Genomic DNA, 63,339 nt, shown 5'->3' with positions numbered 1-63,339 from the left:
AATGGGATAACTGGAAGTAGAGACATGAGGAGCTGTTACTGAAATCCAGTGGTGGTGAGATGCTGGTGGTTTAAGCTATAGTAGCAGCAATGGAGATGCAGAGAGGTAGATGAATTTGAGGTAGAATTTGGAAGAAAATATAACACAATTGGCTTTTGGGTATGGCCAGTGAGTGAGAGAGAGAAGTTAAGGTATAAGCTAAGATTTCTGACATAGGCAGGTGGTGTGATATTAAGATAATCCTTTGAGGTAGAAAAACATCAGAAACAAAGCAGACCATAGAAAAAAGATTTACTGAGTACCAGCCCTGGGTAATGTCCTTCTAGGCATGAGACATAGTGAAAAGTAAGCAGGACAACGATTTTGATATATATAACTCATATCCAGGTTGAGAAATCAAAAGGAAACAAACTGTCAATTACGTAAATACGCCAATCGTATGGTGAGAAGATATTGGTGTCATAGTGGGAAGTGCTAAGAAGAAGACTTAAAAGAAATACAAGAACAAGATGTGATAGAGAACATAAAAATTAGATGATCAAACAAGTCTTCTCTAAGAAGTTGTTTTATGGGACATCCAGCAATGATGAGAAGGAAATTGCCTTGTAAAGATCTGGAAACACAGCATCCAAGGCAGAAGAACTAGTGAGCGTAGACATCTGTCTGATTAAAGGTAGTGAGCAGGTGCATTAAAAGAGTGGTAGGTCATGAGACCCACACAATTAATCAGGGACCCCAACATGTAGAAACTTGTAGGCTTTGTAGAGCTTTAATTTTTTTCTGACAGATGAAAAGATAATGAAAGATTTTAGGTAGGCAGTAACATGGTAGGACTTTTAATTGACTTTTGTGTAGAAAATGGTTGATTTTAAAGGGATAAGAGAGCAGGATGCCAAGTAAGAAGGATGTCACTATAGCTACAAGTAGATTGGTAAATATGATGGTGATTAGATGAGACTGTTTTCTTCTTATTCCTATTATTTTCTCTGAGAGCTATGAGAAAAAGTATTGATTGAAGATAAGAGGTGAGGAAGAGTTTTTGGGGATTCGTGAAAAGAGGGGAGGAGCAATATTTTGTTGCTTGAGTGCAAGTGAAAAGTAAATACATAGTTGGATTTACCCAGATTTGGAATTTTGTTGACAGTATTAGTTAGTTGAAGATAAAGAAATCGATAACGTTTGCAAGTACATGATTATAATATTGTATCATAGAATGTGCATAAAGGAGAGATGGATAGTGAAAGATGGCAAAAGGATAGGTAGTCTTTAAATTAGGGAGAAATTATTGGACTGGAGTTGTTAGAGAAAACTACAAGCAGAGGAGGTATGGGAGAGAAAAAGAGAGATAGGGCGAGAGACCACACAACTTGAAATCGAGATTTCAGAGACAGTACAATTGGCCATGACATAGAATTGGGTCAGTAAGATGGGTAAAGAACTTGGTCAATGGAAATAAGATTTTTTTTAAAAGAGAGGCCAGAATATTGGTGGACTATTCGATTAAGTGGGCATTAGCAGGCATCATGATGGGAGCAGGAGTAGAAAATAAAGTGTGTCAGATGCGAAAGTCATCAGTCAACAAAAGAAGAATCACCAGGATCACAAGCATAGAGTGGGAATATAATTTGATTACGTGAGCTTCAAATTATCTTGGGTATTTGCAGGAGAAGTGGAGAGGAGTCCTGTTGCCAGAATATGTGGCTTTACAATCATTCCTTATATACAGTGTTTTTAGGAAAGAACTGAAGTCTACAAGATTGCCAAGAAGATTTTTAGCATCTGTCTAGAAGTCAAGGAAGTGACATGAGTAACAAATAAAAGATTTGGTTAGTTGATGGTAGTGGAACATAAGAGAGTGTTGAGCTTAGCAAATAAGAATTTTGAAGAGTATCACTCTTTAAAGGAGACAGAAAAGAAGAAACAATAAGGAGAATAAGAAACATCTAGAAGGGCGGAAGTGGTACCACAAGTAGTGCCATAGAATCCAGGGAAAGATAACACTTCAAGAGGGAGGTAGTCATTGGCACTATAAAAGATAAGCAAAAGATAACAATGAAAGAGTGTCTTTTTGATATATAAATGTAAGATCATTAATGAATTTGTCAAATGTTACATCAGTGAGTGGTGAAGGTAGAGGTCAGATTGCCTTAGATTGAAGAGTGAATTGAAGAAAGAGTTGTAGTCAATAATTGTAAATTATTCTAAAGAGGTCTGATATGAAGCTTGCAAAGGAAAGAACAAAGGTAGCTGAAGAGAATAGCGTGGTTTAGAAATAATTTATTGTTGTTTTAAATAAAGACCTTGTAAATGAATACATTCTTCTCTGTTCACGCTCGTGACGTCTTATGGAACTGAATACATTCAATGACAATTATCTCTTCACAAACCTAGCATCTAAATTCTCTTGTGAGTTTATCAAAGGTGATGAACATATCCTTTTTTATTTGTGTGTGTGTGTGGGATGGAACCTCGCTCTGTCACCCAGACAGGAATGCAGTGGTGTGATCTTAGGTCACTGCAACCTCTGCCTCTCAGGTTCAGGTGATTCTTGTGCCTCAGCCTCCTGAGTAGCTGGGTCTACAGGCACACAGTGGTGAAACATAATGATTATACGTTCCACTGTGGTAGATATTTGGGTATCAAAGTTATTTTATTTAACTTTGATACCCAAATATCTACCACAGTGGAACGTATAAGCATTAAAAATAATCTTTTTGCATTGATTTCTACATAAAAACTATATTTTGGAAAAATGGAGAGATTAATAGGATTAAAGTAGAACAGTAGAAAAGAAGAATTCAAAAATGATTTACAATGGCAAGATAAAGAGCTTAATCTTTATGGTATTATGTTTGACAGGAAAATAGATATCCAGAAAGAAACATCAGAAAGACTCCCAAGTATGTAAGTCTAAATGACTTGATATTTATGGGCAGCTGGTGGACAGAGAGTCATGAGTGAATTGGAAGTTTAGGAATCACTGGAGTGGAGGGATAGGTGATCATAAAGGAAAAACACTCAGATATCTTCTAGAATTGGCATGAGAGAAGTAAGGCGTGAAGTAGACGCTCTCCTCAACAAATGACCATTTAGCTGGGAATATTATTTAAACACACAAACACAATCATTTAAAGTCTCCGGGAATTGTCTTAAGGGCACACCATAAACAGAAAAGTATTTATTCAAGAGAATCCATAAAATCTCTGTAAGAACAAGAAGAGACAGGTATTTGAGCCATGACTGACATCTCCCTGTATCAAGCTATTTCTAATAGAAACTACTAGAAGAACTCTAATCCAGTTGGATGTGATCAAGAGAATGGGGATTCCTCTTTTCCTAGTGCCAAATCTGGGACTACAATTTAACCCCAGGAAGGGTAGACTACTAGTGTTTCTTATTTATCTCAGCCCTGGGTTAGAGAAGCTCTATTCTGGGCAGTCACAAGTTAATTGAACTCTATGCCTCTACCCTGTCTTTATTTATAGGGCAGAAACTCTAACCCAGATACAGAAGGCTGAGAACACTATTCCCTGATCACTCATGCCCCAGCTTACTCATAGGGTGTAGTTTCCATGTCAGGATCACATTACAGGTAATGTAAACTGCTTTGAAGAGGGCCAGTGGTTGGACTTAGCAGATAAAGACTTCAAAGTAGCTATTATAAATATAGTCAAAGCCTGAAAATCACACTTCCAGTGTGATTTGAAGGAAAGTATGGTGATAATATCTCATTGAACAAATAATCTGTATAAAGATAGAAATTATTTAAAAAACAAAAAAACAAAAAACAAATTCTGGCCTAGTGTGGTGGCTCATGCCTGTAATCCTAGCACTTTGGGAGATCACTTGAGGTCAGGAGTTTGAAACCAGCCTGGCCAACATGGTGAAACCCCATCTCTACTAAAAATACAAAAACATTAGCCAGGTATGGGGGGTAGGCACCTGCAATCCCAGCTACTTGGGAGGTTGAGGCAGGAGAATCGCTTGACTCTGGGAGGCAGAGGTTGCAGTGAGCAGAGATTGCACCACTGTGCTCTGCCTAGGCAACAGAGTAAGATTCTGTCTTCAACAACAACAACAAAAATTCTGGATTTGAAAATTACAACTGACTAAATGTGGGACTCCATTTTGTGCACCAACAGCCACATAATTTGAGTGGAAAGAGGAAAAAGAAAAACAGAGAAAAGAGAAAGGGAGAAAGTATATGAAACTAAATAGTGACTTAAAACTTTCCAAATCTGATGTAAAAGATTAAACATCCAAAAAGTACAACAAACTCCAAATTAGATAAATGTACAGAGATCAACACCCAGGCACATCACATTCGAAATGTTGAAAGCAAAAGACAAAGAGGAAATCTGAAAAGCAGCAAGAGAAAAAATGACTCATCAAGAACAAGGGAACTCAAATAAGATCAGCAGCAGGCTTTTATCAGAAAAAAATAGAAGCCACAGGCAATGGGATGACATAGTTGAAATGGTCAAAGAGAAAAAATCTTACAAAGATAACAAGGAATATTTTATAATGAAAAAAAGGTATGTTCACAAGGAAGATATAATAATTTTACATATTTATGTACCTAACAACAGAATCCCCAAATATATGAAGGAAACACTGATAATTGGGGGACTAAATAGACAATTCACAATAATGGTTGGAGACGAATACTTCTTTTCCATAATGGATAGAATAGCTCAGTAAAGATTCAACAAGTAAATGGAAGAATTGAATAATACTATAAAAACTAAATTTAACAAACATCTATAGAGTATGCCACTCAACAACAGCAGAATATTATCCTTCTCAAGTATACATTTGAACCTTCTCCAAGACACAACATAGACAAGGTCATAAAGCAAGCCTTAATATATTTAAATGGATTGAAATCATACGTAAGTATTCTCTCCAACCACAATAAAATTAAAATCAGCAACGGAAAGAAACTGGGGAATTCACAAATAAAACTGGTTCAAATAAGAAATCATAAGGGAAATCAGCACTCTCAGAAGAATGAAAATGATAAGGTAGCATACTAAATCTTGTAATATTCAACTAAAGCGGTGCTCAGAGGGAAATTTATTGCTGCAAATGCCTATGTTAAAAGAGAAAGCTTAAGTTAATAACTTAATCTTCTACCTTAAGGCATAGGAAAAAGTAGAGAAAACTAAACCCAAAGCAAGCAAAAGAAAGAAAATAATGTGGGTTAGAGTAGAAATAAATGAAATAGAGAATGGCAAAGCATCGGAGAAAACCCATAAAGCTAAAAGATGTTTTTTTGGAGAAAGTCAAAAAAATTGACAAATTTTAGCAAGCTTAATCTAGAGTGAAGACTGAAATTGACAAAATCAGGAATAAAAGAGGAGACGTCGCTGTTGGCCTTACTTAAGTATGGATTTAAAAGGAAACTATGAAGAACTATATGCAAATACAAGTAAGTTAGATCACTTAGATCAATAATTCCTTTAAAGACACAAACTACTTAGACTGACTCAAGAAGAAAGAGAAAATCTGACTAAGGTCACAAAGGGCAAAAATAATTAATAACTTTATAACTTTCAACAAAGCAATATCCAGGCCAAGGTGACTTTGCTTTGAATTCTAGCAAATATTCAGAAAAGAATTTAAATCAATTTTTACAACATCTTCCAAAAAAATAGAGAAAACTTTCAAATTTTATATCATCATTATTACCATAATACCAAAAACAGGCAAAATGTCACAAGAAAATAAATCTACAAATTCATATTCATTCTAAAATAGATGCAAACATTCTTAACAGGCTAGGTAAGAAAAAATGATCTTGCAATATATAAAGAGTTTATACCCAACAATAAAGTAGGATTTAATACAGAAAATCAAGGTTAATTTACATGTAAAAAAGTCAATGTAATATATAATTTTAATAGAAGAACAAAACCACTCTATTATTTTTAAAGACATAAGAAAAAATATTTTTCTCATTAAATCTAATATAATTTCACAATTAAAACAAATCAACAAATTAGGAATAGAAGGGAATTTTCTTAATCTGATAACAGGCATGTATGAAAACCACAGCTTACATCAATAAGTAATTGGTGGATGCATTTCCTTTATATTTAGGAATAATATAAGGATTTTCAGACAAGAAAAAAAGCCAGTCACATTAGAAAGGAAAATGTTAAACTATCAATATTCAAATATGATATGATCTTGAATGTGGAAAAATCTAAGAATTCCAAGAATAAAACTACTAGCATTAAGAAATGAGTTCAGCAGTGTATTTGGATTCCGGATGAATATACAAAATTAAATTATATATCTAAACATGAGTAATGAACAATCCAAAAATAAAATGAAAAATGTGTCCCTTATCTGGGTGGAGTGGCATCTGGTTGCTAATGTTCATCTCAAACCAGCCAGGGACAAGACAATATCTTGTTTATCCCAACTTGGCTTTTGGTCTATGTTCAAGACTCATTAATGCCTCGGACATATGGATTTCCAAGGGAGAAAATTAAGAAAAAATTTAATGTATAATAGCATCAAAAGGAATAAAATTATTAATAATAATTTAACATAAGAAATGCCAGACTATGCAATAAAAACTATGAAACTTTTTGAAATATATTAAATCAGACTTAAATGTAAAAGTAGTTTATATTGGTACGGTATTATTAAGATTGCAATATTCCCCAAATTAATCTATGATTTAATGAAATCTTTGTCAAAACATCTTGGTGGCTTTTTTTTTTTTTTTTTTTTTTTTTTTTTTGGCAGAGAATGACAAGCTGATGGATGCTAAAAATTCTTATGGAAATATAAAAGACCCAGGACTCAGATTGGCCAAAATGATCTTAAAAAGCAACAAAGTTGAAGCACTCACATGTCCTAATTTCAGAACTTGCTACACATACACAGCTGCAGTAGACAAGAAAGTGTGATACTGGCCTACGAAAAGACATATAGATCAATAGAATAGAATTGAGAGTGCATAAATAAATTTTTTTACATTTATGGTCAATTGATTTTTAACATAGGTGCCAAGGTATTTCATTGGGAATTAGGTAGTCTTTTTAATAAATACTGCTAGGACAACTGGATATTCACATGCAAAAGAATAAATTTTGTCTTTTAACTCACATCAGACACAAAAAATTATTTAAAATGGAACAGAAATGCAGGAGCTAAAACTATAAAACTCTTAGAAGAAAATATAGATATAAATCTATATGGCCTTCAATTAGGCAATGCTTTCTTAGATAGGACATCAAAAGAACAAGTGACAAAATAAAAAAGAGTTGATAAATTAGACCACATCAAAATTTAAAACTTTTGAGCTACAAAGGATATCCTCAGAAAGTGAAAAGACAACCCTAACAAGAGAAAAAAATTTGGAAATTATATGCAATAAGGGACTGATGGATATAAAAATGTATTTCAAACTCATAGAACTCAATGATAAAATGTTAAATAATTAAAATGTGCAAAGGATTTGAATATATATGTCTGAAAGAAGATATAGAAATAGCCAATAAACACATGAAAAGGTTGGTTTTCAATGTCTTAGCTATCAGGGAAATGCAAATCAAAACCACAGTGAAATACCACTTCACATCAATAGGATGGCTACTATCAAAAACAAACAAAAAACAGAAAATAAGTGTAGGCAAGAATGTAGAGAAGTTGATACTTTCATTTGCTGCTGTTGACAATGTAAAGTGATGCAGCCACATTGGAATACAGTTTGACAATTCCTCAAAACTTTATAAAGTTACCAGATGTTATAGTTATTTTCTTTTTCAACTTGCATGGATCAGAGTATGCACTGGCCTACATTATTTCTGAGTGTGCCTGTGAGGGTAGTTTCAAAAGAGGTTGGTTTTGATTTAGTTGACTGGGTAAAGCAGATTTCCCTCCCCAATGTGTGAGTACATCATTCAACCCACCAAGGGCCTAAATAGAACAAAAGGAAAAAGGTTGAATCCTCTCTGCCTGCTGCGTAAACTGACACATTGGTCTTCTCTTGCTCTTGTGCTGAGACTTGTACCCTTCAGTACTACTGGATTTCAAGACTTTGAACTCAGTCCAAAATTTACATTACCATCTTTCCTGAGTCTTCCATTGCAGATGGAAGATTGCTCAGCTTCCATGATTATGAGTCAATTCTATCCCTATCTAACTATCTGTCTATCTATCTACCAACCTACCTACCTATCATCTAGCTAGCTAGCTATGTACCTACCTATTATCTATCTGTCTATATCTCCTATGGTTATATTTCTGTGGAGAATCATAAATAATATATATTTTGGTACTGAGAGTGGGGTATTTGCTTATATCATTTTCTGGATTGAGGGAGATAACAAAGCAACCATTTATAAAAATCGAGAAGCTAGGTGACTGTACATGATGCTTTGAACATTTTCAGGAAACTGAATTATATGTATATAGAACATTGAAAAACACATATTAATAAATTTTAACACTACAAACTTTCTCTATATCTTCTTATTGTATCCGTAGAAAATATACAGTGTTTAATCACATGGTAAGTAGAAAGAAAACTTATAAAATTACTACACTACCTAAAAGTTATATGGTTTATCTTTCTCTCAGCATTTCCCAAAGAAACCTACAACCTTTTACCAGGATAACTATGCACTGAGGAAAAGAAAATGAGTGCTTTTGGGACGACTAAACACCAACTTTGAACTGATACTATTCCAGGACATCCCATTGTCACTGTGGCCTTCTAAACAGAGTAGTGGCTTATGAAGATCAGGTAATAAATGGAGTTTTAGCTCAGGTCTGTTTCACGGTGTGCTTTTTAGTTCCCCATTTCAAGAACACATAATTGGAATAGACATACTAAGCAGATGGCAGAAACCTCACATTGTTTCTGACTCATAGAGTGAGGACTATTACAGTGGGAGAAGCCAAGTGAAAGCCATTAGAACTGTCTCTACCTAGGAAATAATAAACCAAAACCAATAATGCATTCCTGGATGGATTGTAGAGATCAGCACCACTATTAAGGACTTGGAGGATTCAAGATTGGTGATTTTCATCACATGCCCATTCAACTTGACTGTGTGGCTCGTGCAGAAGAAAGATGGATCTTGGAGAATGACAGTGCATTATTACAAGCTTAACCAGGTTGTGACTCCAATTGCAGCCCCTGTACCAGATGTGGTTTCCTTGCTTGAGCAAATTAACATATCCACTGATGCCTGGTATGCAGCTATCGAGCTGGCAAATGCTTTTTTCTAGTTACTTGTTAGTAAAGACTGCCAGCCGCAGTTTGCTCTCAGATGGCAAGGCTAGCAATACACCTTCACTGTCCTACCTCAGGGGTATATCAGCTCTCTAACCCTGTGTCATAAATTACTTTGTGGGTATCTTGATTACCTTTTCTTGCCACAAATTACCATACTGATTCATTACATTGATGATACTATCCTCATTGGACATAGTGAGCAAGACGTGGCAGCTACTCTTGACTAATTCATAAGAAATTTGTGTGTCAGACGGTGAGAACTAACTGACTAAAATTCAGGTGTCTTCTGTCTCAGTGAAATTTCTAAGCATCCAGTTGTATGGGCATGTCGAGATATTCCTTCAAGGCAAGAGATGAGTTATTGTACCTGGCCCCTTCTACAATCAGAAAAGAGGCACAGTGCCTAATGTGCTGCTTTGGACTTCATAGCCAACATATTCTCATTTGGGTGTAATACTCTGGTCTATTTACTGAAAGACCTGAAATCCTGCTATTTTCGAGTGAGGTCCAGACCAAGAGAAGGCTCAGCAAGAGGTCTAGTCTGCTGTCCGAGATACTCTGCTGCTAGGGCTGTTTGGTCCAGCAACTCTAAATGTGCCTCCAGTGTCAGTGGCAGACAAGTATGCTATTTTGAACCTTTGGCAGTCCCCTATAGGTGAATCACAGGGCACACTCTTAGGAGTTTGGAGTAAAGCCCTGCCATCCTCCACAGATAATTGCTCTCCTTTTGAGAAACAGCTCTTGGTCTGCTACTGGGCTTTAGTATAGACTGACTGAGCCACCAAGTTACCATGCAACCTAAGCTGCCATCGTGAACTGGGTGTTATCTGACCTATTAAGCCATAAAGTTGGACATGAACAGTAGTATTCTATCAAATGAAAGTGATATATATGGCTATATGGGGTCAGGCCAGAGCAGGCCCTGAAGGGTCAAGTAAGTTACACAAAGAAATAGTCCAAATGTGCATGCTTCTATATGAAAGAGGCAGCATTTTTTATTCTTACTGAGATGAATACTTCCTATGAACATAGATTTGCCTTCTCTGCATTCAGTGCTTTTGTCAAAACTACCATTCATGGACTTACAGAATGCCTTATCCATCATGTCATGGTATTCCACACAGCATTGTTTCCATCAGGAAACACAACAAAAAAGTGCTTCAGTGGGCCCATGCTCGGAGTATTAACTGGTTTCACCATATTCTCCATCATTCGGAGGCTGCTGGCTTCAGGAAGATGTGGCATGGCCTTTTGAAGACCAAGTTACATTGTCAGCTAGGCCGCAATGCCTTGTCGGCCTGGGGCAAGGTTCTCCAGAAGACCGTATATGCTCTGAATCAGTGTCCAGTATATGGTATTGTTTCTCCCATAGCCAAGATTTTTGAGGCCAGGAATCAAGGGGTGGAAGCCTGAGTTGTACCACTCGCTATTATGCCTAATGATCCACTAAACAGTCTTTTATTTTCTGTTCTGGTGACCTCATACTCTGCTGCACTAGAGGTCTTAGCCCCAGAGGCAGGAATATTTCCACCAGGAGTAATAATTATTCCATTGAACTGGAAGTTAATATGGCCACCTGGCCACTTTTTAAGGCTCCACATGACTCTGAATCAACAGGATAAGAAGGGAGTTATTGTGGCTACCAAGAAGGAGTGCCAGGATACAATGGAGGTAAGGAGGAGTATGTTTGGAATACAGGAGATCCCTTAGGGCGTCTCTTAGTATTACCATGCCCTGTGATAAAGGTCAGTGGAAAACTACAATCTAATACACTCAGGACCAATAATCAACCAGATCCCTCAGGAAGGAAGGTTTGAGTCAACTCACCAGATAAATGACCACAGCCAGCTGAGGTGCTTGCTGAAGGCAAAGAGAACACAGAATGGATAGCAGAAGGTGGTAGTTATAGATACCAGCTCTAACCATGTGACCAGTTATAGAAATGAGGACTGTAATTGTCATTAGTATTTCTTATTTTGTTATGGAGGGGTGTGTGTGTGTGTGTACATATCCGTGTGTATCCTGCTGGTTCTATTTCTCTGGAGAACTTGGGCTAATACACGATATGATTCAGCATTTCCTCTCCTAAACATAAACCCGGGAAAATTGAAAACATATGTTTACACAAAGGCTTGTACACCAATGTTTATAGCATTATCATTCATAATAGCCAAAAAGTGGACACAACCTAAATGTACATCAACTGGTAAATGGATAAAAACACGTAGTACATCTATATAATGGAATATTATTCAACAATAACAAGGAATGAAGCACAGATACAAGCTTGCACTTTGATGAACCTTGAACATTACATTGCCTGAAGGAAGCCAGTCCAAAATGCCAAACTTTGTCATTTTATTTATATGAAAACTTCAAAGTAAGCAAATCTATAAAAATTCAAAGTGCATTAGTGGTTGTCTAGGGAAGAAATAGGGGTAGAATGGAGAGTAACTTCTATTGCATAGGAGTTTATTTTTGGTGTGATAAAAATGTTCTAAACAGATTGTGGCGATGGTTTCTCAACAACAGTCTTAATCCCTTAATATTATTTATTATTGCATTGTATATTTTAGATGAGTAAATTTTGGGCAGTATGAATTATTTCTAAGTTGTCCTTTAAAAAGAAAATAGGTTGATGAATGTATAAGACAATTTTAAAGAATGGCAAGTTGTTAATTTGGCTGGAGCAAATGATAAGAAAGAGCATGTGTGGGAGGGGGTGGGGGGTCTGAGTAGTGAGAAAGTAAACCGGAAATACAGAATGCAGCCAGATGTCTGCCTATGGATGTCACTCTGATGATGGCACTCTTCCGCCTCATGAATAATGAGAGTCAATGAAGGCTTTGAGCAGGAGAGGAATGTGATGCAAATAGTGCTATAAGATTGGTTTTGATATGGTAGGATTTTTAGTTTAGATACATATTATTCTTACATTTTAAAATGCCATTATTATATGCTAATAGTATTTGTCATTTTTTGGTCAATATAGCTCTTCTATAGGAAACAAACTTCTTCACTTTGTCTCATATTTAAACTGTGTATATTTTTTCCTGATTCAATTCACCCCAACTGGAAATCACTCTCCTTTGCCCTCTGCTAGTATTTTCAGGCCGAATTTGAAACATGTTTCTCTAGAAACCTACCTTCCCTGATTACCTTCTATTCAATTCTGATTATTTCGCTATTCTGTATCTCTCTTTCAAAATGTATACATTCAATACGTACTATGCCGTTGATGTATTTCCTCTTCTATAATTATATAATTTTGATATATGTTTTTATAATATAAATTGAAAGTTAGTGCTACTACTTTGATTTCTGTTGAATGTGTCCTAAGTAGCCATAGTATAAGATTCAGTGCTTAAAAGGCTAATCGAAAAATGTTCCAGCTAGCAAACTCCTTGGGGAGGTATATTTAATATTCTTTCCGTATACCCTCCTGTGATAAACTGAATGTGTCCTCCCCAGACTCGCATCTTGAAATCTCAATTCTAATGCGATGGTATTAGGAGATGAGGCCTTTGGATTATAATTAGGTCATAAAGGTGGAGCCCTCATAAATAGAATTAGTGCCCTTATAAAGAAATTATGAAAGCTTACTCTCTAGCTTGCTCTGTCTCTCTCTGCCTGCTGCAGGAGGATACCCTAAGAAGGTAGCTGTCTGCAAACCAGGAAGAAGCCCTTTACTAGACACTGGATCTGCTGGTGCCTTGAGCTTGAACTTCCTAGCCTAAAACTGTAAGTAATAAATGTGCACTGTTTAAGGCACATTTACTCTATATCCAGTCAAATATACTCTGTTATAGCAGTGTGAACCAAGACGCGTTTCTTCAGATCATTTGGCCAAATCTAATTTTCTATGTGTGACTTTTAATGGCTACACTCTTAATTTTCAGAATGTGTGATCTATCATATACACTTTCCAGATAGTCCTATTGTTACAATAGAATTACAAAACACTTACATCTTTCTGACTTTCTTTGATACCTTCTGACTAGTGCTGCATCCAATCACAGTGGGCTGGTGATGACATGACTTGCTTAGAAAACCAAGTGTCATATCACTGTGACTTCCTCACAGGTGCTAAGAACAACTGTATTAGGCACAGAGAGAATTGTCATTCAATGTCTTGCTCAGGAGGTGTATGCTACAAATTCGTTGGTATTTGGCTTCATTAATAAGCATTTTTAATTAGCAAACTGAAGGAAATGACCTTTTATGCATCAGAAGAATAGCCATCATCATTTTTACCAGGGCATGAGACCGTAAAAAGGTGAATCTTCTTCTGAGGAAGAAAAGACCTGGCTGATTTAATTAGGACCCAATTGCAAAAGTGAAGCCCTAGCCCTCCACTGCCTATCTGAAGGCCACATATGGAAACCTATAAATGAACACAAAATGTTCTTTTGCTTTTGTTGTCTGAATGACAATAAAATTTTTATATTTATTTTATATTTATTTCCATGTCCATTACCTTTAACAAAAAATAATATTTTTGTTTTTAAAACAAAAAAAATTGTTTTCAGTGAAAAAGAACCTGCCCTAAATTCAGAAGACTTTAATTCTGACTTTCAAATTCTGGCTATTACTCTATATTTTTAAACAAATTGTAGAAACTTGCAGAACTTTGGTTTCCAATTGTTCTACCAAAATTTTTAAAGAATAGTTATGAAGATCAAATAAACTAAAGCTAGAGAATTGACCTCTAAATTATAATATTCTATAGCTAAAAATTAATATTATTTTACAAGATAAAAAATGCCAAATATATATTTCAGAGGAATAGAAAGTCTAAACCTAGGTAATGAAATATTTTTTAAGAAAGGTCTTGAAAAATTTAATCTTTATTTTATCCATGAGCTAAATTAATATATAAGCAACCAAACTTAAATATCAAATTCTGTAGCCATGCCACCTATTTTTAAAATGGGAAAGCAGGTTCTTTTTAAGTGCAATGAAATCATTTCAAATGAGTCAGACTTTGTAATCAGAAGTAAAGTGCAGCAGATGCTGGGGAACAGATCCAGCTATAGAAGCTAGAAGGAAGTCTTGTCAAAGATAATGGCAATAAGTAACAGGTGGCACCCCTGTGGAATTATTGGCATGAGAAAGATTCAATTGGTTTAACAGGGGGCATCTACAGGCATCCAGTTCAAAGCAATGTGGGACCCAGGGGAAGAGAGAATTCGTGATGTCAAACTAGTCATGTCTATGGCAGTTGGCAGGGAATTGGATACTTGACTGGGGATCCAGCATATGACAACAAGTGGTATCAGGGAGAGAAAAAGTAAAAACAAAGTAAAGATCTGAACTTATTTGGCAGTAAGAAGTTTATCAAGACAGCATCTCAGTCACAGGGAAATAAGATCTAGTTAACAAGACTGCATCCAAGATGGGCAGTGGATCTCTGTACTAAGGTAGGAGTCTAGTTATAATAATGACGGTCAATAATAGCAGTGATACATTAATAGTGGTACCAATGCATGTTTATTGATTACTTAATACATGCTGGATATAGTTATTTGTGATACATAATTTATATCATGTACTTCCTATTGCATCCCTAGAATTGAGTTTTATTATCATACTATTTTATAGATGTGAAAACTGAGGCACAGAAGGGTTAAACATGAATAAATCAAACAAAGAATTCTCATCCACACATCTGGCTCTAAGGACCCAACTCTTAACCACTGCATTATGCTATTTCTCAGTCCTCTGAATGACCCCAAATTAAGATTATCAACAAAGGTAATTTCATGCTGTTTGATAAGTGTCATCCCAGTAACCAGAGAGAATAAAGTTAAATTGGGAAATTATTATTGATTTTGCAGAAGCCCAAGTAAGAACCATGATAGCAATTTCCATATCAGGTTTAAAATATATGAGAATGCAAAATCAGAGAATAAGGAAATACAGAAAAAAACAGAGAGGCATGTAGGATGAGATAAGCTTTAGAAATGGACTGAGGCGTGAAGTAAAGAGATAGACGTTCTATGATGAGGCCAAGACATATGTAACTGAGGTAGGTACAGCAACTTACAAGAGATGGACTGAAGTGTGCTAGATCCAAAACATGTGGTTAGCACTTATTAAATAACTCCTGCCTGGAGTAAGAATTGGACAGTTTAGGGTGGTCTTACCAGCAAGGAGAAAAGGCAAGCAGCATGATCTGCCTTCATCTCTTCTGCTTAGTTTAATTAGCATTATTCATTTTTAGAGAGAGTTATGATTCAAGGCAAGTATAGGCCCACACCTTCAGCTGTATGTAAGAAATAAACACAACCGGAAGTTCAATCGGTTTCACTGTAGCACACACTCTAGGGAAACTGACTGGAAATTTTGTAATTGTACAGAAATAACCTGGTGAGGTTTACTTAGGAATTTTCCAAAATTCAACAATATATAATACATCATGCTTTGAAAGCTTCCCTTCCTGATGGCATATTCAGGATATTTTCACATTTCCTTGGAAGGAGAAAATGTCCTCTCCTAATGTTCCCCCTCCCTCAAAGAAAAAATAGAAACAAAACTGGAAGTATACAAAATAAATCATAATGAAAGGGGCTCAACATTCTCCATTAACCAGTAGCAGATTATGTGTATTGCCTAAAAGGCTTATTTTAAAATAATCTCAGTAATGGCTCAGGGCGGGGCATTCAGGGCTTTGAATGGGTTGAACCCATGGAGTCACTGGATTTTGGAAATATTATAGAAATCTTCTCTATGTAAGCATTAAATTTAGCTTAACAAATATTTACTTCATCTCTTCTAATACTAGGCTTTGGGGAAACAAGACAATTAGCACATGATCCCTGCTGCTGCTATAGTTGGTATTTTGCTCTCATGTAAAAGTAAGGGTAAGAAGTCCAGGGCTACTATGATAGTTTGAGATTTTGGAGACATAGATTCTGTTACCTTTTTTTTTTGTCACCCAGGTTGGAGTGCAATGGCATGATCTCGGCTCACTGTCTATTTCATTATGTGCTGTTGAATTCAGTTTGAAAATATTTTGTTGAGGATATTTGCATCTATGCTCATCATAGATATTGGCTTGTAATTTTCTTGTCTTATAGTGATTTTGTCTGGCTGTGATATCAGGGTAATTAATGCTGGCTTTGTAAAATAAGTTTTAAAATTTTCCTTATTTTTTATTTTATTTTATTTATTTATTGTTGAGATGGAGTTTTGCTCTTGTTGCCCAGGCTGGAGTGCAATGGCGCTATCTTGGCTCACTTCAACCTCTGCCTCCCGAGTTCAAGCCATCTCCTGCCTCAGCCTCCCGAGTAGCTGGGGTTACAGGCTCGTGCCACCACGTCTGGCTAATTTTGTATTTTTAGTAGAGACGGGGGTTTCTCCATGTTGGTCAGGCTAATCTCAAATTCCCAACCTTAGATGATATGCCCACCTTGGCCTCCCAAAATTCTGGGATTACAGGCATGAGCCCTCTGCCTGGCCCTCTCTTATTTTTTAAAGAAGAGTTTGAGAAAGATTGGTTAGTTTGTTTAAAAATGGTAGAATTTAGTATTTAAGTTCTGAGGGCCTACACTTTTCTTTGAGGACTGTTTATCATGGACTCAATCTTGTTACTCATTATTGGTCTGTTCAGACTTTCTACTTCTTCATTATTCAGCCTTGGTAGGCCGGTTGCAACTAGAAATGTATCCGTTTTTCCTAGGTTATCTAATTTGTTGCCATATAATTGTTCCTAGTAGTTTCTCATGATCCTCTCTATTTCTGTGATAGCAATAATAATGTCTCTTCTTTCATTTATACTTTTATTTACTTGAGGCTGATCTCTATTTTTGGTTAGTTTAAAGATGTATTGATTTTATTTTTTTCAAAACAACTCTTGATTTTGTTGATCTTCTATTGCTTTTCCACATTCTATTTCATTTTCTTCTGCTCTGATCTTTAATTGTTCTCTTCTACTGACTCGGGTTAGTTTTTTTCTCCCTCATTCTTTGCGGTATAACATTAGATTGTCTATTTGAGATCTTTCTTCTTTTTTGCTGTAGGCATTTATTGCCACAAAGCTCCCTCTTAGAAATACTTTGGCTGCATCCGGTAAGTTTTGATATGCTGTTTTTCTGCTTTCATTTGTCTCAATATATATATATATTTTTTTTTTTTTTTTTTGAGATGGAGTTTCGCTCTTGTTACCCAGGCTGGAGTGCAATGGCGCGATCTCGGCTCACTGCAACCTCCGCCTCCCGGGTTCAGGCAATTCTCCTGCCCCAGCCTCCTGAGTCGCTGGGATTACAGGCACGCGCCACCATGCCCAGCTAATATTTTGTATTTTTAGTAGAGACGGGGTTTCACCATGTTGACCAGGATGGTCTCGATCTCTTGACCTCGTGATCCACCCTCCTCGGCCTCCCAAAGTGCTGGGATTACAGGCTTGAGCCACCGCGCCCGACCGATATTTTTAAATTTCAGTTTTAATTTATTCTTTGACCCATTGTTCGTTCGGGAGCATGCTGTATAGTTTCTACCTATTTGCTAATTTAAAAAATTCTTCCTGTTATTGATTTTTAGTTTTATACCATTGTGGTTAGAAAAGATACTTGGTATAATTTCAGTCTTCTTAAATGTTTAAAACTTGTTTTGTTTTTTGTCCTAACATATGGTTTACACTGAGGACTATTCCATGCCAATGATAAAAATATGTATTCTGCTGCAATTGATAGCATATTCTACATCTATCTATTTGGTCTATTTGATCTAAAATGTAGTTCAAATCCAATGTTTCCTTATTGAGTTTTATCCAGATGAGCTCTCTATTGTTGGCAGCGCAAGATTGAACTCTTTTACTATTATTATATCCTCTTGATGAATTGATCCCTTTATTATCACATAATAACTTCATCTCTTTTTACAGTTTGTGACTGAATGTCTATTAATGTCTGATATGAGTACAGCTGCCTCTGCTCTCATTGGTTTCTCCTTACATGGAATACCTGTTTCCATCCTTGTACTTTCAATACATGTGTTCTTAAAGGTAAACCGAGTATCTTGTACCTACTCTTATTTTTGATTCAATAATTTAATCTATTTACATTTTAGGTAATTATAAGTAAAGATTTATTACTACCATTTTGTTAATTGTTTTCTGGTTGTTTTGTAGATCTTTTGTTTCTTTTTTCCACTCTAAATGTCTTCTTTTGTGATCAGATAATTTTCTCTAGTGATATGCTTTAAGTCTTTACTTTTTTACCTTTTTGTGTCTACCATATTTTTTGGATTTGTGGTTACCATGAAGTTTACATCAAACATCTTATTGTTATAACAGGATATTTTAAGCTGATAACAACTTAATGTCGATCATGTAAAAACAACAACAACTCTATACTTTTACTCTGCCTACCCTTCATTTTATGTTTTCAGTATCACAATTTGTTTCTTTTTATTTGCGTTTCTTGACAGATTAGGGTAGCTATTATTAATAGCTTAGTCTTTTAATCTTTATACTAAATATGAGTGATTTATGCACACAATAACATTATTATTATATTCTGAATTTAACTATTTACTTACTTTTACCAATGAGTTTTGTACTTTCATGTTTTCATGCAGCAAATTATTGTATTTGCCTTTCTTTCAATTTTTGTAGAAATATCGTTAGCATTTCTTTTAAGACAGGCCTGCAAGATTTCTACTAAGAAATATGCTGTCTGAAGTTCTCTTCTATGTGACAAGTGGCTTTTTTCTTGCTGCTTTCACAATTATCTGTTTGTCTTTGACTTTTGAGAGTTTTATTTTGTAGCTTGGCTAATATCTCTTTAATCTATCTGGTGCTTTTTAGCCTTCCTGCATCTCCTGTTCATTTTTCTCTCCAAATTTAGAAAGTTTTCTGTTATTTTTTTTTCTGCCCCCACCTCCTTTTTTACCTCTGTTCCTTCTAAGACTTCTGAGACTTCCATAATTTGTATATTGGCTCACCTGATGGTATTTCATACATCTTATAGGCTTTTTTTTTTCACTTTTTTATTATACTTTTTTGTTGTTGCTGTTCTTCTGATGTTGTCTTTTCAAATGATCTGTTTTGAGCTCAGTGATAATTTTCTTCTGCTTGAATTAGTCCATCATTGAAGCTCTCTCTAAAATTTTTAGTTCAGTAATTGTGTTTGTCAGCTTCAGTATTTTTGTTTGGTTTGTTTTTGTGTTGCTATCTCTTTGTTGAACTTATCATTTTGTTCATGTATTCTTTCCTTGATTTCATTTGGTCATATATTATTTATATATACATATATATATATATATATATATATATATATATTCTCTTATAGCTCAGTAAGCTTCTTCAAGATGATCATTTAGAATTATTTGTCAGGCGGTTCATAAGTCTTCATTTTTAGAATGTTGTCTACCAGTGCTTTATTTTGTTTCTTTGTTGGTGTCATGTTTCCCCAATTGTTTGTAATCTGTGTAGCAATGCATTAGAGTATACAAATTTGAAGAAGTAGGCCCTTATTTCAGTCTTTATAGACTGACTTTGGCAGGAAAGCCAGCAGTATTCAGTAGTCTGTCAATGCAGATATTCTGGGCAGGCTGCCTGATGTGGTCCATGGTAGGCTTGCTGCTGAAGTCCTTGAGAGGGCTTGCCTGGTGCCTGAGGCAGTAAGGGCGTGGGCCTAGTGCATTAATCTGCAGGGTTAAGTGTGGAAACTCAGTCCACTGAGGCAGGCTTCATACCAATATTCACTGTGGAGGACCTGGACTGGTTCCATGAGGGTGGGCCTGGTGTCTTCGTCTGTGAAGACCAACTTGGAACCTGGATCTATGGGGGCAAATCTAAAGTCTGAGACCACAAGCACTAACTTGGCACTGGGTGGACCTGGATCCTGTGTTAGTAGGGAACATCCTGAACACTGGGTCCCTGGGTGCTGCCCTGGTACCTGAGACCATGAGGGCTGGCCTAGAGCTGGAGTTTCCAAGTATCAACCTGGCACTGGAGTGGGACTAGAGACTGAGTGTGCAGGTGCTAGCCTGGACTATAGAGTTGCAAGCACCTGGTGCTAGAAGAGACCTGAAGCCTGGGGCTGAGTTAATTTGGGACTGGGCCAGTCTAAGGCCTGGCGTGGGCCTGGAGCCTGAGTCAATAGGGTGCCATCCTGGAGCCTGAGTCTGCAGAGGCAGACCTGATGCTGAGCAGGCCTGAAATCTGTGTCTGTGGGTGTTGACTTGCTGTAGGGGTGGGCCTGAAGCCTGGACATCAGAGGCTAGCACTCAGGTGGGCCTGGAGGTTGTGGCTATGGATTATGGCCTAGCACTGGAGTTTTATTTTTAATTAGATTGTTTCACTATTTTAGGTCTTGTATATTCATATAAATTTTAGAATCAGCTGAAAAATTCACACAAACCCTTTTTGGGTATCTTAAAACTTTTAAAATAAACTGCTTATTTTAGAAATGGTTGAGATTTGCAGAAAAGTTGCAAAGATAATACAGTGAATTTCCATGTCAAACTTTCCTTTTAAACACCATAGATTAGTTTGGTGCATTTGTCACAATTCATGAACCGATACTGATAAATCATTTTATACTAAAGTTCATCATTTATTTATATTTTCTTAGATTTTATTTGATGTCCTTTTTTTGTTTTTTGGATCCTATCCAGTATATCACATTAAATTTAGTCATGTTTCCGTAAGCTCCTCTTGTCAATTTCAGTTTTCCAGGATTTCCTTGGTTTTAAGGACTATTGGAGAGGTGTGTTATAGAATATTCTCCATTTGGGATTTTTCTGCTGTTCTGGTCATGAGTAGATAGGTTTTTGAGAAGATGACCACAGAAGTAATGTGCCATTCTTATGTCATACCAATCAGCATTATCTTTTACTGCTAATGCCAATCCTGATCATCTGGCTGAGGAAATATTTGTTAGTTTTCTTCACAAAATTGATTTTTCCCCTTTTCATAACATAACCTTTGGAAGTCACTATGCACAGCCCACACTTTAGGAGTGATAATTTATATTTTACCTGCTTGAAGCAGCACATCTACATACATTATTAAGAATTCCTTTGAATAGGAAATTTGCTTATTTTTCACATTTATTTATTTATATCAGTGTAGGCTCATGGATATTTATTTTTTCCTTTGGATGATAATCCAGTACTACTTTATTTGGTTTCACATGGTTGATTCCTGTATCTCTTTGACATATCTCAATGTTTGCTGTTTGAGCACTTAGTTACCTTCTGATATTACAAAATGTTCCGGGCTGATCTTGTATATTTCCTTCCTCAGTTATAAAATCAAACATATCTCAAAAGAACCCTGACTTCTTTTATTTGAATATAACTTTAGAAATGAACATCTAGGCTCTAAGTGTCTGCTAGAATTTTTATTTGAATCTAGAGATCGTTTTGAAAAAAAAAGTTACATATTAAAATATTAATTGTCCAGTTAATTACTATAGCATGTTTTGCTATTCATTTGGATTTTCTTAATTTCTCTCAGCAATGTTTGTAGTTTCCAATGTAAAGGTTTTGCATATCTTTTATTATACATATTTGCATGTTTTGTCTTATTGATTTTATTATTTATGGCAGGGTTTTTTTGGTTCTTGTTTTTTGTTTTGTTTTGTTTTAATTTCATGTTCCAATTGTTTGTTGCTAGTACACAGAAATACAATTACTTTTTAGGATATTGAGCTTGGATCCTATGACTCTGCTACATATCAGTTCTAGTGTTTTTTTAATTTGTTTTGTATTTTGTTTTGTTTTTCTCTGTATTTTCTTTGGGTCTTCTATGTATACAATCATGGTGTCTCTGAAGAGACTTATATTTTTTCATTTACAATCTTTATGCTTTTCAATTATTTTCCTTTTCCTATTACACTGGCTAGCACCTCCAGGATGTTTCTCAGTCTTTGAAGTAAGTGTTTAATATTTCACAATTAAGTATGGTTTAGAGTTTTATTTTTAGATGCCCTTCATCTGTCTGAGTACATTTTCCTTTATGTTAGTGTCTTAGTCTGTTTGTACAGCTATAAAAATATGACTGACAAGGTAATTTGTAAAGCACAGAAATCTATTTTTCACAGCTCTAAAGGCTAGAAAATCCAAGATCAAGATGCTGGTGGGTTCAGTGTCTGGTGACGGCTCTCTTGTTGGGTCCTTACATGGCAGAAGTGGGGAGGACAAAAAAAGGACCTAGGCTACTTAACTCCAGTATTTTAAGAAGGTACTAATCCATTCATGAGGGCACAGCCCTAATGACCTAATCACATCCCAAAAGGTCCCAAATTTTAGTGCCTCCAAATAGAGATTAGGTTTCAACATGAATTTTAGAGTTTATACGTTTACACCACAGCAGTTAGTTTGCCAAGAGTTTTTACAATGAACAAGTTTGAACTTTGTTAATATACACACACACACACCACACCCCCCACACACACCACACACACACACACACACACAAGTGTGTGTGTGTGTGTGTGTGTGTGTGTGTGGGGGGTGTGGTGTGTGTGTGTCTATAATTACACTTTAGGTTCTGGGGTACATGTGCAGAACATGCCGGATTGCTGCATAGGTACATACATGGCAATGTGGTTTGCTGCCTCCATCCCCATCACCTATATCTGGCATTTCTCCCCATGTTATCCCTCCCCAACTCCCTACCCCGGCTGTCCCCCTCCCATCCCAATTAACAGACCCCAGTGTGTGATGCTCCCTCCCTGTGTCCATGTGTTCTCATTGGTCAACACCCACCAATGAATGAGAACATGCAGTGTTTGATTTTCTGTTCTTGTGTCAGTTTGCTGATAATGATGGTTTCCAGATTCAACCATGTACCTACAAAGGACATGAATTCATCGTTTTTTATGGCTGCATAGTATTCCATGGTGTATATGTCCACATTTTATTTGTCCAGTCTATCATCAATGGGCATTTGGGTTGGTTCCAGGTTTTTGCTATTATAAACAGTGCCATAATGAACATATGTGTGCATGTCTTTATAATAGAATGATTTATAATCCTTTGGATATACACCCAGTAATGGGATTGCTGGGTCAAATGGAATTTCAGTTTCTAGGTCCTTGAGGAATTGCCACACAGTCTTCCACAATAGAACTAATTTACACTCCCACCAACAGTGTAAAACTGTTCCTATTTCTCCACATCCTCTCCAGCATCTGTTGTCTCTAGATGTTTTAATGATCACCATTCTAACTAGCATGAGGTGGTATCTTAATGTGGTTTTGATTTGCATTTCTCTAATGACCAGTGATGATGAGCATTTTTCCATATGTTTGTTGGCCTCATATATGTCTTCTTTTGAAAAGTGTTCATATCCTTCACCACTTCTGAATGGGTTTGTTTTTTTCTTATAATTATGTTTTAGTTCTTTGTAGATTCTGAATATTAGCCCTTTGTCAGATGGGTAGATTACAAAAATTTTATCCCATTCTCTTGTTTGCCTGTTCACTCTAATGATTGTTTCTTTTGCTATGCAGAATCTCTGGAGTTTAATTAGATCCCATTTGTCTATTTTGGCTTTTGTTGTCAATGTTTTGGTGCTTTAGTCAAGAAGTCCTTGCCTATGCCGGTGTCCTGAATGGTTTTGCTTAGGTTTTCTTCTAGGGTTTTTATGTCGTTAGGTCTTCTGTTTAAGTCTTTAATCCACCTGGAGTTGATTTTAGTGTAAGGCGTCAGGAAGGGGTCCAGTTTCTGCTTTCTGCACATGGTTAGCCAGTTTTCCCGACACCATTTATTAAACAGGGAATCCTTTCTCCATTGCTTGTTTTTGTCAGGTTCATCAAAGATCAGATGGTTATAGATATGTGGCATTGCTTCTGAGGCCTCTGTTCTGTTCCATTGGTCTGTATCTCTGCTTTGGTACCAGTACCATGCTTTTTTGATTACCGTAGCCTTGTAGTATAGTTTGAAGTCAGGTAGTGTGATGTCTCCAGCTTTGTTCTTTTTGCTTAGAATTGACTTGGCTATGTGGGCTCTCTTTTGGTTCCATATGAAGTTTAAGGTGTTTTTTTTTCCAGTTCTGTGAAGAGGGTCATATGTAGCTTGATGGGGATAACACTGAATCTATAAATTACTTTGGGCAGTATGGCCATTTTCACAATATTGATTCTTCCTAACCATGAGCATGGAATGTTTTTCCATCTGTTTTTATCCTCTCTTATTTCCTTGAGCAGTGGCTTGTAGTTCTCCTTGAAGAGGTCCTTTACATTCCTTGTTAGTTGTATTCCTAGGTATTTTATTCTCTTTGTAGCAATTGTGAACAGCAGTTCATTCTTGATTTGGCTTTCTTTAAGTCCATTACTGGTGTATAGGAATGCTTGTGATTTCTGCACATTGATTTTGTATCCTGAGACTTTGCTGAACTTGCTTATCAGTTTCAGGAGATTTTGGGCTGAGACCATGGTGTCTTCTAAAAATACAATCATGTTGTCTGCAAATAGAGACAATTTGACTTCCTCCTTTCCTAATTGAATATGCTTTATTTCTTTTTCTTGCCTGATTGCTCTGGCTAGAACTTCTAATACTATATTGAATAGGAGTGGTGAGAGAGGGCATCCTTGTCTAGTGCCAGATTTCAAAGGGAATGCTTCCAGGTTTTGCCCATTCACTATGATATTGGCTATGGGTTTGTCTTAAATAGCTTTTATTATTTTGAGATATGTTCCTTTGATGCCTAGTTTCTTGAGAATTTTTAGCATAAAGGGCTATTGAATTTTCTCAAAGGTCTTCTCTCCATCTATTGAGATGATCATGCGTGTTTGTCTTTGGTTCTCTTTATGTGGTGAATTACATTTATAGACTTGTGTATCTTGAACCAGCCTTCCACACTTGCCTTTTTACATTCTGCTCTCAATACAACCTCAGGAGTGATACCATTAAGAAGGGAGTAAAACTAACTCACCTCTGCTCACAATCCTCCACTTTCCAATCATTTTTTTTGGTATTAAAACCAAGGCCTTTCCATGGCTTTCATGGCAGCCTACTGTCTCCACACCACCCTCAGGGCCTCCATAAGTTTATTTAAACCACTTTTCTCCCTTCAGTGCTCACTCTTCTCTAGTCTGTTTGCTTCTTAGCACTCCAGGCAAGCTCTTCCCACCACGCTTCAGCTGTATAATGTTCGAGGGCATGAATGCACCACAATATTGATCTGCTGTATTGTGGATAGATATTTGGATTGTTTCTGGGTTCTGGCTATTATGAATAACATTGCCAGAAATATTCTTATGCAGATTTGGTTGTATATAGTCTCAAATGAAATTTGAATATATATATTCAAGTTCACATATATATAGTTTCATATCATAGGGTACTTTTAAGTGCAAGTTTAGTAGATTCTGCCAAACAGTTTACAGAGAAGAATCTAAGAATCTACACTCCCACCAGCTTTTGTATGAGTAATCTAATTGTTTCAGATTCTCACCAACACTTGGTATCAGCAGGTTTTCTGATGGATTTGTAATGGTACTTCACTATACATTTCTTTAATTACTAATCATATTAGGAACTTTTTAATATGTTTAATGGTCATTCAGATACCATATTTCATGAAGGGCTATTTAAGTTTTTTACTATTTAAAAATTATCTTTCTTATTTACATTAACAGTTATTTTTATTATTGTAGATATGAGTACTTAGTTGCCTTTTATTCTCTTGTTCTTGAATTAACAGAAATTTTCAGTTTTAAAGTACTCCAATTTATAAATATTTTTCTTTGTTGTAAGTGTTAATTGTGTTATTTAAGAAATCTTTTTTCTAATAACTTCAGTGTGGAAGTTAGGTGAGTTAGGTTAAGGTTTCTCTTTCTCACTCTCTATTATATATATGTATATATAAACATATATATGTAAAATAATATCTAGGTATATTATGTGTACATATACATATTGCATGTGTATGTATATATATATATATATAGTGTAGAAATATATATAATATATGTGTATATATTTATATAGATATAAAACTATAAGTTGGCCTTGCAACAGTGATTGAAACACTCAGGTTTCCCCAATACAGTGAAATTTTTCTTACAAGTAGAATGAGTATGTATGAATACCTATCTGGACTCTCTTTTAGTTTCATTGATTTTTTTATCTTTATGCCACGTTGTCTTAATTACTACAAATTATCACACTTTGTTCCTTTTCATGATCGTCTTGTCTATTTGAGGTCCCATCCATTTTAAAATAGAATTTGATTAGGATGGCATTGAAAGTATAAACTTAAAGAGGAATGACATCTTTTTATCTTAACTTTTAAGTTCAGGGGTCCAGGTGCAGGTTTGTTACATTCCTAAACTTGAATCGTGGGGGTTCGTTGTGCAGATTATTTCATCACCTGGTTTTAAGCCTAGTACCCATTAGTTTTTCTTTCTGATTCTCTGCTTTCTCCCACCCTCCACCCTCCAGTAGGCCCCAGCATATGTTGTTCCACTCTATGTGTCCATGTGTTTTCTTCACTTAGCTTCCAATTATAAGTGGGAACATGTGGCATTTGATTTTCTGTTCTTGGGTTTGTTTGCTAAGGATAATGGCCTCCAGCTCCATTCATGTTCTAGCAAAGGACATGATCTCATTCTTCTTTATGGCTACGTAGTGGAATATGTCTTTATACTCTGGAGATTTTTAGTACATAAACTTGGCATATCCATTTATTTATTTTTCTTGGTAATATTTTATAGTTTTCTCAGTAGAGGTCTTAGATATCCTATTATAATTATTTCTAAGCATTTAATATTTTTATTATTGTAAATTGTATTTTTTCTTTTTAAATTTAACGGTTTTATGATCTCTTCTCCTGCTTTACATTTTTATCATAGCACTTACCATATTGTAACACACTATATATTATTTAGTTAGTTAGTTATTATCTATGTTCTTTCACTACAATGCAACCATGATAGAGTGGAATTATTTTTTAATTCACCAGCCTAATCTAGTATCCAGAATAGTACAGAGTATGATTTTAATAAATGTATTAATAAATATATTATTCTTTCAAGATTCTGGACCAAGAGAAAGGAGAGAGATAGGGTGGTAACTAAGAGATGTGAAGTTTTGTTTTCTATTAATGCTGTTTCTGAATATGTTAACATTCTGAAGTGATAGAGCCAGTATCAAAGGACTAGTTGAAGATATGATGTAGTGGGCAATAATCAATTTCTATGTGGAGGTAGAGGAAGAGCTTTATAAGATTGGAACACCTTGTTTTAAAATGCAGATAAGACGGGAGGGAATAGGTAGGAATTCTTATTTAGATAAATTTCAAGGAGCTTTTCAGAACTCAAAGATGTTCTTTTAAGATGGGTTAAAAGATTCTCCCTACAAATCCTCTCTCCCAAGCAGTCCCCAATTTCTATTGTCCTCTTCTTTGTGTCCATATGTACTCAATGTTTAGCTCTTATTCATAAGTGAGAACATGTGGTATTTGGTTTTGTATTCCTGCATTAATATGCTTAGAATAATGGCCTTCAGCAACATCCATGTTGGGGAAAGGACATGATTCCATTCTCTTTTATGACTGTATAGCATTCCATGATGTATATATACCATATGTTCTTTATGTAGTCCACTGGTGATGGGCATCTTGGTTGATTCCACATCTATGCTATTGTGAATAGTGCTGCACTGAACATGTGAGTGCATGTGTCTTTTTGGTAGAATGATTTATTTTCCTTTGGATATATACCCAATAGTGGGACTGCTGGATCAAATAGTAGTTCTTTTTTAAGTTCTTTGAGAAATCTCCACAGTGCTTTCCACAGTGGCTGAAATAATTTACATCCTGATTAACAATGTATAAGTGTTCCCTTTTCTCTGCAACCTCACCAGCATCTGTTGCTTTTTGGCCTTTCAATAATGGCCATTCTGACTGGTGTGAGATGGTATCTTATTGTGGTTTTGATTTGCATTTCTCTAATGATTTGTAATTCTGAGTATATCTCATAATTTTTTGGCCATGTACATATCTTCTTTTAAGAAGTGTCTGTTCATGTCTTTTGCCCATTTTTTAATGAGGTTATTTGCTTTCTGCTTGCTGATTTAAGTCCCTTATGGATTCTGGATATCAGACCTTTGTCAGACACATAGTTTGTAAATATTTTCTCCCATTCTGTTGGTTATCAGTTTACTCTTGATAATTTCCTCCCTCCCTCCCTCCCTCCCTCCCTCCCTCCCTCCCTCCTTCCCTTCCTTCCTTCCTTCCTTTTTTGTTGCAATTGCTTTTGAGGACTTAGTCATAAATTCTTTGCAAAGGCCGATGTCCAGAACGGTATTTCCTATGTTTTTATTCTAGAGTTTTTATTGTTTCAAGTCTTTAATCCATTTTGAGTTAATTTCTGTGTATGGTGAAAATAAGTGATCCAGTTTCAATCTTCTGCATATGGCTAGTAGTTTTCACAGCACTGTTTATTGAATAGAGAGTGCTTTCTCCATTATTTTTTATTGTCATTTTGTCAAAGATCAGTCAATTGGTTATACATGTGACTTTATTTCTGGTTTCTTTATCCTGTTCGATTGGTCTATGTGTCTGTTTTTGTACCAGTACCATGCTGTTTTGGTTACTATAGCCTTGTGGTATAGTTTGAAGTTAGGTAGTGTGATGCCTCTGGCTTGATTCTTTTTGCTTTTATTTTATTGGCAATTCAGGCTCTTAATTTGTTCCATATAAACTTTAAAATAGTATTTTCTAATTCTGTGAAAAATAATGTTGGTAGTTCAATAAAAATAGCATTGAATCTGTAAGTTGCTTTGGGTAATATGACGATTATAACAATATTAATTCTTCCCATTAATGAGCATAAAATGTTTTTGCATCTGTTTGTGTCATCTTTGTTTTCTTTCCACAGTGTCTTGTAATTCTTGTTGTAGAGCTCTTTTGCTTCCTTGGTAGGCTGTGTTCCTAGGTGATTTATTATTATAGTGGCTATTGTAAATAGGAGTACATTCTTAATCTGGTTCTCAGCTAGGACGTACATTATTGAAGTACTGTATAGAAATACTACTGATTTTTGCATATTGATTTTGTATACTAAATACTAAAGTTTTCGTTCTAGAAGCCTTCTAATGGCATCTATGGAGTTTTCTAGGGATAGAATCTATTGTCTGCAAAGAGAGATAGTTTGACTTCCTTGCTTCCTATTTGCATGCCTTTTATATTTTTCTGTTGCCTGATTACCCTGGCTAAGACTTCCAGTACTGTGTTAAATAGGAGTAGTGAGAGTTGGTATTTTTGTCTTGTTCCAGTTCTCAAGAGAAATGTTTCCAGCTTTTGCCCATTCAGTATGATGTTGGCTGTGGGTTTGTCATAAATGGCTCTTATTATTTTGATGTATGTTCTTTTGATACTAATTTGTAGAGGGTTTTTACCATGAAAGAGTGTTGAATTTTATCAGAGGCCTTTTCTGTGCTTTTAGATGATCATGTGGTTTGTGTTGTTAATTCTGTCTATGCGGTGAATCATATTTATTGATTTGCATATATTAAACCAACCTTTCATGTCAGGATTAAAGCCTACCTGCTTGTGGTAAATTAGCTTTCTGATATGCTGTTGGATTTAGTTTGCTAGTATTTTGATGAGGATTTTTGCATCTGTGTTCATCAGAGATGGTGGCCTTAAGTTTCCTTCTTTGTCATGTCTCTGCCGGGCTTTGTTATCAGAATGATGATTTCTTCAGAGAATGAGTAAGGGAGGAGTCACTCCTCAATTTTTAAAAATAATTTCAGTAGGATTGGTACTAGCTTTGTTTTGTATGTCTGGTAGAACTCAGCTGTGAATACATTTCATCCAGGGCTTTTTTTGGTTGGTAGGTTTTTTATTACTGATTTAATTCTGGAACTCATTATTAGTCTGTTCAGGATTTTAGTTTCTTCCTGGTGCAATCTTGGGGGTCTGTGTGTTCCCAGGATTTATCCAATTTTTCTAGGTCTTTTAGTTTGTGTGCATAGAGGTATTTTCATAATTATGAGGATTTTTTGTATTTCTGTGGGGTCAGTTGTAATGTCGCCTTTGTTGTTGCTGATTGTTTATTTGGATCTTCTCTCTTTTTTCTTTTTTTCATCTAGTTAGCAGTTTATTAATTGTATTTAATCTTTCATATAAACAACTTTTGTTTTCCTTGATCTTTTGTGTGGATTTTCACATTTCAGTTTTCTTCAGGTCAGCTCTGATTTTGCCTCTTTTCATGGTTTACTCTGGTGAAATTGTCTAAGAGTTCATCTGCTGAAAATAAGGAGAGTGATAAATGGGCAGGGAGAAAAGAGACTTCTGGAGGAAATAGATAAAGCCTAGGAACAGTCACTGAGGAAAATGGGAATAAAGAATTATCAAAGACGAGAGAACAAAGGCCAGGTGTAAGGTTGGAGATTGTGGGTTGTTTGTGGCCCCAAACAAATGATTGTATGTTTTTTGTGAGTTTTTGTTTTCCGTTTGTTTGTTTGCAGTGCTGCTTACCAAATTAAAGGGGCAAAGTTTACATGTTGGATGGGAGTTTGGGTTTTCTGAGTTCGGACAAAGGAAGAAAATTGGCACAAGAGTGAAAGTATTAGCAAGAAAAGTGTTTCCATTGATCACACATTCAGTCTAAGTTGATCACCTAAGAAAGCTGAGTCTCTGGTGTTGGCCAATAGGTTCTATCATAAATAGGTGATTGACCTTTTAAAAAGAACAAGTTTTCACCCACCTCTGGTTGTAATTGAGGGACATGAGCAAATAGTTTCCAACCAAATTTTATCTCCTGCACTAGTCAACTAGCTCTCTAAAAATCACCATATTGTTGCCATTCCTAATAACAAATGAAAATCAGGCCTCACAATAAACTGTCAAATATATCCATACTCATGGAGACAAGGGACAGAGTATTTGAAACCAGGCCTGTCCCAGAACATCTGGGAAGCGACACCTCCTCCATCTATGAGATTCTGTTTTACACCAAGGGTTTTGAAGACTGTTTCAATGCCCCAAGGCCCAGTGCCATTCATCCACAGAATGGGGCAAATCAAGTGTGCATAAATTCACCAGGGTAAGAGGCAAAATATGAATGGATAAAGGGTGCTCTGGTTTGCCTTTCAAGGAGGGTTTTCCCATAGGAAGCAAGTCTGCCCATCCCCACTAGCTACAGCTCAACATAGATCTAATTGGGAAAGCCCTAGAGTTTCCGTAGTAACTGCAGGACTTTCAGGGATACTCCACGCTCTGTTTGGTTACTAGGGAAACAATAGCAGGACACCAGGGAAGCTAGGCATGGCAGGTAGCTGCTGTTTACAAGGTCCATGTCCTATGGGAAGTCTATTCTGACTCCTGGGCTCTCAGTTGAGCACATTTTACCATCCCTGAATCATCAGTTATGAGCAACAACAAATAAAGATTTCTGATTTTAGCAGGAAGCCTGAAAAGCATTTTCTCCTTAATCATCCCTCCTCTCAGTCAGATTTGTGTGTGAGTGAAAATGATTAGCAATAATAATCATAAAATAACTGTAAAAAGGTGATTTTTCAGATTACAAGATGAAGGTTGCCTCCTGTGATGTGGGGCACTCGAGGGGCATCTGATTAGAGAGGCCCATTGGGGAAGAGCTTTGCAAAGTTTGAGAAATGTCTCCTGTTATTTGTGAAGCAATATAGGAAAACTTCTCAGACTGAAACAAGAAAAGCAATTAGTATTCTATTCAGAAACAAAGAGACATCTGTGCCAAATATGGTAGAATATCCACAAGGGGCAGGCACTGTATATGAGAAATATATTTCAGCTGTATACATTTCCCCTATTCATCCACAGTTCAAAAGCCCCAGATAGCTTCAAGTAGAATTATTCACCACAATCTAAGGAAAGGACAGACACAGTAAGAACTGATTTCCAGCTTTCTCAAGGGCACAAGAAAAAATATGTGCTGTAGACCCTACTTAGAATATTTACAGACAGTTTAATAAGATTTTGGGGACTCTGAACCTCACAAATTAAGAATCTCCTTATTTTTCAGAAAAGGAAACTGAGGTCCAAGGATATTAATAACTTATCCAAGTTACAAAACAGGTTACTGAGACAGCAGTTGGACCCATGTTATCTGACAATATTAGTTACCGAACACTTCATGTGTCTTCTACCACATATATATTGTTAAATTCTCAGAAACATCCAGCTAAGTATGTATCACAATCTCTACTTTACGGGAAAGGGAATAGACTCAGAAACATTCATTAGCCAAGGTCACAAAAATGGCAAGTGGTAGAAAGTAGATTCAAACCCAGGCCCATCTGACATTAAAATCCAAGCACTTTTTAGTATATTATTCAGCGCCTCTCACTTCAGAGTCTGGGTGACTTTCAGAAAACGATATGAAGGTCTCTGGGTGGTTAGATATTCATGATGGAGGAGAAGAAGCTAATTTATGTAAGCAAGAATTTGAATATTATCCTAAAGGCCTAGCTCTCTCCACTTTTCTGCCCTAGTTGAAGAATTATAAGTAATAAACTTCTACCCTTTCCCTCTTCTGATATAAGTTTCCCACCCAATGCCTGACCCCGCTTGCACTTGTACCAGGCACAGACCTAGTACATAGAAAACATTTGCTAAGGCTCAGACCATGCCACCCTTTGCCCTTACCTTTGAATACTATTTTCCTACTTCCAGCCCTAATTCTAGCTCCAAAACCCCTCACCCCCTTACAAATTATTTATCATCTGTTTCCCCCACCAATTATTTTAATCTCCAAGATTATGTACTCTTACAGGCTTTTTTTATATTTCTTTTTTTACTATTTTATTAAACAGTATCACCAGAGAGAACCTGTACAGCCTCTTTCCTTGCCTAAACTTCATTCTCCACTAAATGAGTAAGGAGACTTTATGTAATTGACTAATTTGGAGAAGGAAGATTTTTGTTTAGACAAGCCTTGAACAAAACCTAACTTGAAGTAGGATTGACATATTTTACCTACTCCCATAATGCTAATGTTATATAGTCAATTAAATTTATTTTAAGAATTTTGTATTATCAATTTTTATCTCCTGTTCTAGGAAACCAATTGTCACCAGTGCTTGTGAGGCTATTCTTCCTAAGTTCAGTAGTTGATATTATGATTGGTGTTATAGATTCCCTCCTAGATATTCATGATGGTGGAGAATATTAACAATAACAGGTCATAGCTCCTATAGACACCTTGGTTGCTTTCTACTGAGTTCATTCATGCATCTGTAGTCAACTCTATAGTAATATTTTTAAAAGACTGTTTAAAATGGAAATACTCAAAAGTCAAAGTTAAAAGAAAAAAATGTGATATAAAACTATATGCAGTCTATGACCATAGTCAAAAATATTTTCACACAAGTACATAAAAATAAAAGAGAAATGTACATGTCAACATGTTAACAGTAGTATTGTCTGGGGGTGGAGATTCAAGTAGTTTTTATTTCTTCTTCATACTTTTCCAAATTCATATATATATATATTTTTGCAAAGAACATGGTTAAAAAATAGAAAAAGGAACAATTGATGCTATTTTGAGAATCAAGTAACAATGGGAACAACAATTTCTTTCCTCTCCTCCTTTGCCTCTTAGGACAGAATTGAAATACTGGAAATTTCCAATGGTGGGCAAAGTACAATAGGAAAATAACAATGAACGTCAAAAGTAAAAGAATTACAGAAATATAAATCAGTAATAAAGTATAGCAGTTTTGCTTTCAGGACTGTCCAGCCCTGCCTTGTTTGCTATTGTCTGGCAATATTTATGTTCTATCCCCATGTGACCAACAGCTCTTTACATTCCCCTACCTTGATTTTATGCTTCCCAGCAGGAAGTCTACCTCCAAATGAAGGATGCAGGCAAGTGAATTCCCCAGTTCAGGACCCTCTCTGTGAAACCTTCAGTTTCTTCAAGGTCGATACCATGAGAAGTAAACCTTAGGGTACTCGGCTCCTGGGCTTTTGCTTCACTTTTACTTCCTAGTTGGAAGATGTTTCATATCTGCCATTTTACCACTCAAGTAAAACCCTGCCCTTAAACCTACTGATTTAATAATAGAATGATACTTTGATTGTGAAATAGCCACCATATTCATATCCAGAAAAAAATATTTGTTAATATCAACTGTGTACTTGGGTTACAATGGAGAGCGAAACAGAGTCCCTACCTACAAGGAGTTAATATAACGTAGAAAAACCGTAATATAATGCTGCAGCTTTCAAACTCTTTTTACTGTGAAAAATACAGTTTACACCAAATTTCAGTACATGCACACACACACACACACACACATGCACACACATATACATGCACATACACAGACACATGTATCAAGACTACAATAAAATTTTCACAAGACAATGCTGACTCTTACTATGTGTGATACTCAGATATTTTTTGGTAATTTTATGAGGCAAAAATAAGTAATGGCCAGGTGAGATGGCTCACACCTGTAATCCCAGCACCTGGGGAGGCTGAGGCATGAGGATCGCTTGAGCCCAGGAGCTCAAGATCGGCGTGAGCAACATAGTGAAACCCCGTCTGTACAAAAAAATAAACAAAAATTAGGTGGGCATGGTGATGCACACCAGTGGTCTCAGCTACTCAGGAGGCTGAAGTGGGAGGATTCCTTGAACCCTGGAGATCTAGGCCTAACCGAGTTGTGATCACAGCACTGCACTCCAGCCTGGGCCACAAAGTGAGACCTACCTCAAAAAAAGCAAATCGCAAAAAAGAGTAAGTCACAAACCCAGTGTTGAAAAACCCTTGTGTAGTAGAAAGAATAGATGATTCGAAGTCAAAAAGATCTGAGTTAAATTACCCAGTGTACTACTTTTGTCCTGGCAGATTATTTACATTTTTCTGAGTCTCACTCTCCTTATCTATAAAATCAATATGATTGTACCTATTTCAAAGGGTAGTTTTAAGGATTAACTATTATAACATTTTTGAAGTTCTTAGCACACACCTGGTCCGTAGAAAACATTTGCCAAATGACAGCTATTATCATTATGATTAGTGCTGTTACTATTTAGGCGTTATTATGGCATGCCAGTGAGGTATGTAATTCCCTTACTTGTGGTGTAATAGAAAATTAGGTGCTCAGGAAACAAATAGTGGTGGTCTGGTGTATAGGTGATGATTCTTATGTTAGGTCTATGCTACTTAGAGGACAGAGGAAATGGATTGTGAAAACAAGCACTGATCCTTCCAAGGGAAATAAATGCGAAGGAATCAGGCAGGCATCTCACATCTACAGAAATATCCCATCACTGTTTCCTTTTTTCTGTTGGTTTAAGATAATGTGGACAATCTAGTATAAGTGTACGATTTTTTAAAAAGGGTTATAGAAAAGGAAAAAGATAAAGGATATGTAGTCAATGAGGAGGCTTTAACTTAACTAGTTTTTGAGGATGGTCTTTGAAAACTCTCTTAGGAAAAGGCTGGCTGATTTGTAAAAATTATTGAAAACCTAGTGTTCAAAAAAACCTTTTAACCTGGGAGTCATGATGATTTGAGCATATAGGAACACTATTTGAAAGGGGAAGAGAAAAGTCCTGCTAGAGAAATTACCTGCTAGAGAAATTACCTGGAAACATATAGAAACAATTATTTGATGAAAATACATAATTTTCAATCTAATATTGTGAGAGACCACACTGCTCTGACTTATATAACTCAGTGAATCTCATCTACCTGCAGGACAGCACCTATGATTGATTTCCCTCCAGTAAGAGATGGTGGAGATTGGCTCTGTGTCTGTTAATTGACCATCTAATATTTCAATATAAAAGGGATCATTAGAAATCTTTTCAAACTACTTACAATTCAAGATGAGCATTAGCATATATTTCTCTGTTCCATAAAAACTTATTAACCAAGAAAAAGAGGAAGAGAAAAATGATAGAATAAAGAATCCCCCACCCCAACCTTTTTAGAGTTATCTAAAGCATTTGTATTAGCCTGAGTGTGATAAATGGCTGTGTCACCTCATTGAGAGATAAAAATCTCTGACCTTACAATGCTTGGATAAACCATTAGGGAAAATTATGAAAAAGCAAACTTCGGTACTAAAGCAAGAATTATCCCTTTTTGGATCTCAAATTCTCTGTCACCTATTTTTCCATTCCTCACCCTCTCCCTTTTTATTCTTTATTAGCTTTTCAAAACTATAATCTGGATGAATAGGAATTCCTGCATGGTGATTTATGTAATTTGATAAACGATCCAAAAATTAAGTCTCTTATTATGGCCAGACTTATGAATAGTGAGATGCCTTGGAAAGTCAGATAGGCAGGCATGCTTTTGGTATTGGCCTAACCAACTGGCAGGTTCCATAAAGTATGTTCTGTGGCTAGTAATTCTGCAAACAGAGTAACAACACTGAAGTTTATTGCCATTGAAATTTGAACTTACAAGAATGGTTGGACAGATTAACTCCAGATCTCTCATTTTCAGTGATGTTGAAGTGTTCAGAAGACAAAAGGACTTTGTCAAATGTCACAAAGCTAGTTGATGCCAGGCCAGGCCTCCTGATGTCTGGTCTAGTGCACCTCCCAGGTCATGGTGTCAAACCTATAGAAGAAGTCTTCTTGTTTAATGGATTTAAATGAATCTGAATAAACTTTTCTCTGACATTTTATGATGACTAAGAAATTACTGATTATTTAGATGTACATAGTCCTTTGCTAGTAGAAATTGAAAGAAAAACAAAAACCCACAAAATTATCTTAATATGGAAAAAAAGTCATTGGAAAACAGTATGTGCATATAGATTCTGTGTCCATGAAGGGAGAAGCACAGTTCTAGAGGCTTTAATTTTCAAGCAAATTAACTGATATTTTCATGTGACTGGGTTAAAATGAAAACAAATCATGATTTATGGATTGCATCTAAAGTCAGAAAAGAATTTTAGTGTCACTCTGTATGTTTGTGAGGACCTAACTCCTGCATATTTATCAAGCATACAGAAGAGATACGTTCTAGTTTTTCCTTTTTAATATTGGAACAGTTTTATTGCTGTACATTATATCATTATTTCTATCTTGGTGGAAGAAGATGGACGAAAATGTGCAGAGATATGAAAGGGAAAATCAGGGGCAGTGTGGAAAATTGGAAATGAAATAAGAATAAAACAAAGTGAAAAGATGTGGCTAAGAGATGAGTAAGATTCAAGTTGTTTTTGAAGACATTTATGTCCTGTTTTATAAAATCATCATGTGACTCTCCTAATAAAAAGAAGAAACAAGAAATGTTTTATAAGCTTATATTTCCTATCCAATAAAGTAGCTATTTACAATCTGTTAACAACCTCCTTTTCCAAATTTCCAGTCACTCTGCCTGAATACTGTGCTCTGGTTAAAATCTTTTATTTGTCATTTGCCAAATATGCCATTCATTTTTATATCTTTCTATGTATTCTTGTAACTGTATATTCAACCTGCAATGTCCCTCTCTTGTCTGCAGTTTTTTCTTCAAAACATAGAACATATTCATTTTCACCAGCCAGAATTAGTCTCAGCTTAATCTATGCATTGTGTCCATACATTTTATAATCCTTCCCATCTTCTTTTAAAAGTTATTTATTGATGTGTTTATTTCCTTTGATAGAATGAGTTCCTTAGTTAGGGATGTGTGATTATATTTGTGGTTGTAGTATGTGCCTGACACATGGGTAGTATATGTTTATTGAAATGAGTTTTCATTTATTATTGTATTCCCTGTAAGAGAGTCAGGACCAGATTGAAAGTGGAACCTGGTTCTCTGTTGAACTGCATGGATCCCTCAACTTTCCAGCTCTTTTTCAGAGCACTTCCTCACCTACCCCAGCTGGAGCAGTCATGCTCTAGTGACTCCAGATGGTTGGCAGGAGCCTTGGGCAGCTGGGTGGGGAATGTACCTTCCATCTGATTGCACTCACCATGGGTGGACAGGTGCCCTCTGTCAGGATGGCTGTAACCAGAAGCCAAATGGGTGGCTCACTGAGGTAAAGGCGGCAAACAGAAATTGCTTTGGCTCCAATTCCAACACTGACCTTAAGCTTAGAAGGTACTATATCACTGACCTTGAAGTAACTGGCCCCTTCCTATGCAGGTCATTTCCGTTATCATTGCCTAAGGGCTTGGGCTCTTCCTCAGACCTTTTTCTCCTCAATTCCATGTCCAGTTTCAGAAATAAGCCACCAAGAACTACAATGTCTTATCTCGTAGGTTATCTGGAAGGCTACCAAATTCTCCGTAGGTGGTAGAGGTTTCTAACGTCACAGGGAATTACAAGTAAACAAAGGAGGTGGATAGGCCAACTCCATCCAACTCAGGAGCACTCCTAGAGGGGCTGACCAAGCTCTTCCAAGCTGGAGCTTCCCCTGATGGATCTGACCCTTTTTACCATTTCCAAGCTGCCAACATTTGTCTCTGGATATTGCAGTAGCCTCTTAACTGGATTCCCAGCTTTTGCCTTTGTATGTCTGTATTTCCCTCATGACAAAGTGTCGTTGTTGTTGTTAACAGAATTCAGCCCAGGTCGCTGCGCAGAATCTTTCAATGGCTTTCTATTTTGTTCTGAGTAGGTTTTAAAGTCCTTATAATGACCTACACGGCTTCATGCAGCTTAGTCCCCACTACCATTCTGACTGCGTTTTCTGTTATTTTAGTCCTCCCTCCCTGCTCCTGCCATGCTGACCTCCCTGTTTTCCTAACATTCCAGTCAGTCTTCTGTCTCAGGGCCTTTGTGCTGGCTGTTCACTTTTGCTTGAATTTTTTCCCCAGCCCTCCCTTAGATAACTGCACTACCAACACCTCACCTACTTCAAGCCTCTCCTGACCGCCATTTATAAAATCAAAGCACTTTCCCCAACCGTGCCATTCATCACTCTCCTTGCCTTGTTTTTGCTTGTAATACTTATATTACAAGGCAATGTACATAGTTTGTGGACTTATTGTTTAATGTCTATGGCTTCCCTATAGAATGCATGCTCCAGGAGTGCAGAATTATTTGTGTTTTGTTCCTATCTCTAGTATGAGACTGCACCTAGTAAGCAATACCTTTTGAATGAATACAAGGTGTTGAAGAGATTAATCACAGTGCCTGCTATACACACAACCCTCTTTCAACGAACAAAGCAGCATTCATAGTCATTGCAAAGATAAACCTTTTTTTTTTCCTTCAGCAGTTACATGTTCTGTACCACATAACTCTGTGGTTTCACCCTTGTATGACTTTACCATAGATGATTCAACCAAGAGTGAATACATGACAAAAGGTCAATCAGTCCATAGACTGCTCAGTGATCTGGATAAAAATCTGTAACCTACCAAGGGTGAAGTGATTAGCTAGGTTGATTAGAGTCTCTCTCTTAAGAATCTGTGCCAGAAAATAAGAGGAGAGTTACTCAGATGGAGGTGAGAGGGATGAAAAGAGAGAGAGAGAGAAAGAAAAAAAAAAGTAGCTAGCTCCCAAGGATGTCAATGCCCAAGGCTTACGGGTAAGGAACGCTTGCTGTTGAAGGAATAACACAGCTGTGAAGAGTTTCTGAGGATCCCTGAGATTCCTTCCTTTCCTATGTTTGACCTCATAATAAGTCCTTATAAATAGAAGAATTTGAAAAGTCTGTATTCTTTGCTTAAATAAAGCGACCTGAAGTTACCTGGCTGCACCTTTGCCTTATTGTCAAAAAACTGCTTTAGCTAAGGCAGAAGGATCTTCCAGATTTAAATTTCCTAATAATATCATGCAAAAATTATTGAGTACTTACTGTATGTCAGGCACTGTGCTAATCACTTCCCACATGATTTTACACAATTGCTTTTATAGTAACACTAGGAGATATATGCACAAAAGTATTCTGAAATCCATTAAATGTTGCATAAATATCCAAGTCACTGTTTTCCTACCACTGGACCACCAACTGGCCTTCAAATTGGTCTCCCTGTTTCCATTCTCTGTATAGAAGACATATCAAGAGTAATTTTTAATGAGAATAATCAAATTATGGCAATCCTTTGCTCAAAACCACCCCATGGATTTTCATCCCACGTAGAATTAAATCCACGCTCCCTAGTTAGCCACAAGGCCTTCAGTCTTCTAGTCCCCACCCACATTTCCACCACGTCTCCTCTCAATCCCTTCTTATTCCCAACTTCAGCCGCCCTACCTCCTGGAGCTTCCTGAGTCTGCCTTAGTCGTCATACACCAGCTGATCCCTCTGTCTAGCTGCTTTCTTCTCAGGATCCAGGCTGTTAAGGCAAATGCTACCTTCTTAGAGAAGGTTCTCTAGTTACTCTCTACACCTGCATCGCCCAGTATCGTAGGCACCAGCCACACGTGGCTATAAGCATGTGAAAGGTGACTAGGCTAAGTTGAAAAAGGGCTGCAAGTGTAAGCAAAAAATATACACTGCATTTTAAACACCTAGTATGAAAAATAAATACAAAATATATCATCAATATTAAATGTTGAAATTATGATATTGGGATATATTGGGTTAAATAAAATATAATCTTAAAATTAAAAATGGAATTTACTTTTTAAACTTTTTTTTAAGAGCTGAAATCTGCTCCCTGCTGCCTAGGCTGGAGTATAGGGGTGCAACCATGGCTCACTCTAGCCTCTACTTCCTAGGGTCAAGCTATCCTCCACTCAGCCTCCAAAGTAGCTGGGACTATAGGCACATGCTATCATGCCTGGGTAATTTTTTTTTTGTATTTTATAGAGATGACAAAAAATATTTGTTGGGCAGGCTGGCCTCAAACTCCTGGACTCAAGTGATTTTTCTGCCTTGGCCTCTCAAAGTGCTAGGACTACAGGCGTGAACCATTGTGCCCAGCCTAAAATATTTATTGGGCTACTAGAACATTCAAAATTACATATGTGGCTTGTACTATATTTCTATTGGACAGTACTGATCTACACCATTATTCTGTTTATTTTCTTCTTAGCTTCTATGACTCTGAACTTACTGTCTGTGTGCTTATTTCCTGATGCCACCACAAAAATTAAAGCTCCAGGAGGGCTGAGACTTTGCTGTGTTCCCTACTATACATCAAGCACTAGAATAATGACTGGCAGATAGTGCATGCCAAATAAGACTCATGGATGATTAAGGAGTACAGCAATAGGGACTTTTCCGTTATTGACTCCATTCTCCTTTCAGTGGATTCTGTTCAATTGAGATCTAGCGCCTTCAGACCAAGAATAATTCGTACATATGATGTCGCCACTATTTATAATAGACCAAGGATCAGCAAACTTTTTGCGTAAAGAGCCAGTTAATTATTTTAGGCTTGCTGGGCCATTTCTGTGGCACCTACTCAAATCTGCAGCTGTAGACTGAAAGCAGCCATAGACAATATGTAAACAAATGAGTATGGAAGTTATCCAATAAAACTTTGCAAAAACAGGTGGTGGGCTAGATTTGGCTGTGGGCAATAAATTTGCTGGCTCTTGATACATACAATCTAAAGATAACATTTTAACTGTAGAACTGTTGAATTAATATGCACACACAGATTTTGTACCATAAAGTGTTATGGTAAGAACAGACATGAATAAAATATGTCCTCAGCTCTCAAGTGATTACATATTAGCTGCAGATACTAGACATGTAAATATGTATATAGAATTCTTAATAAATATATAAATGTTAAGGCCATGTTAGAAAACCTAATAAGGACTATGACTCCTTTCCTAACCTGATCTGCTGGAAGTGTTGAGTTGGACGTAGAGAAGTTATAGACCTTGAACATTCAAATAGCAAAGGATATTCCTTAAACTTAAGTACTAGGAAAATAAAGACATTTTATTCTCCAAAACAATAGTTGAAGAAGCCTTGAGTTCTACTGATATCTTTTGAACAGACCGAATCTTGGTGCATACAACACAATCAGAAATTATTTAAGATGTTTAGTATAAAATTTTAAGTTTTAAAGAAAAATTTCTTCCCCAAACATCTATGTCTGACCATGTATGCTTTCCATAGGGCCAATTTAATATTTCTTTACAAAACATGAAGTAGGAAAGGCAAAAATAATACCATTTGAATTTGACTGACTTAATGAGCTGAGTAAAACAGGTTATAAGATTATGATTTGAATAATTTATGGTTAGATATTAGGGAATTATGATGTTTCTCCAGGTCCTCTAACATGTAAAATTATCCCAAATTTTCTAGTATGTACAAATGAATATGAGTGCATTCCAAATGAAACTACAGATTCTCTAAATTCCAGGGAAGATACCACTTTTTTAGAGCCAATAGTTCTTTTCATAGAATTATTGAATTAGTCACCTAATTATTGAAAAAGTCACCTACCTCCAGGTAAAATATTACTTAACCTGGTGGTTTGACTTTCCAGGATAACCCCTTCCTTCAGTAGAAGGGAAGAGAAACAAAAATGCTGCCTAAAGAAAACTTTACTGTTATCCAAATATGCTCTCATTGTCTATTATTGTGCAAGGTCTATCTCTGTCTCCTTTCATCTCTGAGTTGTGCCCTTTTATTATCCATCTTGCTGCTGATGAAACATCATTCCTGTGGTTTTTCCAGGAAAGAAAGGTGATTACCAGCTGAATGACAATTGAGTTAAACAAGTCTGCATTGGAGAGCCAGCTGCTGAAATCTGACATTATAACTACTACTTACAGTGGCATTTCTGGAGAGGAACTTACAGATAATCATTGAACTCACATCCTTTGGTACATTTCCATGCAAGAAGGACAAGGGTACTAAAAGCAAGGAGGGAATGATATAAATGAATAACATTTGTATAGTGCTTTACCGTTTTCAAAGTACTTGATATACATTATCATATATGATTTGCATAAAATGTCATGAGGAGGTACTCACATTCACGTTTAAGTGAACTGCCACATATAATCATCCAGTTACACTGAATATTCTGGTAGAATGACCAGAATAGAAGATTAAGGTAGAAAATCAATGGACAAAATAGTAATTATGACTTAAGGCAAGTGACATACACCAAAGCCACATAACTAGCTGGAGAGGGAGCTGGGAGCAGGATCAAGAGCTATACTTCTGAGATTTTGTCCTGTAAACTTTTCTCTAGAATTTAGGACTAAATTCTTGGAGTAGAGAAAAACTAGACAGATTTGAATATGTAAGTAGGGGAAAGATAACCATCAGCACTAAGAACATATTCCTTATTCAGTTATCCTGCTCATGCAACAGGACCTAATTCTTCACATGGCATTATTCCTGATCATGCATTCTGTTTCTTAAAAAAAAAAAAAAAAAAAAAAAGCTTGAAGTGAAAAACTCAAGAATTTGTGAAAGTCCTGCCTTTCTTACCGATACCTAATCACCATTTTAGATTTTGGCAGAAGGAAAGAAAGACAAGTAGAGAAATCATAAAAAAGGAGAAAAAGAGTGGAGACATCCTGGTTGTAAAAGCCTGTTCAGTTTGGTTATACTCAAAGGATAGACTAGGTTCCTCTTCTATCTGAAATCTACTTTTTTTTTTTTTTTTTTGAGACAGAGTCTCACTCTGTCACCAGGCTGGAGTACAGTGGCACGATCTCAGCTCACTGCAGCCTCCACCTCCATGGCTCAAGCGATTCCCCTGCCTCAGCCTCCCTAGTAGCTGGGACTACAGGTGCGCACTTACTTTTTAAATTTTCTTTTCTCTCACTCTTTTCATCTATTGCTTGTTTCCCTTCTTTTACACCTTGTATCTTATACCTGCCAAGGACTGCACAGATGCTTTAGCTCCCTTCACAAGCTGTTCTCCCCGCCCCACCTGGCACCCCACACCTGGCTGGGATAAAGGATGGGGAGAAATTAGGACTATGGTTTTATTGAGTTCACACTAATACCTAACTAAAATACAAGATTTGACTAGGCGAGTGAGGAGTCTGTACCATTTTGCTGCTTGAGATAAGAGAGGCTCAGAGCTGGAAGGGATCTGAGAGAGACTTCAGTAGTCTTCTCTTAGAACAATGGGAGAAAGAAACAATCTTTCAGTTTCAGGTCATTCTTTCTCCTTCTCCCTGCATCCTACACAAAGTCCTTGTCTAAGAAAGTAATCAGGTCTTTGCAAGATGTAATTTCAAAGCTTCTGTGGGGTCTTTGTGTAGGGAGGTGAACAGCCATTAAGAGGTACACAGATTGGTGAAGTGTCCTATTCCTCACCCTGGCAGGCCCTAGGGGGCACAGTGTTCCAGGGAGAGATAAGAATGAGTGAAAATAATGTTGCTTTACTTGACAATGGAAAATACCAGTATGGCAGTAGGAGCTAAAGCCTTACACAGAGGTTACTTTGGAAAATAAATTAAAGTTTATTTAATGCATGAGAAGAAATGTATTTATTGAGAGCCTACTCTGTGCCAAGCACAGTCCTAAGTGCACAGGATAGAGTTTTGGACAAACAGTTCCTGTTTGTGGAGCTTAGTGGGGTATTTACTAATGGACTAAGTAAGGAGTGTGAGATAAAGAGTGTTATAAACTGATCTAAATCATTTGGTCATGTGCAACGTTTAGTTTATTCCCAATAGCTAATTATAGCTGCACAAGAAGTCTGAAATTGTGAGGGAGAGCTATTTCCACACGACCTCATTATAAAATGTCTGATTATAATAAGCAAAATCTCAGACCCAATTTTGTGATGTACTGAGTTATTTACTGACCACGTATTTTTTTGGCAACAGGCACAAAATATTTTATAGACTCACCTAGACATACTTAATGAAGTCACTCTCACAAGCTGTAAGAAAAATGAACTCTAGGCAGACCAGGCAACTTTTCCAAGGCAGGAGACAGGATTCTATGTGCTATAGTCAGAATCATGCAATCAGAAATTCTAAATTACTGGCTAGATATAAATGATTAGGAATCCAACCTCATGAGACTCATCCCTAAGAACTGCAGAATATGGGAGTTGAATATTTTGCACACAGGGTGGGGAAAATCTCTAAGCTATTCAAGCCTATCCTTGAATCCTAAAGACTTTAATTTTACACACACACACACACACACACACACACACACACACACACACCTCAGCCCACTTCTAACATCTATTATGCTAATTAATAGGTTTCTAGTTTAACAAATAAAAATCAAATTTGACATCCAGTATGCTAATCAGCAAATGCTGGTTGCCCAATGAGACAAAGATAACAGAAGCGCTTGCGGTGGCCACTTCTGGAGTGACGTTCTGACCGATAAAATACTGACTGACTGTCTCAGAACTGGGAATTTTTCATAGTATGTTAGCTAACTATCCCACAAATTTAAACTTGATATTGCTAGAATATTTATACTTTCTTACTGATTATACTTAATATTCTAAAGTAAATTATAGATGTCAAAATAGGTAGAGGAGAGGCTACTGAGAAGACTAAAGTTTTGGCCTGAGTAATGGAATAGAGTTGCAACTTACCGGAAAGGTACAAATCCTGGGAGCTATCAGTTTAGGGAGAAAATCAGGAGCTCATTTTGACATTTAAAGTTTGAAATGACTATATCAAGTGAGAATGTTGAGAAAGATGTTAAATATTGGAGTCTGGTGCTCATAAGAAAAATAAGACTAGACACAGGAATTTGGGAATCAGCAAGTGTTTTATGGTAATTAGTCATAAAATTGAGGAAATCACTGGAGGAGTGATGTAAACAGAATAAAGGAGAGGGTCTGTAGAATGACCTCTGGGGGCACTTTGATCAGTATAATAATGATGATGGTAATAATAATGATCATGGGAGAGATGACAAAAGCCAACACCACAGAGCACTTACCTTGTGCTGGATTTGTTTTAAGTAATTTAAATGTATTCATTCATTTAACCCTCAAAACAATCCTGTGAGTCAGATACTGTTATTAATCCCACTTTATATATGAGGAGATTCAGAAAATGTAAGTAATTTCCACAAAGTCACTGCTAATAAGATAGGGGAAACCAATAAAGGCAACAGAAAAGGAGCAGCTAGTGAAGAAGGAGGGCCAAGACAGACTCTGAAAAGGAGGGAAAAATCTAGTGTCAAGTGTCTTAGGTCAAGCTAATGCAATTTAGAGACATAGCCATTGGGAACATTCCTAAGATCAGTGTAGGGTGATAGAAGCCTGACTGGAGTTGAAACAAGAAAGAACTGGAGGAACAAAAATAGAAATACAAAGCATAAGCATCTGTTTTTAAGGAGTTTGTCTGTAAAGGAAGGTAAAAAATAAGGTAGTGCATAAAGATGTATGTGGCATACTTGCCTACTCATGTGAGTGACTACATAGAGTGAGAAATTGTGATAGCAAAGGAGAGAAGGTAAAAGATGGAAGAGGAGTGCTGTTTTAGATGCAGTCATGTTGAGACCCAGAGAATAAGTGGAGAAATTTAGTTTAGATAGGGGCTGGGAAAGTTTATGCATTTAATGATTGGGGAGGTAAAATATTCTATAGGGACATACACAGATTGCTTGGCACATCTAGTGGTGGGAGTATGGAAGTTCTCATTTGATTGCTTTTATCTTTTCAGTGAGATAAAAAGGAATGTCATCAGATGACAATGAGATAGAAATTGTGGTGGTTTGAGAAACGTGAAGGAAGTGTAAAATATTAATTTAGATGACTGAAAAGTGAACTGACTAGAGAAATGTAGATGTAGTGCCAAGTGGTCCTAACAGTCTGCTTGGGGCTATTGGTTGAGAATTCAAAGGAAGTTGTGGTTTGAAATTGCATGTCATGTTAAAAGTGAAGCTTTGTCAAAAAACCTAGATGCAATAGATGTAGTAAGCCAAAGTGATGGGCTGGAACAAAATGCAAACTATCAAAACAGGTGGCTATAATGTATGCATGTTTTCAGTGGGACAGATGTGGTCCACAGTGGGAAAACATCACCTTGGAGATGTTTTATGTTCTGCTTAAGAAGAGAACCTAGAAACTCAATGAGGACTCAACAGAGCCACTCTCGGTGTGGAGTGGATCACTAGTGAACCATGGAATGAGGGGAGAAAGGCCACTTCAAGGAAAGTCCTGTCGATGTCACTAGAGTTACAGTGGAAAGGGCCCATTCAGGGAAGTGCTACTTATGAAAAAAATCTAAGAGAGAGTCCGTCTTTGCTCATCTGCCCGCAAAGAGCCCTAGACTAGAAGACAACTGCACTGCCCAAGCAGGACTGGCATCTTTTACTACAGTCTTCTTTCTCCAGAGTGGTTAAAACAGCAATTATCTAACTGGGACAGGAGAGGAAATACTAAGCAAGGAAAGAAAAAAGAAGGGCCCACTAACTCCTCTATGTAAGCAGCCAGTGTACAGGATGCCTCTTGTGGAGAGGAGATTTGTCATGAAATTGATATTGAAGTTGAATAACTTACTTATGAACTGAGGTAGTGTCTGTAAACTAAAGTAACCAAAGGACTCTCTGTTAGTAAACAGTAAGCGTAAAAGTCACAGTACTAGCCCTCCAGCTCCCCGCTTTTTTTTAAACTCAGGAAGAGGTTTTTCCTACTCAACAAATTTTAAAGTCGTAATAAAAGATCAAAACACATGTAACAGAAAACCAAATACTGCTTGTTCTCATTTATAAGTGGGAGATAAACCTTGGGTACACATGCACATAAATATGGAAATAATAGATATTTTATTAATTACCTATTAAATAGATAATATTAATAGATAAATAATATCTATTATTATCTATTAATAAATAGATAATTGGGGACTCCTAAAGGAGGGAGGAAGAAAGAGTGAGGGGACCAGGGAAAACTTCTTATTGGCTACTATTTTCACTGTCTGGATGACAGGATCTATAGAAGCCCAAACCTCAGTATCACACAATATACCCTTGTAACAAACCTGCACATGCACCCCCGAATCTAAAATAAAAATGGAAATTCATGAACTCTGAAAAGTATTTATTTACGTTATTACTGCAGTATTTTTATGTAGCTCTAAAATATTACAAACAATGGCTTTTTGAACTCGTTAAGTGAGAAAAGTCAGATAATAACAAAAAGTAAAATTTTGGTGATTAAAATGTTTTCACCATAGATTTGTAAAATGAAAAATATTAGTAACAACCTTGACATTAAAAAACAATTTAAATATTTTGGCCCAAAGTGGTAGGCACACCATTTATCATCAGTTCAACCACTGGAACAAGCCACTACTTCAGAGCTAGAAACGCACTAAGACTAGGCCACTAGTGTAATCTTTGAAATAATCTGTACTCCCATGTTGAAAAATAGGGTAAAATTTGATCATATTCACAATCCACTATTTCTTTCAATAGTGAATTAGGATAATGAGTCATATATTGGCCAATACGTAGTCTCTGGTGATAATGTTGCATGGATTGGCCTTCAAATGTATTTTCTTTTTTATTCTATACCTGTTTTTCTGTTAGTATTGATCACAATATGTCACTTTCAGTTTATATCATGTCTTATAATCAAAAACGTTATATTGTCTATACATCATGGCTCCTTAGTAATTAAATAAATTGCCATCTGATATTTCTCCCTCGTATTGGTATTAGATACATGTTAAGAGCTGTTTCACACTCTTCACACCTGTCATTTCATCCTCACATAAAACTCAGTATCTGCCTCCAGATATAAAAAATAGGATTTGTTCTTTCACTTTGTGCCATTGATGTCCAGACAGTGTCATTCAGCTCCACAGTCGCTAGTGGTTGCTTCTGAGTTAGCGCTAAGGAATTCCTTTGTCATTACTGTTTCACAAGTTTTGTGATAAGAGCCTGAGCACCATATAGAGTGCTCATCAGTCCAAAGAGTGTAACTTTGAATAATAGCTCTAGAGTTTTCTCTTTTCCCTGTTTTTGGTAATAAATGTGTATATATATATATATATATATATATATATATATATATTTTTTTTTTTTTTTTACTGTAAGGCATTGTGTTCATTTCGTTCATGGGGAAACAATGTTCTGGAAAGTTTACTGTGCTTCATTCCATAATGACGCAAAACTTCAGTGACTTTACACTACTTATAATAACATAAAAGGCACCAAGGACTAAAGGTGAATGCATCTGCAGTCTAGGAAGATTCAGTGTTCAAAAATTCATCTTTATACTTTTATATTCTTTTAAATTTTGAAACCACTTGGTATAATTCCCAGACTCACAGATGGACTTGTAGCAGTATATACTAGAGTCCTGTTCACAGCTCATCTAACTATGGCTTCTGGTATTTATAGTTATTACTTTATCACTTCTTCAATTTTCCAAAAGCCACTTTTGAGATATTGCCCTATTTTTGAGAATTGTGGATATAGCATGGAACAAGAGAGATGCAAGTTTAACATAAACGGAAATATCATGAAAATACATTGGCTGAAATGAACTGTACCCTGATAAGTGAATGTCATTGAAGGTGAACCTACCAATGCAATTCCTGAATGCATGTTCAGACTTTTAAAAAATATGTTTCCTTTAAGACTCCTACCAAATGTCTTTAAAAATTATAATTTTACATTTCAAGTTTGTGAAATGTAATGAAAGAATATTGTTTATGTTTTTTCTGCATCTGCCAAATTGCAGACTACTTTCTAGAGGCCATGATTAATCAATGGGCACACTTGGTGAAGCAGTAGTTTGCATTAAATATCTTTAAGCATTATTGTTGTCCTCATGAGGTGTCTGTGTATATGTGTTTATCTGTGTATATCTGTACACATGCATGCATGGTGTATGGTGCTGGTGGGTTGGTATGTGTATGAGAGAGAGACCTAACATATACCTGTTGGATCATAAAAAGAATAAAAACATGTGTTTGTAACTCTCACTGGTGAGAAAACTTCAGAGGTGGCTAGATTTGAGTACCATCTCCCACCCTGGAATATTTTTGAAAGTTAGACAAACAATTCAATATGTACTATCCTGCCTGAGTCACTGAAATATTATTTAGGTAATATAACAGATTTAGAAAGCCATCAGAAAAATCCTTTAGTCCGTGTCTTAAATATATAGATATATACAAATATATGTGTAGAAGAAAATTACTTTTCTTCACTTCAGCTATTATCTTTGCCCAGCTGCCATCTGTTTCTCTCCTGGGTTATTGCAATAGCCTCCTAATTAGGCTCTCTGCTTTTGTCTGCCTACAGTATATTCTCAACACAAAGTCCAGAGTTACGCCATTAAAGTATAGATCAGATCATGATACTCCTCTCTTTAAAGCCAGAGTCCTTACAATGGCACGTGTAAACCCACAGGAGCTGTTCCTCGGCTCCTCCCCATCTCATAAGCTACTACTCTTCCCTTTACTCCCTGTGTTTTTGCCAGACTAGCCTCCAAGAACATGCCAGAAATGCTCCTGCCTCAGTGCGACTGCATGTTTACTCATGTAACCTGTAATACTAATTTTTCCTTCTATTTATGTGCTTTACTTTCTCATCTCCTTTGGTTCTTGACTCCAATGTCAACATCTCAATATGGTCTTTCTTAAACACCCTTTTAAAAATTGTACCCTCCCCTGAACTCCTGTATTCATCAGGCTTCTTTCTTACTTTGTTTTTCTCCATAGAACCTATTTTCTTCTGTTATATTGAATATTTAGTTTATCTATTTATTGTCTACCTCCTATCCTGTGACATAAACTCTGTGAAGCACAAATTTTCATCTCTTTCCTTCCTTGCTACATCACCAAGGCATGGGTCATTATTTGGCACATAGAAAGCACTTAATAAAAATTTGTTTAATGAATAGTGAAATGTATTGATGGAGGCAGGAGGATTAATATTAGAATAAGCCCAATTTCTGTAAGCAGGAGATAGAGCTCTTCCAAGAGTCTAGAAATGTGTGTGGTGAAAATTAAAAGATGAAGACAAGAAGAGGGTGTTTTTCAGAGAAAATTATGGACTAGAAGGCAAGTTTTGTAACTGAACTGTACACATGAAATGTTTAACCCTGGGCACTTTCTTGGACATAAATGTTATATATGACCTGGCAGTTTTACTGTCTTGTTTCATGTGATGTAATTCCCTTTAGTTTTAGGCAAACACAGTAAAGCCAATAAACCCAAACTCAGCATGGTAGTCGTCTGAAGGAAAACACTCTGCCCACCTCCACAGAGTCCCATGAAGCAGGGGCTCACTTGTATGAGAGAAAGAGTATGTGCTCTGATCTACAGGCCATGAGCTGTAGATAAGTGAATGGTGACCAGTCAGCACATTGGAGCAGTGGTCAAGGTCACAGCCTGGGAGCAGACATAGGGCAGTCCTCTCTAACTCCTAAATATTCTAGTTAGAGGTGATCCTTAATGGGGAAAGAAAAAACTGGTTCTTAAGCTGTGGTGAAGAAATCCTCAAAAACGGAATGACTTGTTAAGTTTCCATAGTCTTTTAATTTTTGATCCACTGCTTTTTCTATAATTCTAAGACACTCTTCTATATTCAGCTTATTTTTAATTTGCACATTTTTGGACCCCAGCTTCTTAATCTGTAATATGGACATGAAAATTATTATTCCTTAACTTTTGTCAATTTTCGTGTGTTTTCCAAGTACTATGGACTCCCTAAATTTGATGTAAATCTTAAGAGCTTATTCAATCTAAATTTTAGCAGTTATTGACAATGTCTTTGCTTTTGTCTACTTGGAATTTACCAATAACTCTAGTAAAAGTCAATTAAGGGAGGAGAAGAAGCTATATATAAGAGAATTCTGTGATCTATACAGACTGTTCTCTTTTTTTCTGTCCATAATTCCACTGTCACCAATAAAATATTCCCCAAAAGAAAAGCAGACTGATGTATTTTTCCTACTTCCTAATGTCTATATTTTCTAAGCCCATTTTATGATTTAAGAAATGAGAAAAGAAAAAAGTTTATATTAGTTCGAAATAATGTATGGTTTTGTCAGTCAGAAATAAAAACTTCACCCAAAGACTATAACCCAACCTTTGTGTAGTCACAACTAGTAGAGGTGGACAGAGCTAGCTTTGGAAATACCGTCCAGCTCTGTGAAGCCACACAATATTGCAAATGTTCCATTGGTGTGTTGTTTCTTTCCCCTACAATAATTGCCTTTCTTTTAGATTTCAGTGTTTCCCTTTTGTGTTTACGATAACAGAGGGATGCTTTATTGCATTTCACCAGGCTGGTTGCCATGGTGATCAGCAGTTGCTGTATGCTGTAAAAATAACCCTCCTTCCTTGATAGATTTCACTTGAGTGAAAATAACCCTTAAAAATAGGTTGAAATTTACATACTAATTCTTCCAGCAGGTTCTAGGGGGCAAAAAAGGAATGAATTACATTGTGATTTGACAAACTATTAGGCTGGGGGCTACTGGTTGAGGTTTGAGCAGAGAAGTCTCTTGTATACCAGTGTGAGGTCAACCAAACTTCAGTATAAAACCAACAAATTTATTTCTTTGTTATTGGGTCTTTCCTCATTAGTGTTGTATGATGACTAAACGGGATATCAGAAAAATTTTAAATTTCTATGGTCATGAGGAATAGCAAGAGCTGGTGGCTCATAGATCATATAACAGGTTGGTCTAGACTAGAACACCACTTCTCAAACTGTTCCAGAGAACACTGCTAGATAAAATGTAAATGGGATGCTATTTCAGAAGGTGTTAATAAGATGCTCTATGGTCAAGTATATTTGAGAAACATAACATATTATACTCATAACACATATTATCATGTTGACGTTTCTGAGACACTCTAAAGCAAAACCCAGTTCTCTGTGTTTAAGCATGAATATCCTGCCAAATGACATTTTGGGAAACTTTTCAGATCATTCAAGTTCTTCTTTGCATGATTTTAAATGATTTCATAAAGATGGCTTAGCAGACTAGAGGATCTCCTACTAACTTTTTTACAATGTTTTTTTCCCCAAGAAAAGGAAGAGAATAAAAACAGGGCATGTGGTAGTGGTAAAGTTGGAACAGATAAAATTAGTAATGATATACAAGGAAACTATACCTTCTGGGATGATTTTAAAAGAATTAATAGATTTTAGAATAAAACTTGTTTGGAAGCAAAATCAGAATTGTCTTATACGATTGCTGTAGTAATCTGATGTGAACTAATATATGAAGTACAAACAACTTACATTCCTTATAATCCTTGATTTTTTTAATATTCAAAAAATGTATGTATATAGTAAGTTCACATATTTATTAGATATATGAACATTAGATATTTTGATACAGGCATACAATGAGTGATAATCACAATCTATTCTCTTTTAGTTATTTTTAAATGAACAATAAATTATTCTTGACTATAGTCACCATGTTATGCTATCAAATATTAGATCTTCTTTATTCTATTTGACTATATTTTGTGTCCATTCACCATCCCCACTTCTCTCCACCCACACTACCCTTCTAAGCTCTGGTAACTATCATTCTACTGTCTATAAGGGTTTAATTGCTTTAATTTTCAGCTTCCATAAATAAGTAGGAACATGCAAAGTTTGTCTTTCTGTGCCTGGCTTATTTCACATAACATAATCACCTCTACTTCCATCCATGTTGTTGTTAATGACAGAATCTCATTCTTTTTTATGGCTGAACAGTACTTCATTGCATATATATACTATATTTTCTTTTTCTATTTGGCTGTTAATAGACACTTAGGTTGCTTCTAATTCTGGCTATTGTGAAGAGTACTGCAATAAACATGGAAGTGAAGATATCTCTTTAATATACTAATTTTCTTTCTTTTGGATATATATGTAGAAGTGGGATTACGGGATTATATGGTAGCTCTATTTTTAGTTTATGAGAAAACTCCAAACCGTTCTCCATAGTGGTTGTCCTAATTTACATTCCCACCAGCAGTGCACGAGGGTTCTCTTTTCTCCACATGCACACAACTATTTGTAACTGCCTGTCTTTTGGATATAAGCCATTTTAACTGAAGATATTTCATTGTGGTTTTGACTTGCATTTTTCTGATGATCAATGATGTTAAGTATCTTTTCATATACTTGTTTTCCATTTGTATGTCATCTTTTAAGAAATGCCTATTCGGATCCTTTGCCTATTTTTAAATCTGATTATTAGATTTTTCTTCCTATTGAGAATATATATAGTTACATATATGCTAGTTATTAATCCCTTGTCATATGGATAGTTTGCAAATAGTTTCTCCCATTCTGTGGGTTGTCTCCTTTACTTTTTGATTGTTTCCTTTGCTTTGCCAAAGCCTTTTAACTTGATGTAATCCCATCTGTCCATTTTTGCCTGGTTTGATTATTCTTGTGGGTTATTACTCAAAAAATTTTTTTCTCAGTCCAATCCTGGAGGGTTTCATAAGTGTTTTCTTTTAATAGTTTCATAGTCAGAGGTCTTAGATGTAAGTTTTTAATCCATTTTGATTTGATTTTTCTGGGTGAGAGATAGGGGCTTAGTTTCAATTCTTCTGCATATGAATGTCCAGTTTTCTCAGCATCATTTGTTGAAGAAGCTATCCCATCCCCAATGTATATTGTTGGCCCCTTTGTTGAAAATGAGTTCACTGTGGGTATATGGATTTGTTTCTGGGTTCTTTATGCTGTTCTGTTGGCCTATGTGTCTGTTTTCATGCCAGTACCATGCTGTTTTGGTTATGTTAGTTTTGTAGTATAATTTGAAGTCAGATAATGTGATTTTTTCAGTTGTGTTCTTTTTGCTTAGGATAGCTTTGGGTATTCTGAGTTGTTTGTGGTTCCATATAAATTTTAAGCTATTTGATTTATTTCTGTGAAGAATGTCATTGATATTTTGACAAGGATTGCATTGAATCTATAGATTACTTTGAGTAGTGTAGACATTTTAACAATATTCATTTCTACGGTCAGTGAACGTAAAATATCTTTCCATATTTTGAGGTGTCCTCTTTAGTTTCTTTCATCAATGTTGTATAGTTTTCATTGCAGAGATCTTTCACTGCTTTGGTTAACTCCTATGCATTGTATTTTATTTGTAGCTATTGTAAATAAGATTATGCACTTAATTTCTTTTACAGCTTGTTTGCTGCTGGAATATGGAAATGCTAATGATTTCTGTATGTTGATTTTGCGTCTTGAAACTTTACTGAATTTATCAGTTCTAGTAGTTTTTGGGTGAAGTCTTTAGAGTTTTCCAAATATAAGATTATATTATCTGAAAACAAGGATAATTTGACTTCTTTATTTAAAACAAGTCAAATTATCCTTGTTTGCAGATAATATAATCTTATATTTATTTCTCTCTCTTGTCTGAATGCTGTAGCTAGGACTTACAATAGTATGTTGAATAATAGTGGCAAAAGTGAACCTCCTTGTGATGTTCCAAATATTAGAGGAAAAGCTTTCAGTATTTCTCCATTCAGGATGATACTAGCTGTGGGTCTGTTATATATAGTTTTTTATTAATTGAGGTATATTCCATATCTAGTTTTTTGAGGATTTTTATTATGAAAGGATATTGAATGTTATTGAATGCTTTTTCAGCATCAGTTAAAATGATCATATGGTTTTTGTTCTTTGTTCTGTTTATATACTGTATCACATTGATTGATTTGGATTTGTTGAACCAGCCTTGCATCATGGGGATAAATCTCATTTGATCAGGACAAATAATCTTTTTAATGTATTGTTGAATATGGGTTGCTGGTATATTGTTGAAGATTTTTGAATCAATATTCATCAAGGATATTGGCCTGTAGTTTTTTATTTGTTAGTTTGTTTGTTTTATGTGTCTGTCTGGTTTTGGTCAGGGTAGCAATGGCTTCACAGATTCTGTTTTGAAGGATGACCACTTCCCCTATTTTTTAGAATAGTTCGAGCAGGATTGTTAGTAGTTCTTGAGATGTTTGGTAAAACTCGCCACTGAAGCCATCAAGTCCCAGGCTTTTCTTTGCTGGGAGATTTTTTATTATGGCTTTCATATCATTACTTGTTATTAGATTGTTTAGGTTTTAGATTTCTTCATGGTTCAATGTTGGTAGGTTGTAGAAACCTACCAAAGTCTAGGAACATCTAGGAGTTCATTCATTCCTTCTAGATTTTCCAGTGTATTGGCATAGTTGCTTATGGTACACTCTAATAATCCTTTGGGTTTCTTCAGTGTTGGTTGTAATATCTTTTTTCACCTCTGATTTTATTTATTTCTGTTTTCTGTCCTTTTTACTTGTTCTGACTAAAGTTTTGTCAATTTTTTCTTTTCTTGCAAAATAGTAGTTTTCAGGTTCATTTATTATGTATATTTTTTCTTTATTTTAATTTCATTTATTTCTGCTTTGATCTTTATTATTTCTTGTACTAATTTTGTATTCGGTTTGCTCTTGCTTTGCTAGTCCCTAAGATGCATAATTAAAATGTTTATTTGAATTTTTTCTACTTGTTTTATATAGGCACTTATATCTATGAACTTTCCTGCAAGTATTACTGCTTTTGCTATATCCCATAGCTTTTGGTATATTTTCTTTTTAAATCATTTGTTTCAAGAATTTTTAGAATTTCCTTACAAATTTCTTCATTGACTCATTGATCATTCAAGAGTGTGTTGCTTAATTTTCATATGTTTGTACAGTTTCCCAAATTCCTCCTATTATTGATTTCTAGTTTTATTCCACTATGGTCAGAGAAGGTGCTTGATATTATTTCATTTTTTTAAAATTGTTTAAGGCTTGTTTTGTGGCCTAATATATAGTTTATTCTTCAAAATGGACTATGTGCTGGGGAGAGGAATATGTATTCTGCAGCCATTGGATGAAATGTTCTGCAAATATCTATTAGGCCTATTTATTCTATAGTGCAGATTAAATTTGATGTTTCTTTGTTGTCTTTCTGTCCATATGATCTGTCTAATGCTGAAAGTGGGGTATTGAAGTCTCTAGTTATTATTGAATTGGGGGTCTGTCTCCCTCTTAGCTCTAATAATATTTGCATTATATATCTGGGTGCTCCAGTGTTGGGTACATATATATTTACAATTGTTATATCCACTTGTTAAATTGTTCCTTTATCATTATATAATAACCTTCTTTGATTCTTTTTATAGTATTGTCTTGAGTGCTATTTTGTCTAAGATAAGTATAGCTACTCCTGCTCTTTTTTTTTTTTTTTTTTTTTTTTTTTTTTTTTTTTTTTTTTTTTTTTTTTTTTTTTTTTTTTTTTTTTTTTTTTTTTATTTCCACCGATATAGAATATCTTTTTCCATCCTTTTAAGTCTATGTGTGTCTTTATAGGTGAAATGTGTTTCCTGTAGGCAACAAATGGTTGAGGTTTTTTTAAATTTAATCTTTTTATGTCTTTAATTGGATAATTTAGTCCACTTATGTTTAAAATTCTTATTGGCAAATAAAACTTATTCCTGCCAGTTTGTTATTTGTTTTCTGGTTGTTTTGTGGTCTTCTCTTCTTTCTTACTTTCCTTCCTGTCTTCCTTTTAGCAAAGGTGATATTCTTTGTATGTTTTAATTTCTTGCATTTTTATTTTTTTGTATCTATGGTATGTTTTTTGATTTCAGGTTATAAGATTTGGAAAGACTATCTTGTAACTCGTTACTTTAAACTGATGACAACTTAACACTGATTGCATAAAAAACAGAGAAAACTAATAAAACTATCAAAGAGAAAACTAATAAAACTGCTACCCTTATCCTATGATTTGTAACTTTTTGTCATTTCTATTTATATGTCGTTGTACTATGTCTAAAAAAGTTGTTCTAATTATTATTTTTGATCAATTCATCTTTTAATCTTTCTACTCAAGAGATAGTTTATACACCACAATTACAGTGATAACATTCTGTGTGTTTTTTTATATTTACTATTACTGGCTAGCTTTGTACCTTTAGATGATTTTTTATTTCTCAGTAATGTCCTTTTCTTTCAGGCTGAAGAACTCCCTTTAACATTCCTTGTGAGACAGGTGTTGATAAAATCTCTCAGCTTTTGTTTGTCTGGAAAAGTATTTCTTCTTTGTGTTAGAAAAATATTGTTACTGGCTATACTATTCCAGGATACAAGTTTGTTTTTTGTTTGTTTGTTGGTTGGTTGGTTGGTTTTTTGTCTTTCAACATTTTAAATATGCTGTGCCACTTTCCTGTGGCCTGTAAGTTTCCACTGAGAAGTCTGCTGCCAGATGTATTCGAGCTCCATCGTATGTTATTATTCTTTTATCTTGCTGCTTTTAGGATTCCTTCTTCATCCCTTGCTTTTCAGAGCTCGATTATTAAGTGTTTTGAAGTAGTCTTCTTTTGATTAGATTTGTAGGTGTGCTTCATTCTTTTTTATTCTTTTTCTTTTATCTCATCTGACATTGTATTTTCAAGTATCTTGTCTTCCAGCTCACTAATTCTTTCTTCTGCTTAATCAATTCTGCTGTTAAGAGACAGTAATGCATTCTTCAATATGTCAGTTGCATTTTTCAACTACAGAATTTCTCCTTTTTAAAAAATTATTTTAATATCTTTGTTAAATTTATCTGATAGAATTCCAAATTCCTTCTCTGTTTTACCTTGTATTCCATTGAGTTTCCTCATAATCACAACAGCTGTTTTGAGTTTTCTCTCTGAAAAGTCACATATCTCTGTTTCTCCAGGGTTTGTTACTAGTGCCTTATTTGGTTTTTTGGTAAGGTCATGTTTTCCTGGATGGTCTTGTGGCTATGGATATTTGTCAGTTTCTGGGCATTGAAGAATTAGGTATTTACTGTAGTCTTCATAGTCTGGGCTTCTTTGTACCTGTCTTTCTTGGGATATCTGTCCAGGTATTCAAAGGGATTTGGATGTTGGGACCTAAGATTTCGGTTATTGCAGCCATGTCTGCATTAAGAGGCACCCCAGGCCCAGTAATACAGTGGCTCTTGCAGACTTATAGAGGTACTGTCTTGGTGGTCTTGAATCATATTTTTGAGAATTCTCTGGAACAATAGCAGAGACTCTTGTTCTCTTCTCACACTTTTTCTCAAACCAATGGAGTCTCTCTTTGTGTCTCTGAGCTGTCTGGAACAGAAGGAGGAGTGACAGAAACAGTCCTGTGGCCACCTCCAAAGGGACTGTGTTGAGTCAGACTTGAAGCCAGCACACCACTAGGTCTCCCTTAAGGCCTGCAGTAACCACTGCCTGGATACTACCTATGTTTACTCAAAGCCCTGGAGCTCTACAGTCAGCAAATGGCAAAGACATCCAGGCTTGTGTTCTTCACTTCAGGATGGTAAGATCCGTCCAGTCCCACTGGGTCTAGAGATGCCATCTGGCAGCAAGGGCCTGGAGTCAGAAACCTTAAGAATATGCTTGGTGCTCTATTCTACTGAGGCTGAGTTAGCACATCAAACACAAAAGAAAGTTCTTCCTACTTTTCTACTTTCTTTCTACAAACAGAACAGCCTTTCCCTATGGCTGCCACCACCTCAGACCTATGCTGAATACTACCTGGCTACCACTGATATTCACTCACAACCCAATAGCCCTTCAGTCAGATTATGACAAATACTGAAAGATCTGGGTCTCTCCCTTCAGAACAGTGGGCTCCTCTCTTGTTCAGGGCAGGTTCAGAAATGCCCCTGAAGAACAAAGGCCTAGAATCAGGAACCTTCAAGAGCCTACTTTATGTTCTACCTTACTGTGGCCAAACTGGTACCTAAGCTGCAAGATAAAGTCCCCTCAAGATAATTCACCATAGCCAGCACAGCTAGGAATGAGCTAGGTTACACCTGAAGCCAGTAGTCTCAATCTCTCTCAAGGCCCACAGTGAGTACTGCCTGGATATTATTTCTGATTATTCAGAGTCTAGGAACTCTTCAGTTGGCAAATGATGAATCCTGCTAGAACTGGGTTCTTCCTTTCAAGGCATTGGGTTTCCTTCTGGCCCAGGGTGTGTCTAGAAATGTCATGTAGGAGTTAGGGCCTAGAATGAGGACCTCAGGATTCTGACCATTGCCCTATCCAACTGAGGGTGAACTGATAACCAAGCTGCAAGACAAAATCCTCTACTCTTCCCTCTTCACTCTTCAAGTGGAAGGAAGGAGTCTCCTAGAACTGTGAGCTGTGTTGGCTGGAGTTCAGGAAGGAGTTGTGCAAGCACTTCTTTGCCTGCCCCAGTTTTTGTCTCATTGGGTTGTGTGCCCACTCAAGGCCACTGGCTCTGAGCCCAGCACAGTACCGAAAGTTGACTGTAAATTGCACTCTGTGTGGCCTAAACTGCCCTTCAAGTTTATTTAGCTTGCAGTGGTAAGGCTGCCAGAACTCAGGTTTTGATTGTTGAAATGGGTAAGTACCCTCTGGCTAAGACTTGTCTAAATACTCCCTCCATGGTTGTTGGCTGAGTTCTGCCCAGTGTTGATTTCCTCTGTGACAGGGCAGTACTGAGTTCCAATAAAAAGTTCCACAATAACTGTGTTCTTCCCCCCTGAAGTGTACAGATTTTCTCCACGCTATGTGGCCATTGCCAGGAGATGAAGGAGTGTTGGTGTCAGAAATTCAGTGTCTCTTTCAGTGATATGAAATTAAAACCAAGTACTGTGATCACTCACCTGATTCTTGGTCCTTATGAAGGTCCTTTTTTGTGTGTGAATAGTTGTTCAATTGGATATTCTTGCTGGGAGAACAATTGGTGGAGGCTTCTATATGGCCAACTTTCTCTGCCTTCCTTCGTCTAATCCTTGATTTTAAAATAAGTTTATATAAAATGCTTTGGGGTATACACATATTATTTCTGTACCTCAATCTAGGATAATGAACCCAGAGCTAATGCCTTGTTGGCTTTCCCTGATTACATTTCCACATCTGGGATTAGCTCTTGGTTTATATATTTCACATTACTATTGCATATTATGTTTTTCCCAACTATAGATGAAAATTTAATAATTTATTTTTCTATACACATTCCAAGGGTTTCTGGAGACAAATTGGATACTTCTTGAGATACTAGCCAAACTCCTTAATTCTAAGGAGGCTGAAAGCTTCTCCTGTGGCTAGGCTTTTGTCTTACTTCTCAGTTTATTGATCTAAAGGTAGCACTTTTTACCAGTACACTGAAAACTTACCAAACAACTTGTTAGCTCTGACTTGTTATTTTCCACTTCTTTGAATTAAGAAACCATGTTGTGATCATATCTGTACCCTTGAAATTTATCAATTGAGATAAATTGTTTTTTTCTTATATATCTAAAGTTATCAATATATTATGACATTGTATATATATGAATATTTACAATGCATGTGAGCACACACATTATATATGTATATATACATATATACACAGATATATATATATATATATACACACACATAGATATATATTAGTTAAAGACAGAACACAGTGATGGAAAAGAAAAATTCTTTGCCCTTTAACCTTGACTCCTACCTCACACCATGCAAAAATTATTTGAAATGGTCATGTAAGTTTTGTAGAGCAAACATAAGTGAATATATTTGCAATCTTGGGGTAGGCAAATATTTCTTAAACAGGACATAAAAAGCCAGAGTCAATTAAAAAAAAAGATTATACTTCATTAAAATAAAATAATTCTACCTATCAAAGCACCTAATTAAGAAAACAAATAAGCAAGCTACAAACTGGGCAAAAATATTTGCAAAGCTTATACATAGCAAAAAGCACATATCTAGAATATATAAAAGCTACCATAAATCAACAATTAAAAAACAAACACCTTAAAAATTGGCAAAGGCTTGAACATATACTTCATAAGAGGATGTAGGAATAACTAATAAACCTGTAAAATGGTCCTCATTATTAGTCATGAAGAAAATATAAATTAAAACCTTAATGAAAATGACATCAGAAAGATGGTGGAATAATAAATTTTGGTACCCACTACTCCACCCCTCCCCCCCCCCCAGAAAATTAAACAAGCAAGTATCAACAGGTATTCTTTTCAAAACTCCAACACCTGGCAGAAAGCTAAGACACCACAGGTATACTAAACTAAATAAAATCCAAATGAGAAGAATAAACTAATGGTGCCACATTGACTGCACCACTCCATCTGTTTCCCCAGAGTTGGCGTAGTGCCAGGTGAATAAGATTTCCCAGGACACAGCTTCTGCAAGGGGAAAAGGAAATTGTAGGAAGTTATCCAGCATCCTTAGCATTCTGTAGCACTTTCCAGTAAGCCCACTGTGGCCTAAATTCATGAGGAACACTAGGGGTAACAGTATGGCTTTACTGCCTGAGGGTCAGGGAGAAACAGAGTGACAAGTGAGAGAGTAAGAAGAGACCTTGGTGGAATACCTCTGCATTCCTATCAGCTGCAGCCCTCTATCAGATATATTAGCCAACCTCACAGCACAGCTGGAAAGCTGAGCTGGTCACCTTTAGAAGCATGGTGGGAAACACAATCTGGCTTGAGCCCCCAGAATGCTAGCCTCTCTACCCAGCCTCAAAACCCACCTCAACGACCCGTCAGACAGAGGAACGCCACTGCCATGGATCTCGGAGAAGCAAAGGGGCTACACAGGCTTAGTTGAGAAGTCAAGCAGTGACTGCACAGCCAAAAAGCCCAGCTAATGACCTGCCCAGGCAGGGAGTCTTCTACTTCTGTAAATTTGGTGAAAATGTAAGGGCTAAGCCTGCTTTATCTAGGAGGTTAAACAGTCACCCAACACAGCCTAAAGTTGCCTCATCCTGCTAGCTCCCCTCCCCTGACATCCTCAGCCAGGGAGGCAATGACTAGGCCATTCATTTCTAAGGGGCATAGCCTTGGCTTCCACCTGTTCACGGTGGGATACATACATTTGTAAATGTTTAAAGAGAGTTCAACTAACCTCAGAGATTAACTTGCATCCCTGCATAGCTGCAGAATCCTAAATAGAAAAATTGCCTGGCTGGAAAATACATCTTGTGACGAGCCTGACCAGAAGCCATTGCAGTACCCAACAAGCAGTTCTGCCTAAAATTAGAGCCTAATCAATAGTTTCACTGGTCAGTGGGGCCCAGCTGGTAGCCCCATCTGACATCAGAACCAATGCAGTGGCCCAGATAACTAGGGAACTCACAACCAGTTTTGCCACCCCAGGCTCATCACCTGTTGGCACTTCCAGAATTATAGACTAGGCTAAATAGTGAAGCTGTATGCCTGTCAAAGAACACCTGTAAAGGCCAGAAGAGGGGGCTCTTTTCAAATGTGTAGACAACAGTGTAAGAAGTCAGGAATTATGAAGAATCAGGGCATCATAACACCTCCAGAAGAAATTAGTAAAGGCTCAATAACGAAGT

General features: G+C 36.3%; 1 non-coding gene across 1 annotated transcript; it reads left to right on the top strand.

The window, feature by feature from the left end:
* The first annotated feature begins 6,344 nt into the window (after nucleotides 1-6,344).
* On the top strand, nucleotides 6,345-6,479 carry LOC119472086. Its single transcript, XR_005201196.1, has one exon. It is a non-coding gene; the product is annotated as a small nucleolar RNA SNORA48 (small nucleolar RNA).
* The last annotated feature ends 56,860 nt before the right edge of the window (nucleotides 6,480-63,339 follow it).

The sequence above is a fragment of the Cebus imitator genome, unplaced genomic scaffold (assembly GCF_001604975.1).
Source record: "Cebus imitator isolate Cc_AM_T3 unplaced genomic scaffold, Cebus_imitator-1.0 Scaffold84, whole genome shotgun sequence".
NCBI lineage: Eukaryota > Metazoa > Chordata > Mammalia > Primates > Cebidae > Cebus > Cebus imitator.
This window is presented reverse-complemented; position numbering and strand designations above follow the sequence as displayed.